This window comes from Mustela lutreola, chromosome 16 (assembly GCF_030435805.1).
Source record: "Mustela lutreola isolate mMusLut2 chromosome 16, mMusLut2.pri, whole genome shotgun sequence".
NCBI classification, from domain to species: Eukaryota; Metazoa; Chordata; class Mammalia; order Carnivora; family Mustelidae; genus Mustela; species Mustela lutreola.
The window spans coordinates 53,124,630-53,196,718 of record NC_081305.1 but is presented as its reverse complement, the minus strand read 5'-3'; the positions used below and the strand labels follow the sequence as shown (position 1 = coordinate 53,196,718).

At 42.8% G+C, this 72,089-nt stretch overlaps 3 protein-coding genes across 3 annotated transcripts; all 3 read right to left on the bottom strand.

Moving 5' to 3' along the window:
* Window positions 1-12,183: 12,183 nt before the first annotated feature.
* Window positions 12,184-17,812, bottom strand: LOC131817384 (endogenous retrovirus group K member 8 Gag polyprotein-like). The gene is made up of 2 exons (XM_059150671.1): window positions 16,396-17,812; window positions 12,184-13,487 (listed from the first exon to the last, which is right to left on the bottom strand). The coding sequence occupies exon 1, from the start codon at window positions 17,772-17,774 to the stop codon at window positions 16,434-16,436; it is 1,341 nt and encodes a 446-aa protein (XP_059006654.1). The 5' UTR covers window positions 17,775-17,812; the 3' UTR covers window positions 12,184-13,487; window positions 16,396-16,433.
* A 7,018-nt stretch (window positions 17,813-24,830) lies between these two features.
* LOC131817702 (zinc finger protein 678-like) lies at window positions 24,831-26,141 on the bottom strand. The gene is given in 2 exon segments (XM_059151231.1): window positions 24,831-24,925; window positions 25,256-26,141. Coding segments are annotated over 2 exon segments (981 nt in total).
* Window positions 26,142-31,947: 5,806 nt separating this feature from the next.
* On the bottom strand, window positions 31,948-71,112 carry LOC131817701 (zinc finger protein 883-like). Its single transcript, XM_059151230.1, is given in 5 exon segments — window positions 31,948-32,202; window positions 37,694-37,751; window positions 69,192-69,218; window positions 69,302-70,698; window positions 71,038-71,112. Coding segments are annotated over 5 exon segments (1,812 nt in total).
* Between the last annotated feature and the right edge of the window lie 977 nt (window positions 71,113-72,089).

Genomic DNA, 72,089 nt, shown 5'->3' with positions numbered 1-72,089 from the left:
GGTTTTGGTTTGAAAAATTTTGTGTGGAAATGGGCATATATGAACCTGAATGTATGTTAATGGGGGGCAAAGAAAGATGTACTTGCTGATGTTTTAAAGATCTCCTGTGGGTATGAAAAGCTTATATACACACAGTCTTGGATAAAGGCATAATTTGGGGAATCTATAAAAGGCAATTCTTTTTCTTTATTTAGTGATTATATCAAATGACCCTCTTCGTATTATGACCTTTAGTGGTTCACCCTCATGGTCTTCAAAGTTTATAATGGAGCAGTCATTAAATTGGGAGCAGGTTATAAAAAGTCCTTTAGGGAGAGGAAGTTTTTGTTTGTTCATGGAGAGTTTGTGATTGTGGGATTTCTGTGGAAGCTAAACCACCCCTAAAATTTCTGTCTCACAGTTCTGGAGGCTCTTAGAAATCTGAAACCGGGTGCCTGGGTGGCTCAGTGGGTTGGGCTGCTGCCTTCGGCTCAGGTCATGATCTCAGGGTCCTGGGATCGAGTCCCACATCGGGCTCTCTGCTCAGCAGGGAGCTTGCTTCTCTCTCTCTCTCTCTCTCTGCCTGCCTCTCTGCCTGCTTGTGATCTCTGTCAAATAAATAAAATCTTAAAAAAAAAAAAAAAAAAAAAAGAAAGAAAGAAAGAAAGAAACCTGAAGCCAACCTGCTGGTAGGGCCACACTTTCTCCTCAAGAACTGAGTCTTCTCTTTTCCTAATTTCTGGGGACTGTCAGCTATCCTTGGCCTTCCTCACCTGGTAGATGCATCGCTCAGTCTCTGCCTTCATCATCACACACTGTTTTGTGTGTGTCTAAATTTCCCTCTTGTCATTAGGTCATCAGTCCTTGAATTTGGGTTTACCTAAATCTAGTAGAACCTCATTTTAGCTTGACTACGTCTGCAAAGATCCTATTGCACAATAAAATTACAATTACAGGTACTGTGGACTAGGACTTGAGCATATTTGTTGGAGATACAACTATATAACCCACAACAGAGCTGAAAAGCACTAGGGAGTTAAATGTCCCTGAGGGATTAAAGTGCACTACAGGTTTTAAGGTTGGGGGTGGGTGTATGCAGGGATATTTAGGATAGGAGGCATGGGCAGCTGGGTGGCTCAGTCAGTTAAACATTTGCCTTCAGCTCAGGTCACAATCCCCGAATCCTGGGAGACAGTCCCTCACCAGGGACTTCATCCTTCCCCCTGCTTGTGCTCTCTTGCATGCATTATCTCTCAAATAAATGAATAAAATCTTTTTTAAAGGTCTCAAAAAAAAATGATAGAAGGCATATGTGTGTTGAGGGAATAAGAAGGTGAAGGAAATCACGGGAAGGAAGGGGATAATGGATGATAAATTAACTGGCCAAAGGGAGTTAAAAGGCAAGGTTGGGTAAAAGGCAAACCTTATTGCCTAGGAAGGATTAAAGAACAGGGATGGAAGGGTATAGTTGCTTGTGAATGGAGGACTGTGGTGTTCAGTGCTCCAACCAGAGAGGAGTGGTGGGAAAAAGCTGATGCCTAGGGAACATAATGGACACAGGTACTTAATGTGGGTGGAGGGGATCTTCACAGCTGGGAGACCAGTGGACATCAGTAGGCTCAAGGGCCCATGGGAAAGAGTCAGAGAGTGTAGGGTTGGGTATAATGGCTTTGGGGTCATGAGGAAACTAAGGACTCCTGATAAATAATGGCAGGGATATTGAGGGCATCAAAGACATAATACATGGGCTGAAGTTGTTGGAATGATGTAGTGGGGGAGGGTGATAAATGACAAAGGAGGAGAAAACAATGGAGGATTCAGGGACAATGGAAGGGAGTTTGGACTGAGTTCTAGAATGTACCCATCTAGGTGAAGAGGGGTTTATTGGTATACAGGTCTAAAATGCACAAGATGAATGTAGAAAGAGCATGAGGAAGTCTAAAAGGGTCATTTGGAGGGAGAGTGCTAGGGTTCATGGATATCTGCAGGTCATGCAGAGATTCAGGTCACCATAGGGGATAGAGGTGGAGGGTGGGGCCGGGTAGAGCAGGGGTGATGGAGTTCCAGGAGTTCTACTGGAGGTCACTAATTCCTTCTCTTCCTCATTAGTTCCCGGATTTGTGTGTGATTCACAATTGTCAACAGTTTCTAATATTAGCCTATGAGGCTTACTTATATAAAACACTCTGCTCAGCAGGGAGCCCACTCCCCCTTACCACCACCCCCTCTGCCTCTCTGCCTGCTTGTGATCTTTGTCAAATAAAATCTTAAAAAAACAAAACAAAACAAAAACCACTAAGTTTTTCAGTGGAACATATAGTAAAGGGCCACTGGTAAAATTGTGAGTGAACCATGAGAGTCAATATTTTCTCCTTTGGATATACTATGGACAAGGTGTGACCCTGGAGAAGGCATGCATCAACAGGAATAGGAGATAGGAGATGGATGCTGTTAACAATATGAATGGTCCTGGAAGTAGATTCCCCACTAGAGGCTGCAGAGAAAGTCCAAATCCTCATGAAACCTTGATTTTGACCTTGTTGGACCTTAAACAGAAAACCCAGCCAAACCCACTGCGATTCGGACATATAAACAGCAGCATGTTGTTTTTTAGCTCCTGAATGTGTGGAAATTGGTTACAGTAGAGATAGAAGACATCTACACATAGGCATAACTTCAACTGTAAAATAAAAATCATATAAATGTTCAAAATATTTAAATAAAATAAAGTAAAAATCTTTTAACTACTTGCCCCCAATCAGTAATAGTTTCATCTTCAGACGTAAGAGCTCATCCGTTTGAGGTGTATCTTCTTTCTGGTGCAATTTCAGAGCGCATGTAAGGTTTCACTTGAAATTGTATAACACACACACAAACCAAAATATTTTGCGCTTGGTTCAATGTTTACATAGTCCTATCGAACTTACTATGAATCAAATTGCTTTCCTTAACCAATGCAATATGAACGTGGTGGTTTCACACCAGTAGACATTGATCGACTACATTCTTAAAACAGCATACCCCACAGTAACTGTAAATATAACACCCTTGTTGAAACACCTCCTGTTTATACACTTATATAGTTAAATGGAACACTCTCCTGCTATCACACACATTATGAAATGTGGGTCTTTGATTTGTACATGTGTGCACATGTGTGTACACATGTGTAAACTGGGGTGTTCTGGGCATGAGATTGTTGCACCATCATGAGTGTGCATTCTTATGATGAGGGGACAAATGCTGAACTAACCTTGCAAATAGATAACAACAACAACCGTGATAATCCCACTGTTAAATTAAATAGGGAAAACATTAGACTTAAGTGACTTTAATGCCTTGGTAGCCTCTGTAAACAAATCACAACTTCATTCACAGCCAGTGCACGGGAATGGAAGAAAATGAACTTAAAAACGAAAATTACTGTCCACTAACCTTCCAAAAATAAGGCAACTGATTTAGGTATATCTAACCCATGTCCTTACTTTCCTTCCACATCCCCTCTAAAGAACCCCATTGCCAGGTCCTACAGGTGGAGCATGCCCTCCTGAAAATTTGAATGTGTATCACTTTATCTCCTTTTGAAAGATTTATTTACTGAGAGAGAGAGAGAGAGAGAGAGTAGGAGCAGGGGGAGTGGCAGATGGAGAGGCAACAACAGAGTCTCAAGCTGACTGCACGGAGCTCAGAGCCCACAGTGGGGGCTTGATCTCACTAGTCTTGACCTTAGCCCAAACTTAACTGAGTCACCAATGTGACCCATATCACCTCATCTTTTAACAGCAAACACTACCACCTTTCACTTGGAGGTTTTTTTTTTTTTTTTTAAGATTTTATTTATTTGACAGAGATCACAAGTAGGCAGAGAGGCAGGGGGAAGCAGATTCCCCGCTGAGTGGAGAGCCCAATATGGGGCTCAATCCCAGGACCCTGAGATCATGACCAGAGCCAAATGCAGAGGCTTATCCCACTGAGCCACCCAAGCGCCCCTGTAGTACTTTTCTGATGTAGCCTACATGTGTCACCCACTTGCAGTGTTGGCTAGGGGCTCAGTGTGACATCTTTCCCTGCCTCGCCTCACTCACTTTCACACATGCGCACAGGAAACTAACACAACTCCATCTCACTCGCCCAATTTCACTCCTGGTCATGGCTCCCCACAAGTTTCCCATTGAGTGCTACACATGCGCACAGAGGACTTGTGGCACACACTGCCCTTCTCAGGGCCAAAACCTGCAGTCATGTGCTCCTCCCTTTACCTGCTGGGGTCTCCAGAGCGCAGGCCTTGATTCCCATCTCAACCAAGCCCACACATCTGAGATCACACTTCAGACAAGCTGGGACCAGATCTATCATAGACCAGTCCTCCCTCTGATGGTGTTATCACATTGAGTTTTTGATGCCCTCTCCCACCTCTGACCTTCCTAGGGCCAAAACTTCACACATGCAGAAAGAAAGAACACAGGCAAACCCCTCAAGGTCCTGAGTTAGGCACCTGACATCAGAGGACATCAGAATGGATGGAGAACAGGGATTAGTCATCCCTGATTCCTATGCAATACGAACACCGAAGGCACCCATCAGTCCTACCTCTCCAGCAGACCTTCTCATGCCCTGATTCCTGTTTCAAACTTTAGGCCTAATATTGTGGGCACAGAACTCGGCTGCCCCTGAATTTCCATAGGGGATAGTCCCTCTGCCTAAACAGGGCTGGCAGCACCTAAGAAAACTGTTAGTTCAGGGATGCCTGGGTCACTCAGTTGGTTAAGCAGCTGCCTTTGGCTCAGGTCATGATCCCAATGTCCTGGGATCGAGTCCCACATCGGGCTCCTTGCTCTGCAGGGAGCCTGCTTCTCCCTCTGACTCTGCCTGCCACTCTGTCTGCCTGTGCTCGCTCATGCTCACTCTCTCTCTCTCTGATAAATAAATAAAATAAAATTTTAAAAAACTGTTAGTTCAAATTCTGCCAATAATAACCTGAGACCACAAAACTGCCCTCCACACTCCTATGCCAGTCCCTGATCCTTCCTTCTCATAACAGTTCAGAAAACAGAATTCCTGTCCTCTCCATCTCCTGGGTAGCCCAAGTGGCCACTCACACTTTCCTGAGGCTCAGACTCAGATAAAGGAGAGCAAAGGACATAGAATTTGGGAAGTCAGATTCACCTTTCTGGTTAAAACACTGCTTCCAAGATAACAAATACCATCCCACCTTCCACTGCTAGGATGTACACTCATAGTCTGCACATTAAAGTTAACCCAATACAAAAATAAAAATGATTGACCCTTCAGATTTCCCTCAGAGCCTCAAATCCACTTTTCCTTCCTGTCTTCCCGTCTGCTCTCCATATATATGTGCCATTACATCCAACATTATTTTTAAGATGACTAATCATGAAAAAGAAGGCACACCTAGTATCGAAATCCTCCTTGGAAAATGATCATAAGTACCCAATTCCCAGGGCTTTAGAACGATTAACATGTATAATTTAAGATTCCCAGCACAGTGTCCCGGGCCCAGTGCATCCTCCTATAACTGGAGAATGTGGTAGATGCTCAATAAACATTCCTTTCATGAATGAGCACATACTATTTATCTCAAACAGCTTTGCTCAGACACCATGGCATTGTCTAGTCTCTTCCCAACATGCAGGGGATGCACAGATCTCGTCTTTGTGAAAGCTACTAGCGGTCTTTGTTGGGAATGGCAGTATTTCTGTGGACATAGAATGGTTTGGTATAAGGGACTCAGTTTTGCTCTTCTGCTTTCTCTGGATTAGGGCTACTGGAAACAAAGTCTGGGAACAGCAACCTCAATGGTTGTTAAAAATACACATTAGGGACAAACCTCAAAAAACAGACTGAGGGTTGCTGGGGGTAGGGGAGTCAGAAGAAGGTGGTGGGGATATGGACATTGGGGAGGGTATGTGCTATGGTGATTGCTGTGAAATGTGTAAACATGGTGATTCACAGACCTGTACCCCTGAGGATAAAAATACATTAAATGTTTATTAAAAATTTAAAAATTAGGGGCGCCTGGGTGGCTCAGTGGGTTAAATCCTCTGCCTTAGGCTCAGGTGATGATCCCAGAGTCCTGGGATCAAGCCCCACATCAGGCTCTCTGCCTGCCCCTCTCTCTCTGCCTGCCCCTGCCTCTCTGCCTGCCCCTGCCTCTCTGCCTGCCCCTGCCTCTCTGCCTGCCCCTGCCTCTCTGCCTGCCCCTGCCTCTCTGCCTGCCTCTCTGCCTGCCTCTCTGTCTACTTTCTGCCTGCCTCTCTGTCTACTTTCTGCCTGCCTGCCTCTCTGCCTACTCTCTGTGATCTCTGCCAAATAAATAAAATCTTTAAAAAAATTTAAAAATTATTTTAAAAAATACACATTGGGGGCACCTGGGTGGCTCAGTGGGTTGGGCCTCTGCTTTCAGCCCAGGTCATGGTCTCAGGGTCCTGGGATTGAGCCTGGCATCGGGCTCTCTGCTCAGCAGGGAGGCTGCTTCCCCCTCTCTCTCTGCCTACTTGTGATCTCTCTCTGTCAAATAAATAAATAAATGAATAAAATCTTTAAAAAAAATAAAAGTACACATTAATGGGCTCCATCCAGACCTAGGGATTCATGTTATCGGAGTATGGGTCCCCAGTCTGCTTTTAATGGAAACCTCAAATGATTTGTAGATACATGAAAATGACAAGCAATGTTTAGAAAAGTTGGTCTCGGGTTTTGCTTCACATTGGGATTCCCTGTGTAGTTTTAAGAACTACCGTTTCCAATGTCCCAGCCCCAAAGAGTCAGGCACTTTGTCCTTGATTGGGCCCAGCATTAATTAGGTCCTAATGGAGTGGCCCAACTCATTTCACTGTGACACCAACGTAAACATTGAGGTTCTCAAGTACATATCTTTCCTTTTTTTTCCTTTTTCTTTTTAAGATCTATTCATTTATTTTGAAGAGGGGGCAGAGAGTCTTTTTTTTTTTAAAGATTTTATTTATTTATTTGACAGACAGAGATCACAAGTAGGCAGAGAGGCAGGCAGAGAGAGAGAGAAGGAAGCAGGCTCCCTGCTGAGCAGAGAGCCCGATGTGGGGCTCAATCCCAGGACCCTGGGATCATGACCGGAGCCGAAGGCAGCGGCTTAACCCACTGAGCCACCCAGTCACCCCAGGCAGAGAGAGTCTTAAGCAGACTCCACAGTGAGTGCAGAGCCCAACATGGAGATCAAAACCTCAGCTGAGGGGTGCCTGGGTGGCTCAGTGGGTTAAGCCGCTGCCTTCGGCTCAGGTCATGATCTCAGGGTCCTGGGATCGAGTCCCACATCGGGCTCTCTGCTCAGCGGGGAGCCTGCTTCCCTCTCTCTCTGCCTGCCTCTCCATCTACTTGTGATTTCTCTCTGTCAAATAAATAAATAAAATCTTTAAAAAAAAAAAAAAAACCTCAGCTGAAACCAATGGTTGGACGCACACCTGCCAGAACTACCACCCCCTCAAGCAGAGCCCAGGGTCTAGTCAGTGGGAAGCCTCCATGTGGAGGGCTGTTCTGCATAAGATTTGATAAGGGAGGGTCAGTCTACCCAACATTCCTGATTTTGTACCAGACTTTGTGTATGTCTTCAGGAGACAAATGCACCCAAAAATTAGAGAGGAGTAAATCACATTGGTGCCTCCACTTTGGAACTACCTATGTATACAGATTTTCACATCCAAACCATGGAATAGTAACCAGATCACATAAACCCTTAGTGGCCATGGAGAGACTTTTGGATTTCACGGTGAATGCCAGGGAAGACATTGGAAGAGAAGTAAGTCCTTTGAGGATATAGGAACATGTGGAGAGTGAGACAGAGGTCCCTCTATGAGCACCAGAGAATTAAACCTAGGCTTCCAGAATCATCCCTTTCAAGCAGAGCATCCTGAGACACATTTTAAGGTTCAGGTTTCTCCTTTGGCCCCCCCACCTGTGTCATTTGCTTCATTCATCCCCTCTACCTGAGTGTGCGGACACGGTCTCCTTTCTCCTAATGTGCCCATGCTCTTTCCTTTTCCAAAACTGACCAGAGTCTGGAGTCAGCAAGCCCTGTTTATAAGAAAAGAAAACATGACCTGATGGAGAATGTACAATTTCAAATCCAGTACTATGCTCAGTAGAGAGCATATTAGATAGAAAATTAGTTCTCAAAATGCTATTTTCTTTTTTTTTTAAGATTTTATTTATTTATTTGACAGAGAGAAATCACAAGTAGAGAGGCAGGCAGAGAGAGAGAGAGAGAGAGAGGGAAGCAGGCTCCCCGCTGAGCAGAGAGCCCGATGTGGGACTCGATCCCAGGACCCTGAGATCATGACCTAAGCCGAAGGCAGCGGCTTAATCCACTGAGCCACCCAGGCGCCCTCAAAATGCTATTTTCTAATGGCCTCTTCAGAATAGTTAGGACGGCAGGGCGTCTGGGTGGCTCAGTTGGATGGACGACTGCCTTGGGCTCTGGTTGTGATCCTGGAGCCGAGGGATTGAGTCCTGCATCAGGCTCCCTGCTCAGCGGGGAATCTGCTTTCTCCTCTGACCCTCCCCATTCTCATGCCTTGGGGTACCTGGGTGGCTCAGTGGGTGAACCTCTGCCTTTGGCCCAGGTCATGATTTCAGGGTCCTGGGATGGAGCCCTGCATCAGGATTTCGGCTCAGCAGGGAGCCTGCTTCCACCCTGTCCCCCACCTACCTCCTGCCTCTCTGCCTACTTGTGATCTCTCTCTCAAACAAATAAATAAAATCTTTAACAAATATATAATATTTAGGAAGTTATTTCAATGTTAAGCTTAAGGAGCTTCTAAGTACCACTGAATCAAAAATAAGGAATAGAGGGGCACCTGGGTGGCTCAGTGGGTTAAAGCCTCTGCCTTCAGCTCAGGTTATGATCCCAGGGTTCTGGGATCAAGCCCCGCATTGGGCTCTCTGCTCAGCGGGGAGCCTGCTTCCTCCTCTCTCTCTGCCTGCCTCTCTGCCTACTTGTGATCTCTGTCAAATAAATAAATAAAATATTTAAAAAAAAAAAAGGAATAGATATCTGATTTAAGACGTGGGCGACAATATTCTATGCTATTTGGTTTCTAGAATTATCACAAGTGTGGCAGGAAGGTTGCAGATAACCTCAGGAAAGGGCAGTGTTAAAGCGGAGATAAAACATCATGAATAGGGTGGCTCGGTGGGTTAAAGCCTCGGCCTTCAGCTCATGGTCCCAGAGTCCTGGGATCGAGCCCCATATCGGGCTCTCTGCTCAGTGTGAGCCTGCTTCCTCCTCTTTCTCTCTCTGCCTGCCTCTCTGCCTACTTGTGATTTCTATCTGTCAAATAAATAAATCTTTAAAAAAAAATAAACATCATGAATAATTCCTTCCTTACACCAAGAAACCCCCTGATTATTTCCTTGAAATGATGTCATTACTGAGTTACACTATAGAATTTTAAGACATGTGAACATACAGTAATTATGTGATACTTGTTTCCTTTTGTGGAAAAAAAAAAACTCATAAAGAAAATATCTGTGACATTGTGCAGAATAAAATGGAAACTTAAAGGACCAGGACAAATTTAGAACCTTCATGTGTATAGGCCAGAATCTCCAGTAAACAAAGGTTTACTTTGGTTTCGTTTTCTGGGGGAATCTGGCAGAGGGACCCCGACCAAGATGAACAAAGTTAACATCAGCTGTAATGAGAAAAATTGCAATTATGGGCCTGAAGCACGTGGGACTCATCACTGCTGTGATGTTATTTACTAAAAAACAAACCACCTCCCCCAAAATCATAATAGGATTCCAATTGTGAAAATATAGCAGTTATGAAATTCAAGGCACAGATTACCCTCATGTCCTGTAATCTTTAACGTTTTCAAACAGTAAGTTTTTCTTTAAAGCAATCTAGACCACAAGGCTCTTTTTTTTTTTTTTCCAGAATATTGACTTCTAAGTTTGTTCATGTTCATCTAGTTTCCAAAGACTCAGGCCACACCTAGACAGAACCTACATATTATATATATTTTCCCCCTTCACTGGGATCCTGAAACCCAACACATCCCCAAGTGAGGATCTTGGGTATCAACACATCCCCTTATGGATCTGTCACAGCGGGAATATTTTCTATAGAACAGCTCAGGATACCTGAGGGGCTCAGTCATTAGGCGCCTGCCTTCGGCTGGGGTTGTGATCCTAGGGTCCCAAGATGGAGTCCCTCATCGGGTTCCCTGCTCAGCAGGAAGCCTGCTTCTCCCACAGCCGCTCCCCCTCTCTCACTGTGTCTCTCTCTGTCACATAAATAAATAAAAACTTTTAAAAAAGAAAAAAAGTACCAGGTCATGAATTCATGGTAGGAACGAATACTTCAGGCTGCTTAGAAAGCCCAGTTGGGGAAAACAGAGAGACAGCCCCAGCGATGTAAGAAATATCCTTAAGAGTTCACTTTGACTATCATTAAAAGGATAAATAGTAGTCCAAACAAATTTGCTAGGAAGGACGACCAAGGGTAGAGAAATAATTGCGCAAATTCTAAATACATGGCATTGTAGTGAGAAACGGGGACCTCACTCTAAGCTAAGTCAACACAAGCAAGACCTACCTGAGAAGCAGCTCTTTCCTCTCTCCCTCCTGCTCTTGATTGTTTTCTTGGATGGGATTATATAGAGAAATCACACCTGTTTGCCTTTAAAGGCCTCGGCACAGCCTCCTCACCTGCTATCACCAGCTCATAGAAGGATCTCTAAATGCACAAAAAGTCATCCTCTCCTTTGTCACAGGAAAGATTCAGGAAAAAAAGAGCTTTCACTTGGACATTTGCATGTGTGCTTCTCCTTCCTTGGTTTCAGATGTCCTCGCCTCCCACAGACAGCCGCAAATCCTGCCACAGCACAGGGAATGTGGGCTGTCTTGACCTGCCCCTTCCAACTGCAGACAGAACAGACTGTTACCTTGTTCCCACCAGAAAGCCAGACTCAGCTCTCACAGATACACCTTCAAATCCTTGTGCTTCCCCCCGGTCTCCCTGAGAATCACCTGGAGCACGTAGTTAAAAGCGGCTCTGATGCTCTCCCCCTGACCCACAGACAGACTATGACAGAGCGCACAGGTGAGGTGGTTCTTAAAATGCACCGTGGGATCTTTATTGTAAACACAGGCTGATAAGCAATGATATGCTTTCAAGTTTTGATGTGCATAGAAATCACCTGGTGTTCCAAGTTCCATAGAAGAGATGGTGATTCTGCAGGTTTGGAATGGGGTCCGGGAATTGGCATCTTTCACAAGTTCCTCATTAGTGCTGATACGGCCCCTGGGGACCCACGTTTAGTGGCTACACTGGAGAATGCAGGCACAGCACACCTGAGCCCCCCACACCCACCATCTTATGTCAACACAAAAAACTCCTGGTGAGTTCCCGGGAAAGAGTTTTACTTACTTTCACAGTTGGAGTTTACTGTTGGTTCCCAGCAAAGACCGCCATCACCATCCTGAAGGACCACATGCTTATATTGCACTAAAGTTTACAGAAAGACCAGTGAATGCACGAATGTCTGAGCAAATCTCTATTTGGAAAACAATGTGTATACATTGATTACTGCAGTGTTGACTGAGCACTGACTTTGTGTTCACAAGGAAGTTATGGTGCGACACGTTGGCAACTGCCCACATATATGATATGATTTCATCCCCATAATACCCTGCGAGCTAGTAAGCACTAGGTGTCCTATAATAGCCATGAAGATGTAGATACTGGGCCTGACCTACCTGCCTCATCTTCTGTTTCCATTGATTAAAAAACCAAAATGTTCATAATCTACAGTAGTGAAATACGGACATACAGAAAAATATAGAAAGGAAGGGTAGATTAGTAGTTCTGAGAGTTTTTGTTGTTGTGTTTATATTTTTTGTAACAGGATGGAGAAATGTTTGAATTTTTTTTTTTAAGATTTTATTTATTTATTTGAGAGCTAGAGAGAGAGCACAAGCAAGGGGAGCGGCAGACAGAGGGAGGAGGAGACTCCCCACTGGTTTTCAGTGATGGGACGTCTCCAGTCCATGGTGTTTTCTGTCTTGGCACAATTCCATCCTTTTATGGCTTGAAACCCTTTACTTCTCTACCTCTGAGGTGTCCTGCCCAATGGGCTTCTTTTCACCAACTTGTTTCCTTATTTGCTTGTGTCGCTCTCGGCCCGCAAGAACGACCCGCAGACGAGGTGAGTGGCAAACTTCTTTTATTACTAAAGCTAATGTACTAATGCTAATGGCGGCCGCGCCGCACCAAGCACTTACAGCAGTATATATGCACGTGTGTACGCCCCCCTTCCTGCCCAATCAGAATGCCGTGCATGCAGTGCCCTCGTGCGCTCTTATGTAACCGAGCAGGATTCTTTTGTTCTCTAGCAGTGATCATGCATATATCTCTTGGCTCCTAGTGCTGTTCACGCGCCGATCACGAGCGCGCCCACATTCTCCTCAACCAATCATCCTCATTTCCTCAATCCACGGGCACATCCGTCTACGTGACTCCTTGCATCTGCTGGATGGCTCTCCACAGCTCCCCCTTTTTTATTTTGTATATGGCAGGGATCGTGCCTGTCTTAGGTTGCCAATCCTCAGCACACATGCTTACCCATCATCGGGCACTCCCCTTGGCCGAGGAGCCCCTGTCTTAGGTTGCTATGGTGAGGGATCAGTCTTACCCGTCTTTGGCTACCGACCCAGCGTACTAGCCATATCTGGGGGGAGATACCAGCCTCTAGAGCCATCATGGCTTAGACCTAAGCCCGCCGCTGTAGCCGTTGTTGTCATACAATTCTACAGATGCATTTTTGAAGGAGTACTTGAGCCAGAATCGTCAAGGCTCTTATGCCTGCCTAGTTTGAGGAAAGAGATTGATTGTCATAACAGCTTAAGGAGGAGGAGCCAAGAGATACTTGAGCGGCGTTTAAGGCCGCTCTCTGAGCTTACTGCGGTTGATTAGCTGATGGTTGCGTATAATGGCTCTTAACTTATAAACCTCTGCTAGTATGATTTTAAGTGCACAGGGCAAGAAGCACATGAAAAGAACAATTACCACTAACACTCCTATAATTGTTCCTACAACATACCAAGCATGCGTCAGGGAAGGGAAGTGAGAAAACAAGGAGTTTACAAAGTTTTCAGCAAGCTGAGCAACAGTTAACTGCTAAGGATAAGTTGTTATGAGCTATAGGGGTGGATCGGGGACGTATGCCCAATATAATGAGCCCTGGGCTGCCAACACCTGTTGCATTAAGATAAGCATCAGTAGCAAACATGAGTTCGGGTGAGAAAAATGCACTCTATGCTGAGCTATTTGAAAAAGGGGCTGAAGCTGGGCAGTCTCTTGTCTCGGCCACAGTTGAACTGGCTCCGCCTTCATGGGAACAGGCTGCAGGACAGTCGTCGTCGCTATCATCATCATCACCAGCATCCTCCACAGGTTCCACGGCCACCAGCCTGGTGAGGCGTTCCGGCACCCAGAGTGGAGCAGGCGCATCCTGTGGGAAAGCACAGAGGGAACCTCGGTGCCACCTAAGCACCGGGTCAGGTCCCTTCCATAAGCCAGTAAGGACATCTTTCCATTTCACCATTGACTGCTGCGTTTTCTGTTGGCCCCAATGACGTTCCGCGGCCGAAGTGCCGTCCTTGTCAACCGCGAGAAAATTTAAAATAAAGGTAACCAAATTGGTGAGGTCATTGGGTGTACAATACTCCTCTCCAATTCCCCCTTTTTGAATTTTTTGCAAGGTAGTTTTAAAGGTCAGGTGCGTGCGTTCCACTATGCCCTGGCCTCGAGGATTATATGGTATACCTGTAACATGTTGGATATTGTAGCAGGCCATAAAGCTGCGAAAGCTTGCAGAAGTATAAGCAGGGGCATTGTCTGTTTTTAAATGTTTTGGTACTCCCCAGCAGGCAAAGCTGCGCAGGCAATGGGACATCACATTTTTGACATTTTCCCCTCGTAAGGGGGTCGCGCTAACAATCCCCGAGCAAGTGTCTACACTTAAATGGACGTATCTTTGTTGTCCGAAGGAAGGGACATGTGTTACATCCATTTGCCATAGATGGTTAGGTAAGAGCCCTTTGGGATTTACCCCTAGGGAGGGCATAGGCAAATGTGTTACACAATTACCACAAGACTTCACGATGTCTCGTGCATCAGCTCTTGAGATGTTAAAGCGCATTTTTAAAGTTTGGGCATTGACATGCCACCTTTTATGATAAGTTCTCGCATCCTCCAAGGCGCTACAGACATGAAAGCGTGCGGCCATGTCAGCTATATGGTTCCCTTCAGTTATAGGCCCTGGGAGGTCTGAGTGTGCTCTAAGATGTCCGATATAAAAAGGGGCACCACGAGAAAGAATGAGGTTTTGCAATTCAATCAGTAGGGAGGAAATTTCTGATTGACTGGCTGAGATAATGGCAGTCTCAACAGATCTGGTAGCTACAACTGCATATTTACTGTCTGAAATAATATTGATAGGCTGATTTTGAAACCTTTGTAAAACACACATAATTACCAACAATTCTGTTCTTTGAGCTGAGGTTGATGGCACAACAACTGGAACTACCTCTCCTACCACGTAGGCACCAGTTCCAGATTTACTACCATCTGTAAACACCGTGAGGGCCATCAACCAATGGCTCTAATCGGCAGGATTTAGGCCATATGAGGGGTGTATTTTTGTAAAATCCAATTAGGGGGTGTTCTTCTTGCTCCTTGACAGTGAAGAGAGAAGGAGCCATGGTGCATGATCTAGAGGCTAGTCATGCAGGCTGCACGCACGCTGGTGCACAGAAACAGGAGAAGGGGGAAACAGAAGAAACAAAGTGCTGCCAGGAGGCAGAGAAAGGATTCCCGGTTTTGGAGCTCATAAGCCCCAACAGAGGAGCAGACGCCATGCTTTCCCACCAGCAAGGGGGGAGAGGTTAAGCAGTCCAAGTCGGCCAGAGAACACAGGGAAACTTCCCCGAAACAAAGAGAGTTTCGGCAGCTGCTTGGGAATATTTCTTATGGTCTCTGTCTCGAGTTAGACTAACCCCAGTTGGCTCCAGTTATAGCCATTAACACGGGAAGTGAGTGAGGGAGAAGCCCCCACATCTATTAGGAGAAACAGGAATAACGCCAGAGTCCCCTTTGCTAGGGATGGCCCAGCAACCTGGGTTTACTAGAAGAAGGCTTATTTACGTAATTACCATCCAATATGTCAGGAGAAAGTTTACTAGCTGACTCATTTGGGCAAACACATTCCGCAAAAGCCCCTTACTTGGGGTCCTGGTGCAGAGCAATGAAGGCCTAGGTATGAGCGGTGAAGGTATCTTAGGTCCATTTGCCCTGCTTCCTGAAGAGGAGATCTAACTGATAGATCCCACTGAGGCCATGCAGTGTTACAGGAGCTCAGTCCTTTCCTAAGTTTTGCAATCCAAATTATTTCCAGTGGGTTAAAAGGCACCCCAAGGTAGAGTCCTTGGGAACTGAGGAAGTCTACTGAGGCCATGCTTCCAGAAAAGTAAAGAAGGTCTATTACCAAATCCCCCCTGACTCCTGGGTAGCGTCCCACGCAGGATATGTCAGAGGTTCCTGTGTGTCAAAAGCGACCAGAGGCGTCCCTCAAGATATCGCTATTGATCATCATCCTGCCTTCCCTGGGAGGACATTCCTGCCATAAAAGGCCCTGGAGGGGGGCCGGCGTCCCTTTATTTCCCCATCGCATCCTAGGCTGCTGATGGGTGTCTGGTGAATGGACCAAAATGCTGTGCCATGCCATGCTCATTGTCTGTCCTGAAGACTGGATAGTGTTTTGCCATTTTAATCCATGGAAATACTAGAAAAGTTTGGCAAGGGGAAATTACCCAATTTCATAGCTTTAAGTGGTTTGCAGACGACACTGACGAGAAACAGTAAAGACTGAAATCCATCATGGTCTAAGCGACATTCCAGCACATGTGGTCCTTACAGCCAACTTCCCTAGGAAACGGTCCCCGGTTGCGTTTTAATTCAATCGGGTACTGGTTTCGGCCGGCTCCCAGTGGAGGTCTCGCGGCCAGAAGTGGCTAGACCAGGATGTGGAGGGGATCACATTAGATCAATCAGGAGGAAACCTCACACGGGAGTCTTGAGATTGGCAGCCGTCCTGGTGACTTAGGTGGCTGTCCCGTGCCCAAGAGAGACAACTTTCTATAAGAACAGGAACAAAGAGAGGCCATCAAGTTTCTGGGTCTTATTGCCATTCCGGCCAGGGTACTAACTTACAGCCAAAAGGCAGACGTTCTCCTTCCCGTAGAGTAGCCACGGGCTAGAGGATTGCAGCCTGAGCAATTGACATGCAAGTGTTCCAATAAGACCATACTCCTTGAAAAGCCCTGGAATGAGCGTAAAGGAAAAGGAGAGAAAGTACTCACCAATTTTGCACCGAAGCTCAGAGTCCAAATATAAAGACTCATGAATCTCCTGGCTGGCTCGCCAAAAATGATGAAGTTCCAGAACCTAAGTTAGGTTCGGTGGGGTGAGGTTCGGAGCTGACGACTAAAGAAAGAATTCTTAAGACATCTTTGGTGCAAAATGGTGGTTTATTAAAGCACAGGGACAGGACCCGTGGGCAGACGGAGATGCTGCTGTTAAGGCTAGTCTGCTGGTATACCGCAGGAGGATAAACACTTTGAGCCTGGGCCCCAAGATATGGCCCTGCACCTGTGAGCATGTCCAGGTCCCACTGCGGGTTACCTGCAGCTGCATTTCTCCGTGCTGTATCCTGACAGTTGTCTTGATTTTGAATCTTCCACTCTAAATATTGTCCTCCACTTAAGACTGCTCTAGTAAGATTGGCCCAATCTTCTGGTATAAGGAATAATGCCCCCAGTGACTCCACCAAGGAAACTGTAAAGGCGGCCTGAGGTCCATAGGCACTGACTGCCTCCTTAAGCTGTTTTACCAACTTAAAATCTAGTGGCTGGTGGTACCTCTGCTGATTCTGATCTTCTAACACTGGAAAAAAGCCTTTTCCCGGGCCAAGGACTTCTCTCCAGCTTTGTGCCTTACACTCTGAACAATGACACGTCTTGGCGCAGCTGGGCCGATGGGGGGGGGGGGCCCACTCACAGGGCGGCGCTGAGGGGTTTGAAAGCGGAGGCGGCACAACATTCGCCTCCAATTCCAGCTGCGCCTTATCAGTGATTCCCGCTTTCAATTCTGGCTGCGCTGCCGCTTCAGCCTGCACTTCGGCCTTCAGCTGCGTCACGACCTCCCTCTGCATTTTTAACTCCTCCAACACCTTCTGTAACCCCGTCTCCTTGCTCTCAAACTGTTGCCGTATGATTTCTAAATCCTGAAGGGCCTGAAAACTGTAAGATTTCTTCTTCTCACCGACTTCCTTTTCCCCTATCTCTTGCAACTCACTATCTGAAAGTCCTTCCGAGCTCTCACTCCCGGGGTCAGAATCCTTAGAGGACCCCTTACGAGATTCCTCCCTTACTTGTTCCAGAACCTCTCCTCCCTGTTGCACCGCCTGTTTCAAGGGCTCTCTAGTGGACTGTAGGCATACCTTTACCAATGACCAAACGGCAAGAGTTCCCGGGGTCACCGATGGGCAGCATTTCAAATCTTCTCCTAAGTGCTCCCACTGAGGCATATTTAAGAGCCCTTCATCTATGAACCAGGGAGCTACTTCAGCCACTTCTCTTAAAAAGGTACGAGCCGTTTTCGTCTTTAACGGGGTACCATTGGCCTTGAGAACGTCCTTCAGCGGACTCTCCATCTTACACCTAGAGATCTCGTTCCCCATTCCGAGGAAACTTTACCTTATTGTCTCCGTAGAACTTCACAAACTCCTAATGTCTTATCGTCTACGGAGAGCTTTCCTGTTAAACCTTATCGTCTCCGTAGAACTTCACAAACTCCTAACGTCTTATCGTCTACGGAGAACTTTCCTGTTAAACCTTATCGTCCCCGTAGAACTTCACAAACACCCTAACGTCTCATCGTCTACGGGGAACTTCTTATCGTCCCTGAAGAACTTCATAAACACCCTTACGTCCGATCGTCTTCAGGGAACTTCCCTGTCGCTAGACAGGCCTGCCAACTGACAGAAATGGGTGCAGTGCACTTGCACACTTTACCTTATCGTTGCTCTTACCTCGACCTTCGTTCTGCGTTTAAAGGTGGGAGGTCCCGGGTTTCGGCACCAGTTGTCGCTCTCGGCCCGCAAGAACGACCCGCAGACGAGGTGAGTGGCAAACTTCTTTTATTACTAAAGCTAATGTACTAATGCTAATGGCGGCCGCGCCGCACCAAGCACTTACAGCAGTATATATGCACGTGTGTACGCCCCCCTTCCTGCCCAATCAGAATGCCGTGCATGCAGTGCCCTCGTGCGCTCTTATGTAACCGAGCAGGATTCTTTTGTTCTCTAGCAGTGATCATGCATATATCTCTTGGCTCCTAGTGCTGTTCACACGCCGATCACGAGCGTGCCCACATTCTCCTCAACCAATCATCCTCATTTCCTCAATCCACGGGCACTCCCGTCTACGTGACTCCTTGCATCTGCTGGATGGCTCTCCACAGCTTGTTCTACTAAAGGCTGGCTCTCTGAATATTTCTCTCCTGTATCACAGAATCTCCTGTCAGTTCTCACTTCTTTCTCCTCCAGCTGTTTACATGCCCTGAACAATTCTCACCAAGATATAATGACCTAAAGCTTTCGAGAAGGTTTGCTTTGGGGTGGATCATCGTTGATGCCCAAGATTCCTTTTGGAGTTGGCAGTCAAGTTCCAAATATCAAAGAGGAGGGACAGCCTGCAGTGCTCAGTGGACATTGCACACTTGCACTACTCTGTGTAGACCAGGATTAAAGAAAGTGCACATGTAATCCAGATGGGGTCAAGGACCTCAATAGAGTGCAAAGTCCTGAAAAAAGCAAAGTTCTAAAGGGGAATTTTCTCCAGATTTTAAAATGCTCTTTGGAGAATGAACGAGAACATTACTAAATACCAAATAGAGGTGTTAGAGGGAATAGAATAAATCATCCCATAATCTGAAATCAGATACTATCAACACTGCCTTTATAATCATATGACAAACTTGATTTACTAAAGAATTTGTTTTTAAAAACTAGAATCAACCTAGACACCTAAAAACTGGAGGTCTATCAAACAATATATGCTACATGCATAGAACTGAAGGCCAGTTTTATATCAAATAATCGTTCTGGAGCATTCATTATAAATGAGAGAAAAATGCTTACAATTCAACCTAGAACTTTTGTTTTGTGATCAGATGGGCAGTTTCAAGTGTGGCTCCAACAGTTGTTACCAATGCAACATTTCTTTTTTGGGCAAATATTTCAAATACTTCTGAACGAAAAAGAAGTTATATTCTTTACTATTATATATGCATTATAACTCCTTCTCTACAGGAACATACACTCAGATTTTCTGGCTGTATAAGTCTTTTTTTTTTTTTTTTAAAGATTTTATTTATCTGACAGAGAGAGAGAGAGAGATCACAAGTAGGCAGAGAGGCAGGCAGAGATAGAGAGGAGGAAGCAGGCTCCCTGCTGCAGAGAGCCCAATGCAGGGCTTGATTCCAGGACCCTGAGGAAGGCAGAAGCTTAACCCACTGAGCCACCCAGGCGCCCCTATAACTTTAAGTCTTTTAGGGGTGCCTGGTGGTTTAGTCAAGCATCTCAGTTAAACATCTGCCCTTGGCTTGGGTCATGATCCCAGGGTCCTGGGATCGAGCCCCACATTGGGCTCCCTGCTCTGCAGGAAGCTGGCTTCTCCCTCTCCCACTCGCCCTGCTTGTGTTCCCTTTCTGACGGTGTCTCTCTCTGTGAAATAATTAAAGTTTTTAAAAAATTTTAAAAAATAAAAATAGTTTTTGTAGTATCACAAAATTTAAAACACAGGAGAAAGTTAAATCATAAACTCCCTTGAAATCGTACATGTGTATGTGTGTTTACTAGTTCAATTTAAGTAGTCTTGAGATGTTATAATACTAGGTCTTTTTGTTTCTCCTCTTTTTTTTTGTTGTTAAATTATTTAATACTAGATCTTCTTATGTAGGCATTTGAGGTTCTTTTTAAACAGCTTTATTTGCATAGAATGAACATGCTGTATAATGTACCCATTTAAAATGTAAAACAGTAGGTTTTTAACTGATTCACATATCAGTACAAGCAAACCATGGTCAGTTTTACATTGGATTACATCTTAAAGAGACTTCATACTATTTTTTTTTTTGAGACTTCATACTGTTTAACCATCCCCATCCTCTTATCCCTGTGCCTAGGAAGCCACTCATCTGCTTATTTCACTTTTATCAGTCTCATTGAGATATAATTAACTTATAACATTATTTTAAGGTGCATTATGATTTGATATATATTTATATTGCAAAACATAGTTATCACCTGAGTTAAAAGTTTTCATGTGGTAAGAAGTTTTAAGAGCTATTCTCTTAGCAACTTTAAAATGTATTATCAATTACATCCAGTATACATTGTACATATGCATCACGTTATCTACTCATCAGACAATGGACAAGGTATTCCCATTATGTTGGCCATTCTGAATAATGTTGCATGTTTATTTTACACATATTTATGAATTTTCTAGTTTTGTACTTGACTTTAGCTTCATGCCATAGTGGTTGGAAAAGATTCTTGGTATGATTTCAATCATACATTTTTTAAAAAGATTTTAATTATTTGACAGAGAGTGAGCTAGCAAGCACAAGTAGACAGACAGGCAGGCAGGTGGCCGGAGGTCTGGGGGTGCGGGAAGCAGGCTCCCTGCTGAGCAGAGAGCCCAGTGCAGGGGGGGGCCCTCGATCCCAGGACCCTGAGATCATGACCTGAGCCGAAGGCAGTCACTTAACCAACTGAGCCACCCAGGCGCCCTACAATCATCAATTCATTAAGATGCTTTTTCTGGGTGGTTCAGTCATTAAGTGGTTGTCTTCAGCTCAGGTCATGATTTCAGGGTCCTCCGATGGAGTTCCGCATCAGGCTCCCTGCCCAGCGGGAAGCCTGTTTCTCCCTTTCCTGCTTCCCCTGCTTGTGCTCCTTCTCTCACTGTCTCGATGTCAAATAAAATGTTTTTTTTTTTAAAAACCCGCAAACTTGTTTTGTGGCCCAACATATACTCTATACTGGAGAATGATCCATGTGTATGTGAGAATGTGTTTTCTGATACTATTGGATGCAGTGTTGGAAGTCTGTCTGCTTCGTATCACTAAAGTCTGATGTCCCCTTATTTTCTGTCTGGGTACATCTACCCATACTAAAGGCACAGTACTGAAGTCCCCTTCTAATGTATTGCTGTTTCTTCCATTATTCTTGTCTGTTAATAGTTGTTTTATGTGTTAAGCACTTTTATGTTGCATACACGAATAATTATAAAAGTTCTATCTGTTCATTGAATTGACCTTTTATTTTTTATTATTTTTTAAGGAACAACAGATTATATATATTTTAAAAAGTACAAAAGATTACTATAGATCAAACAAATTTTTTTAAAAGATTTATTTATTTGACAGGGAGATACAGAGAGAACACAAGGAAGCAGATGGGCAGCCAGAGGGAGAGGGAAAAACAGACTCTCTGCTGAGCAGGGAGTCTGGCATGGGGCTTGATCCTAGGACCCTGGGATAATGACCTGAGCCTAAGGCAGCCGCTTACCAAACTAAGCCACTCAGGTACCCCACAAAATAAGTTTTCAAAAGTAAGTGACTGCTATGTATCCAAATTTGAAAGAATAAACACAACAATCCAATGCATGAATGATGATTATTAGTTCAAGGAAAAGAAAGCAATAAAAATGTCTTCTCAATACAGACACTACATGAATAGACAAACCTACAGCTTTAAAGTAACACAAACAAATTGTTAAGTACATGTGTTAGCTACCTTTCTCCAATATTAAAGTAAATGTTTGCTATTTAGTAAATGCATATATAACATATACAACTGTTAATCATATGTAAGCCATGCTAAAAACATTGAACCAACTAGAAGGTAAGGGTTTTCTAATGGGAAGATGTACATTTCAAAAAAAAAACAAAGAAAACCCAGCATGAACTAAATCCACTATCACAGCTAAAGCAAAGGTGACCTGTACAGAGCCTATCATTTGCAACTGTATATAAAGAAATAATACCCAGAATAATAATGCCCAATAATGCCTAGAAATAATACCAGAAATCTTACTGATAAGCATTATGATAACCTAAAAGTACAAGTCATTTATTTAGGGATTTTAAATAGCAGATAACAGGGACGGCTCAGTTGGTTAAGTGTCTGCCATCAGCTCAGGTCATGATTACAGGGTCCTAGGATCAAACCCTGTGTGGGGCTCCCTGTGCTCCTTCTGCCTGCTGCTGCTCCCCCTGCTCCTGCTCACTCTGTCAAAAAAAAAAAAAAAAAAAAAAAACTTCAAATAGCACGTATCAATGTAAATTAAATAACACATGAAAAAAATATGCAAAGTATACTAGCAGGAGGTTAGACAACTGAATACTGTGGAAAAGATTAGCCTTTACAAGTTAGTTTTGATCAATTATTGGCTACTTATTACAGTTAAGTTGCTAAGATTTTCAGTGCAACCATATTTTTCCACACACATGATAATCTGACAGCAGTAGGTTTTCTCAAATTGTTATTCAGTGTTTTTCTTCCCCCAACACTCCAAACACAGAAAGCGGTTTTTGAAAATCAACTACTTGTTTAGGAAACTCCTAACATATCAATGTTCATAAACCTTCACAAGCTACAATTGAGGTACCTAGACAAATGCCAACATTTATGGAAAATGGTACTGATTTTGAAACAGTAAAGTATGGGGCACTGGGTTAAACCTCTGCCATCAGCTAAGGTCAGGTGCCTCTCTACCTATTTGTGATCTCTCTCGCTGTCAAATAAGTAAAATCTCAAAAAAAAAAAAAAAAAAAAAGGAGGAAAGTATTACACAACTTACATAATCATACTATTCCTGTCCTTCCAAAACCAAAACAATGGGGGAAATCTTTTTTTCTGCCAAAAGCCACAGAATTAAAAACACAAAGTGAGCCCATTATGTTAAATGAGCTTTCCATAAAACACGTTGTGTTTTACTACACTCTCTGACTTAAAGTTTAACTATTGTAAGCAGAGCTAACCTGCTTTCTTTTGTTTCCACCTGCATGGAATATTCTTTCCACAACTGCACTTTCAGTCAGAGTGTTCTTAAAGCTGAAGTGATTCTCTTGAAGACTGTATGCAGTTGGGTTTTGCATTTCCTTCCATTCAAGCAATCTGTATCTTTGGATTCAAGAACTTAGGCCCTTTATATTTAAAGTATCAGTACAAGTATGGAGTTACTGTCGTCATTGTTTTCTGGCTGTTTAGAATTATTCATCACTTTCTTATTCATTAGCTATCATTGTGATTTGATGATACTGAATAAGGGAATTACTTGCGTTATTTTCTCTTTATGTCTTGTGTATCTACTACATTATTTTCACTTTGTGATTACCATGAGGCTTAGAGAAGATATCTGATAGAAGTCTATTTTAACTTCTTACCAGCTTAGTTTTGCATACTTAAGCACTTTCAGGACTCCAGTAATTCTCTAAAAATGTGGATGTACAAGTATATGTCATTTGATGGAAATTAGCTCTTCTCTGATATCAGAAAATTCTTCATTTCAACCCTATCAACTTATACTCTCTAACAATTACTATTGTGAAGATATTTCAGTAGTTTATTACTGGACTGCCATCTTGTTTTTATTAAAAAGACCAATTAGTATTTAATTGGTGATGGTCACTTTTTTTTAGTTTTAGTTTTAACAAATGGAGAATGAGGAGTGCCAGTGTGGCTCAGTGGGTTAAAGCCTCTGCCTTCAGCTCAGGTCATGATCCCAGGGTCCTGGAATCAAGCCCCGCATTGGGCTCTCTACTCAGCCTGTTTCCTCCTCTCTCTCTCTCTCTGCCTGCCTCTCTGCCTACTTGTGATCTCTATCAAATAAATAAATAAAATCATTTAAAAAAAAGATTTAAAAAAAATGGAGAATGATGTTCTGAACACCTACTTCATGATGACCAGTATCAATGTTATAACCACAAGAGGAATAATGATTTAGATTTTCCTCATATATTGTATGTTACACAGTCCTTCACCTTCCATGGAAAATTAGATATGCATGAGTCCCACCTAAAGAAGAAGGGCATCTTATATCCCTGATGCAGTAATGATGATCCACATACTTTCACACACTCACTAGGAATAAATGAATTTTTTGAAGAGTTCTAAGAGTAGAAACACACATAATTGCAAGTCAAAAATTTCATATAGCATCAATGGAAAAACAAACTCACTGAAATTATACCCATGCAAAAATCCCTTCTCTCTTTTGAAGCATAATAGCACATACATTATCTAACTAACTTTGCATTAAGATTTTTTTTATATAATCTACGAAAAGAGTGACTGGTGTACTGCTCTGTTCTGGGAAAGAAACTCTATGGCATTTATTAGCATTTGATGTTAAACTAAATGCATTTCTATGGACTTTTATCTATCAAGTTCCTTTTCTTTTCTGAACACTCTGATGTTTCCTAAACTGTAAGAGACAGTCTTTCCTCATTCATTAGGTTTGTAGAGTTTGACCCAAGACTGCATTTTGGGATACCGAGTAAGGACTGAAATCTAGTTAAAGGCTTGGCCACTGTCTTTACATATTACAGTTTTGCTCCTGGATGGTAACAATGATGTTGAGCAAGTTATGACTTCCAGCCAGAGGCCTGCCATGTTCTTTCCATTTCTAGTATTTCTCCCCAGTATGAACTCTGGGATGCTGACTTAAGTGTCGAGCAATCCAAAAGCTTTACCACATTCTTTACACTTAAAAGGTTTCTCTCTACTATGCATTTTGTAATGCTGGGAGAGGCTTGAGCACTAGGAAAGGGTTTGCTATATTTTTCTATTTGTAAAATCACCTCCACTATACATTCTTGGATAAGAAACAAGGGTTTATCATTGCCTAAAGGTCTTGCCACGTTCTTTACGAGTGTATAATCACTCTCCAAAATGAATTCTATGATGTGGAGTTAGAGTTGGGCAGTCCTCCCAAATTCTCTCAGTCTTCAAATTTGTTAGGACTAGTTCCAGTAGGAATTCTGTGATGTTCTGTAAGGTGTGACTGCTGGATAAAGCCCTGGCCATATTCTTTACATTTCTAAGGTTTCTATCCAATATGACTTAAGTGTTGTACATGAAGGGATGCATGCCACTAAAGGCCTTGCCACATACTTAACATCTGTAAGGTTTCTCAAAATGAATTCTCTGATGTTGAGTAAGGCCTGAATGGGACACAAATACCTTGCCACATTCTTGACATTGGTAAGGTTTCTCTCCAGTATGAATTCTGTGATGTTGAGTAAGGTGTGATATCTGCTTAAAGGTCTTGCCACATTCTTGACATTGGTATGGTCTCTCTCCAGTATGAACTCTGTGATGTCGAGTAAGGCTGGCTAACTGCTTAAAGGCCTTGCTACATTCTACACATTTGTGAGGTTTCTCTCCAGTATGAACTCTGCAATGTGCAGTAAGGCCTGACTTCTGGATAAAGGCCATGCCACATTCTTGACATTGGTAAGGTTTCTCTCCAGTATGAATTCTGTGATGCTGAGTTAGGCTTGAGCTGTGGTTAAAGGCCTTCCCACATTCTTGACATTGGTAAGGTTTCTCTCCAGTATGAATTCTGTGATGGTGAGTAAGGTGTGATATCTGCCTAAAGGCCTTGCCACATTCTTGACATTGGTAAGGTTTCTCTCCAGTATGAATTCTGTGATGTTCAGTAAGGTTTGAGCTTTGCTTAAAGGCCTTCCCACATTCTTGACATTGGTAAGGTTTCTCTCCAGTATGAATTCTGTGATGGTGAGTAAGGGTCGATGGCAATTTAATGTCTGTGCTGTATTCTTTACTTTTGTAAGGTTTCTCTCCACTACAGATTGTCTTATGTATATGTGTTCCTGATGACTGACTAAACGTGTTCCCAGGCTTCTTATATCTGGATGGGTTTTTTCCCACATAAATTTTTGGATGATCGCCAGAACTGGAGGAATGGTTAAAATCTCTTTCACATTCATTAGGATTCTCTCTTATATGCATACTGTTAGACAGAAGGATGGATCTTTGAGAAAAGTCTTCCCCACATTTAATAGGTTTGAAATGGGTCTCTGCAAAATGAGTCCTCAGATGTTTATTAACATTTGAGCCTTGATGAAATTTTTTCTCAGATTCACTGCCTTGAGCAATTCCCTCTCCTTTGAAAATGCTCTGGGAATTTGGAAGGGTTGAGTCTTTAGTAAAGGACCTCTCAAATGGATCCCACTTAGCAGCTGTTTCTCCATGTTGAAATCTCTGAAATTTAGAAATATTTGTGTGAAAGTTCAATCCAATCCTATTTTCAAAATTGTTCAAATCATTATGTTCAGCACAGGCTCGGTAACTTTCCAGATGTTCCACATTCTCCATCCATAAATATGGATATTTGAGTGTTTGAGTGGAGCTCCTGCTGACAGAAACACCCTGCCTTGCAGAACTAATGGACTTAAAAAGGAAGGTTTTACCAAGTATTTTGTATCTTTCACTATTCTGGGCAGTCGTCTCAATTTGGATATATCCTTTTCGATCATTATCCCAGTCTATCATTAAGTGTAACTTCTCAAGGACACTATGTTTATATCGACCCACTGACACATTTTGAAATGAAGCTTCTTTGCATGGCTCTGGCAGGAAGCTCAGGGTGCCCTGTGAAGATACAGCTGAAAGATATTGAAAAACAGAAAAGTCAACTCATTCCCCTTACTACTTTTAGAGGAATATACTGAGGATGTCTAACATAGCAACCATAACATCAATGAGAGAACGTCAGCACGATGGCTGAGAAGGAAGCATCAGGACTTTGTTCCTCCGTGGACACATCAATTTGCACACAACATACTGACCACACAGCTTCATAGAAAAGTCTATAGTATTGTCAGGGTCTAACACAAATCACTCTCCTCTATATCAAATAATCAGGAAAAGTAGCATATTAGAAGCATAAAATCAGCAGAAGGAAGGAATATATTTGAAGACTTATTAGAGAGAGAGACAAAGAGGGAGAGCATGAGTGAGGTGAGGGCCAAAAGGAGTGGGGCAAGTCAATTCCTTGCTGAACAGGGAGCCTGAAACAGGATTGAGTCCCAGGACCCTGAGATCATGACCCGAGCTGAAGTCAAAGGCTTAAACACAAGCCATCCTGGCACTCCTTAAAGAAAGGAAATTCAACATAAAACAGAAATTTAGCAAGAATAGGAAAGTATCAATAGGAGGATTTAGTTTTCAGGAAAAAAAATCAAAATTGACAGATCTGTAACCAAATCAAGTTCAGATTGAAAGAGAAAACCAACTAAGATTGGAAGAAGCAGTGTGGTAGCTACTCAGACAAAAGGTTGAATATTTCTTCAAACAATGGACAAATCTGAAGGGAAACAGAGAGAGGAAGGTATCGTGGGCTCTAAAGAAGTAACTACACTTTGGTAACCTTATAAATTACAAAAATTTAGACATGACAAATGTCCAGGTTATGTGTGACAGATGCTATAATTACTATTGTCAGTGTTCTTTTCTACAAAGGAAGTCCATAAACCTGGGCCCAGAGGCTTTTTTTTTTTTTCTTAAATTCAGAAATGTCAACAGAAGATCACAAGGCGATAAAAGAAATAGAAAATGTGTTCCCATCATGAGAACAAAATAAATCCCACAAAAGAACCCTCAGTTAATGAAGAACTCTTACTTGCATGGCAAAGAATTAACCATCATAAAGATGCGCATGGAGAAAGGAAGAAAAAACTCGTATGTAACTCAATGAGATCAGAAAACAGGTCATGACCAAAATGTAAACCCAAAGAGATGAGGTAAAACAATCAGCCAAGCAAGAACACGGAGTTAAAGAACAGGATGCCTGAAGGTAAAAACACACGAGTGGGTCACCCACAGACTTGCTCAAGCAGAAGAAAGAATCAGATAATCTAAAGACCCCTTGTTTTGAAAATCAAAGAAAAACATCAAAAAAGACATGGTCTGGGACTTGTAAGACACCAATAAGTGGACCGATATGTACATTAAGGGGACCCCATAAAGAGAGGAGAGTGAAAGGGGACAGAGGGTTGACATGAAAAACTAAAGGCTTCTACTGCACACGTTAAGTGGAAAGAAGAGATTCCAACCATCTCAGTAATTCATAGTATGATAAATGTCAAGATAGGAACACAGTAACACATAATAAACCTATCAAAAATCAGATGTGAGAGGTCCCTGGTGGCTCAGTTGGTTCAGTAGCTACCTTCGGCTTAGGTCAGGATTAAGCCCCACACAGGGCTACCTGCTCAGCGGTTAGCCTGTTTCTCCCTCTCCCTTGCCTGGCACTCCTCCTGCTTGTGTGCTCTCTCACTCTCTGTCATACAAATAAATAAAACCTCTAAAAGAAAAAATCCCAGGTGACAAGAGAATTTTGAAAAAGCATGACAAAAACATCTCATCTTCTACAGGAGAGCTCCTGTAAGATTACTACTGCAATTCTCTGTGGACCGTATAAGTAGAAGAGAGTGTGATCATGTATTCAAGCACACACAGAGGAAACAATCCACACTAAGAATAATTGACCTGGCAGAACTGTTGTGCCTGACTGTGCAAATGAAAGTTATGCCAAGTAAAAGACCCTTTGACTGACCAGCAGACCTGTCCCAAGAAATGTGAAAGAAGTCTTTCTGCTTGAAATAAAAGGATTCCAGGGGTGCCTGCGTGGCTCAGTCACTACGCATCTGCCTGTGGCTCAGGTCATGATCCCAGGGTCCTGGGATGGAGTCCCCTATCAGGGCCTGCTACTCCCTCTCCCACACCCCTGCTTGTGTTCCCTCTCACTCTCTGTCAAATAAATCAATAAAGTCTTAAAAAAAAAAAAAGGAAGGGATTTTAAAGAGTAACTGAAAGCACATGACAAAATAAAACTCCTGCTAATATAAATCTTTACACAATTCTAGAAACCTGTAGTGCTATAATGAGGTAGCATGGGTCACCTGTATTTCTGCTATAGAAGTTCTTAAACAAAAGCATAAAAGTCATAAATCAACCTAATTAACTACACAATATAAAAGACAGAATTTCTGATAGTGGTAACATAAAGTAGGTTCAGGGGTGGAGAGGTTTAAGTAGAAAACTTTCCTATAAAATTGACAATATCCATTTAAAATGGTTTGTTTATACCTCAAAGATGTTTTAAGGAACCTCTAAGGTAACCAGAATGAAAATACATGCAGAAGACAGAAAAGTTAATGAGAATGCTGTCAAAGCATATCAAGGGCATAACAACACAATTAAGATAAAATATAATACCTAGACAATATACAGAGGTATAAAAAATGAAAGAATTACTTTTGATTCACCAACAGTGCTTCTCATGCAAAGAGTATATGAATTCAGCAATAGAGATGTTGAAATTAATGCTAGTATTATAACAACTCACCCAGATATGCTAGAACATTCACAACTACCAGAAATACACAGGATGAGTTACGAACAATTTATGGGTAATATTTACATAGATAAATACACAATAATGTTATTTGGAAAGGGCATAAGCCTGATTCATATTTGAGTTACATTCACATTGTTCAAAAGTGTTGAAAACTGTCATCCTATTAAAAAAATACATTAAAAATTAAAAAGACAAAAACCAAAACTAACTAATGTTTTGGAAAGTTCCATACAAAAGAAAGCACATTATTATGGAATATGCAAAACCAAAGTAAGTCCAATTTTAACTAAAAAAATTGTACAGAAAAAATATATGAATTATTTTAAAGGAAACCTTCTACAGAACTATAACTTTAATTTTGTATATCCATAAAAAAGGCATTTTCAATTTTGGCATACATTCACTCTCACTAAAACTGTAAGGACTTCATTAAAATCAGTCATGAAGAGGTGTAATGAAAATATTATGAATAAGGACTTAAGTGAAATCAAAAAATGCAATCTCTTACTGATATACTCCTCTTCTTACACAGAATTTAAGGGTATAATCCATTCTTTAGAGCGAAGCAGAGAAGCAAATAACTTCCCTTTCTAAATAAGCAAAGGCCATCAAAGTTGTAAAATATGCTGACAATCATTTTATAAAATACTAGGGATTAAATCCAGATACATTTTGAGTAAAATAGTTTAAAAAAAAAAAAGCCTTACAATTAATTTTCCCTGAAGTAAAATTTCATTTATGAACAGAACATATTTTTCAATGTGGAAAATTTACTATCTACATCAATTCTTGTAAACCACATCCCTATGTCATATCAGAACTTTTTATCTAATAAGTAGAGATGAGTCTCATGGACAACTAATAAGAAAATGAAAACATATGACAAAGTCACAGGAACCTGATGTTATGAAACAAAATTATAAAATGATGCAATTAATAATAAGTTAAGAATCGAGACTTTATTGTAGGCTGTGGGTTCTAAACATTCTGAATTCCCTATAACAATAATTTATGTAGGAAATCTAGCAAACAAATAGAGACATTGCATTAGTTTCCCACTGAGGAATGGAACACATGGAGGGGAAACTTCTCCTTTGTACAAAGAAAAATGAATGTAATGGAGTGAAATAAAAGAATTACATTGTCTCATTTTATGGATATGCTTTGTTACCTGATGAACTGACTGTTTTAGTTGACTGACAATTTCATATGTTCGAGATAAAGCTTCCATAAAATTGTAAAGCAGAAGCCAGAAACCAGGTGGTGTCTATCTCCAGTGTTCTGGGGATTTCTGCACCAATCCCCAGTATGCCCACTACAATGCTGACAGTTTCTCACACGAAGCAAACAGAATGTAGAAGAGACTTAGCATAGAGACCCTCAGAAATAAGGAGATTTTCCCAAGACCCTCAAAGCAATGAAAGAGCTCTCAGATTATGGAGAGGCTCCTGGTCCAAGGAGAGGCTCCTGGTCCTCCCTGTGGACAGGATGGACCATCACTGGAGCTGAAGCAGAATCCTTAGAGAAAATAAAAGCATGATGATGTTGGCTCACAGATGTCCCTCTGGGAGACAGAGACACAAGACGGGGCTTCTCCAACTGATTTTCATTCAAGCAGAGCTACTGGAACCACATTTGAAGGTTTACCTTCCTCCTTCAGACTTGGACTTCACCTCTGTCATCTGCTTCATCCATTCCCACCTACCTGGATCAAAGACCACTGTCTTCTTTATCTTCACATCCCAAGGGTCCTTCTTTTGCTCCAAAAAGGAGACCAAATCAGGCTTTGACACAATGAGACCTGTTTAATAGAGAGACCGAATATACATATTGCTGGAGAGTCTTTCAACCTACACTGTGCTTAGCAGAGAAGAGAGAACATTGCAGAATTCTAAAAGATGATTTCCCAAACACTGCTGACCAGCAGCCCCTGTAGAACCTGAAGGACTTTCAAAGAGTCACATCCTAGGGACGCCTGGGTGGCTCAGTTGGTTGAGTGGTGCCTTCAGCTCAGGTCATGATCCCAGCAGCCTGGGATCGAGTCCCACATCGGGCTCCTTGCTTGGCAGGGAGCCTGCTTCTCCCTCTGCCTCTGCATGTGCTTGCTCTCTCTCTCTCTGACAAAAAAATAAATAAATAAATAAATCAAATAAATAAATAAATAAAATCTTTAAAAAAAAAAAAAGAGTCACATCCTAACTTGTGCTTCTAAGTATTGCCAATACAATAATAAGGTGTGAAAATTCGAGTTTAAATGCAGCCAGTACCATTTTATGCCCCCTCAATGGTTTCAAAAACGCTGATTTATATATAGAAATGTTGTTACCTGAAGGAAGGGGAGGCTAAAGCTGAAAGGCAATCATCAGGAGGATTTTTGTCTACACCTACTAATCCTTACTTGTGTTCCTTAGTGCAGTGGCCTGATCTCCAGTTATACAAGGAGGAATCATCCAAGAGACAGTCTTCAAAGGAGAATGAAACCCTGAGTGTGTTCTGGGAAATCTGGAAGGAGTCATTCTCACCGAGGAAGAGGAGGTGTCTATAGTTCTCCAACATCATATCCCGGTACAGTTGCCGTTGAGTGTGAGTCAGGCATCTCCACTCCTCCTCTGAGAATTCTATGGCCACATCTCTGAAGGTCAGCTGTCCCTGCAATAAATACCACAGTCACCAAGTGTCCATTGACACAGTTCATGATGGTCCCTAAAATCAAAGAGGGAGAGTTAGTGTCTCCAGCTAGACCCCAGCACCTGACCTTCACTGCTTACCTCACTGTACCCACCAGACTTTATCCCACATTTGACTTAACAATTTCTTTTCACCTTATCCCTTTTTTAAAACTTTTTAAAGCTTTTTATTTATTTTTAAAATTCCTTTTCAGTATTCCAAAATTCATTGTTTATGGACCACAACCAGTGCTCCATGCAATATGTGCACTCCTTAATACCCACCACCTGGCTCACCCAACCTCCCACCCCTCGCTCCTGCAAACCCTCAGATTGTTTTTCAGAGTCCACAGTCTCTCATGATTCATCTCCCCTGCCAATTTCCCCCAACTCCTTTTTCCTCTCCATCTCCCCATGTCCTGCATGTTATTTCTTATGCTCCACAAATAAGCGAAACCATATAACTGACTCTCTCTGCTTGACTTATTTCACTCAGCATAATCTCTTCCAGTCGCGTCCATGTTGATATAAAAGTTGGGTATTCATCCTTTCTGATGGAGGCATAATACTCCATAGTATATATGGACCACATCTTCCTTATCCATTCGTTCACTGAAGGGCATCTTGGTTCTTTCCACAGTTTGGTGACCGTGGCCATTGCTGCTATGAACCCTGGGGCACAGACGGCCCTTCTTTTCACTACATCTGTGTCTCTGGGGTAAATATGCAGTAGTGCAATTGCAGGGTCATAGGGGAGTTCTATTTTTCATTTCTTAAGGAATCACCACACCATTTTCCAAAGTGGGTGCACCAACTTGCATTCCCACCAACAGTCTAAGAGGGTTCCCCTTTCTCCACATCCACTCCATTCTAATTGGTGTAAGGTAGTATCTCAATGTGGTTTTGATTTGAATCAAATGATGGCTAGTGATGATAAACATTTTTTTTCATGTGTTTTAGCCATTTATATATCTTCACTGGCAAAGTGTCATAAAATCTATCTATGAAAAACCTAGAGTGATAGGGTGCCTGGGTGGCTCAGTGGGCTAAGCCTCTGCCTTTGGCTCAGGTCATGAGCTCAGGGTCTTGGGATCCAGCCCTGCATCGGGCGCTCTGCTCACTAAGGAGCCTATTTCCCCCGCCCTCTCTGCCTCTCTGCCTACTTGTGATCACTCTCTGTCAAATAAATAAAATCTTGAAAAAAAACAAAAACAAAAACCCACAGCGAATATCTTCCTCAATGGGAAAAAGCTGTCAGCCTTCTTTTTGAGATCAGGAACACCACAAGGATGCCCACTCTCATCACTCTTGTTCAACACAGTATTAGAAGTCCTAGCAATTGCAATCAGACAACAAAGAGAAATAAAAGGTATTCCAAATTGGCAATGAAGAAGTCAAACTCTCTCTTCGCAGATGACATGACACTTGATAGGGAAAACCCAAAAGACTCCATCCCCAGACTACTAGAACTCATTCAGCAATTCAGTAGTGTGACAGGATACAAAATCGATGTACAGAAATCAGCTGCTTTCTTATTCAATGAAAACACAGAAAGGGATATTAGAGAATTTATTCCATTTACTGTAGCACCAAGAACTATAAGATACCTGGGAATAAACCTAACCAAAGAGGTCAAGGATCTGTACTCGAGGAACTACAGAAGACTCATGAAAGAAATTGAAGAAGACACAAAAAGATGGAAGACCATTCCATGCTCATGGATCATAAGGATAAACATTGTTAAATGTCTATACTGGCGTGGCGCCTGGGTGGCTCAGTGGGTTAAAGCCTGTGCCTTCCGCTCAGGTTGTGATCCCAGGAGGATCGAGCCCCACATTGGGCTCCCTGCTCATCAGGGAGCCTGCTTTCTCATCTCTCTCTGCCTGCCTCTCTGACTACTTGTGATTTCTGTCTGAAAATAAATAAATAAAATCTTTTTAAAAAAATGTCTATACTGCCTAGAGCAATCTGTACTTTCAATGCCATTCTGATAAAAATTCCACTGGCATTTTGCAAAGAGCTAGAGCAAACAATCCTAAAATTTATATGGATTCAGAAGAGACCCCGAATTGCTAAGGAAATGCTGAAAAAGAAAAACAAAACTGGGGGCATCACGCTGCCTGATGTCAAGCTTTACTACAAAGCTGTGATCACCAAGACAGCATGGTACTGGCATAAAAACAGACACATATGTTGTGGAAAACCTGAGGTGGCCGAGGAAACCCAAACAGCACACGGAGAGATGGGAGAACACAGCTTTGTTAATGCCAGCGAGCTCAGTGGGCTCATTCCCAAAGACTGAGCACCTGACAGGGTTAGGAGTGAGTTTTTATGGTTACAGGCAATGGGGGATGGTGGGGGGTGGGTGGGTGTTTCCTCTCTCTCAGAAGGCCAGGGCACTTTCCTAGTCTCTCAAGGCCAAATGGCTCTTTCCCAAGGAAGTATAATCTGTGTGGAGGCACCTCAGGAGAGTGCTAAATCTCCTTAGGGACTGTTTCTCTTTCTTTTCTTATTCAAACAGGACTGGGAAACTGGTCTTTTTCTTCTGTCTCAGCAGGAGCAATGACTTGTTATCTTATCTTAGTCAAATGGGATGGCTAGTGGTCCTTTTCTTGGCCTTAGCAGGAGCAAAGGGGAACCAGGGACCAAAAGGGGCTGGAGCCAGGAGTCTCCATCCATCTCACATACACAGTGGAACAAAGGGACCAGATATGGACCCTCAACTCTATGGTCAAATAATCCTGAACAAAGCAGGAAAAAATATACAGTCAAAAAAAGTCAGTCTCCTCAATAAATGGTGCTGGGAAAATTGGACAGCTCTGTATATTAGAATGAAACTCGACCAATCTCTTACACCGTACACAAAGATAAACTCGAAATGGATAAAATACCTCAATGTGAGGCAGGAACCCATCAGAATCCTAGAGGAGAATATAGGCAGTAACCTCTTCGACATCGGCTGCAGCAACTTCTTTCAAGACATGTATACAAAGGCAAAGGAGGCAAAAGCAAAAATGAATTTTGGGGACTTCATCAAGATCAAAAGCCTCTACACAACAAAGGAAATCAGTCAACAAACCAAAAAGGCAACCCTCGGAATGGGAGAAAAGATATTTGCAATGACAATACAGACAAAGGGATGATATCCAGGATCTATAAAGAACTCAAACTCAACACACACAAAACAGATAATCCTGTCACCTCATCCTTTTCTTCAGCCACAACACCCCAAGGGCAGAGCCTCCTATGGTGAAAACGGAAACTAAGCAATAAAAGGTAATGGCTGCCCACAGAAAAGTGCTTGGGATGGCCCACTTTGAGGCAGAGGGACCAACATGGAACCCATGGACCTACAGTTCAAACTTCACGTCATTGAAACAAAAGTCTCCACCCATGGAGAATCACAAGCCTCATTTATCTAAAGTGCAAAGGGACCAGGTCTTAACCCAGGTTATGGGTCTGAGTGTCCACTGAAAAGGACACAAAAGTCAATATACATAGAGGATTCTAAACCAATGTTTGTAGCAGGTGTCAAATGGGACAAGAATGATGGCAGCAAAAAGGTATCCACCGGAAAATGAACTATCTTTTTACACATCATACACCACCAATACATTTAGGAAGTAGTTATATACATGTTAAAGTCATAGAGTAGAAAATTGTGACGGTGATTAATTCAAGAACTGTTTTCATTCACATGAGACTTACAAATAACATTGTGGATGATTCTGCCTCTGTATTTTATTCCCACTATCAACACAAACACATATAATGATACACATATAATAAAACAGCTATTTTTTATGGGGCTAGTATGATGAGGGATACAAGCAGAAAAACGTTTACCTTTAACTCAGAAGGCTGACCCACTTGCTTCCTAGTTCTGCAAAGAATCAAATATATACAGCTTGCTACATTTTTTTTTAAGATTTTATTTATTAGATGGAGAGAGATCACAAGCAGGCAAAGGGACAGGGGGCAGGGAGCAGTCTCCCTCCTGAGCAGAGAGCCCAATGCAGGGCTAAAGTGCAGGACCCTGGGATCAGGACCTAAGCTGAAGGCAGAGGCTCTAACCCACTGAGCCACCCAGGCGCCCCTGCTTGCTACATTTTTAAAGGGTCTCTCTCTTTTTTTTTTCTTTTTCTTAAAGGGTCTCTTGACTCCCTGTACATCTCACCAATATTAATATCAAATTGAATGATAGCATCGGAGAAATCTTGCAAAAGTAGTTTTACATGTACAAATTCGAACAAACATTCGTGATCTAATACTCTGTGTACCTACCCTCTCCCCTTGAACACTGAGCACATAACCACCAGCTTCATGCAGCTGACCTGCAGCTCCTTCTACCTACAGGTCCTGTACCCATGCTACTTAAATTAATTTCAAAGGGATTTTCATATATTGAAGAAGACTTACAGGATCCTGGAGGTCTGACTATTGTCCACCTGAGGTAGCTTTTACCTCTAGCAATGCATTACACTAAGACACCTGTCAATTCCTTGAAGAAAGTCAAACTTTGCTTGTGTCTAGTATTTATCGGTGGGTTGCACATTGTAAGGACATTTCATTTTCCTCTACATTTCTTTTGCTTTGTTCTCCTAATCAGATACTACAAGCAAAGAGAAACTAAGGAATTTCCAGCTGAAACGTGATGGTTTCTGCACATCACTCAGGATACCCATCAAAGACCCTCATGAATTTAAGAAGGAACAAATGAGCATTACTGGGGGGCTATCTGGAAGAAAGCATCAAGCCATTAAAAGAAGTTAACATCAGCTGTGATGGAACAAGTTGGTATGAGTGCCTATGGCACACTGAAGGACCTGTGACTACTGGTGTTGAGTAAGGGACTGGTGGGGCTGGGTAGGGATGGAAATGTCATGGGCTAAGTGACCAGGCTCACCAAAAATCCCAGGAATGAGGAGGCACAAGAAAACCAGAGATAAGGCAACAGAACCAGGCCACCTTTTTGTTTTAAACATCAGAGAGGACATATTCAAAGGAGAAGTAATCGTGGTGCTATCGGGGGTGACATCAAGCCTTGGTCAATTTTCTATAAAAGACCCACCATAAAAGTGCTCTGTGGCAACCCATTCCTGAATCCTCTCACTCCAGAAAGCTCTCTTTCTGTTCTCCCCTTCACTTGATACACTATCCCTTTACCATTTTGTGTCCGAGATTCCTTCTTCTGCTCCAGACAAACAAGAACCTTGCTAAGGTGTGTTCTCTGTTGAGGCCACTTTTAGGCAAACAGGCTTGAGCACTGGAATGGGAAAAGGCCGGGTGACTACCTGCCTGAACAGGGACAGTCTCATCAGATGACCCGTCCCCCCAAATTACCATAGGACCTAAGTAACCAATGGGCTACTTAGAACCAGGTCCCATTCCCAGAAAAATCGGTATTTGCCATTTCTACATGTGAGAAATGTCAGGAGAAAAAGAAGACCTTTGAAGTCAGACACAAGGCTTACCTGAGAAAGGGCCATTTCTTCTTCACTTCCTCCTTGGGTATTGGTCGGCAAAGCGATTCTAGGAGAAACCACAGCAGCATCAGGAGAAGGTGCTTTTAAAGGCACCACCAGAGAGAGCCTCTTCACCTATAAGCTGCTCGCCTGCAGGTAGGACTTTGTAATGCAGAAAAGTCTCCATTTCCAAGTCCTTTGTATCAGGAGCTATTCAGAAACAAGGAATTTCTCCTTGGAGAACAACTTTTGACTTTTTCTTTCTCTCTTTCCTGGGTCCTCCACAACTAGGGACACACAACTTCTGCTAGAGCAGAAATAAAGAAGAAAAGTGTGCTGCATGGACCTGATGCTTCTAGAATCACGGGGCGGAGGCCATGTTACGTCTGCTTGAGCCAAAGCCAGCACTCAGCTGTCTTCTATTCAGGGGAAGCCTTTTCCCTTAACCCTGGCTTCACCTAGGATCACCTGGAGCATTTAATTAACATAACACTTTTATTTCCACAAGGTATCCCAGTAGGGGCACCGGATATAATCTTTTCTTGAATTGCCACACAGGATCCTATTGGGAAGCATTTTGTGAGGTGACCATGCAAAAAACAGTAATCAAGGCTGTAGTTGTTATTCTGATTTAATGCATGCCTTCCCCATAGATCCAAGTTTATGGAGATTTGTATTTTCTGCCTCCTTTTCAGCTACACAAAGGGAGAGACAGACTTAAAAATGGAGTTTTCCCTTAGAAATATAAATATCTCTTAGAAAAATAATCAGACTAGGTTTCAGAGCTTTTCCTTTGTCTGCTGTTCCTACCCCCCCTCCCTGCTTTTTAAAGATTTTGTTTACTTTTTTGAGAGAGAGCACAAGGAATGGGGAGTAGCACAGGGAGAGGGAGAAGAGGATTCCCCACTAATCACGAATCCCGCTAGGGAGTTCTATCCCAGGGAAGAAGTTCGACAACATAGATAAGGTTCGGTGGGGTGAGGTCCAGAGCCGATGACCAAAAATGAATTGTTGAGACATCTTTAGGCACAATGGTCATTTATTAAAGCAGGGGGACAAGACCTGTGGGCAAGAAGAGCTGCTGTCTCGGGAATGTAAGGAGTGGTCTATTATATACTTCTAAGTTGGGGAGGAGATTAGGGAGGGCTGAAGACACTAAGGAATTTTGGATGCAAGGTTTCTAGGACCTTGAGGGACTAGCTATTGTCTGGGAAAAAGGTTATTCTTTACCAGTAAGAAAAAACTTCTCCTGAGACCCTTTATGATGAGGGAGCAGGAGGCTGGCTGAGGACAAAGCAAAAGCTGGTGTAAAGTTTTTTCCGGCGAGATAAACACAACACCAGGCAAAGTGGGTGCAAGGCAAGATTTATTAAAAACGCTCTCCGGCGAAGTTTCAGGGCTCAGGAGAAGGGGAGCCAGGAAAGTTGCGCCGGGAGGAGGTGGGCACCCTCGGGCGAGGTTCCGCCACTCTGGAAAGCAGAGTGGCGGAAGTCGCACCCAAGGCAGGGAGGAGGGGGCTTTTAAGGGGTCTCGGAGGAAGCTCAGGGGTCTTTTGGAAGTTTCCCTTATTTGGATATCCCGCCTGCTCATCGGGATCCCATTGGTCCACAGGAGCCCGGGGCGGGGGTCTCAGATTCCTGCTTGGGCCTTTGTTCTCCTGTCCGAGCTCAGGTCTTGTGGCGGGAACTTTCGCCATCTTTAGTAGCCCTTCCTGCCAGCCCAACATTCCGACCTTTTGCTTAATATAAAATGTTGTCAGGGGCGTCGACTGGGTTCTGGCTACTTCCTGCTGACAGGGGGCGTCGTCATGGGGGTAGTCGAAAGTGGGCAGGCGAGAGTAGGGCTGGAGGAGGAGTTGATTGACAGATACTCAGGCAAGTTCTTGTAGGCGACCCTGCAAGTACCGGAAAAGACAGGGAGCAACTGAGATTAGGAGGAGGATTATGCTTACAGGTCCCGCCAGAGGGAGCAGCCAGGTTACCCAGTTGTAGGGGTCCAGGCCCCAGGAGGATGTGTCTCGCCACTGTGCTTGGATCCGATCCCTGAGTTCTTTGATCCTGGAGGTAACTATATGATTGGTTAACAAAGTAACAACATTCTTCATTTAATAATAGGCAGGTCCCCCCTTTTTCGGCAGTCAGAAGGTCTAAGGCCCGTCGGTTCTGTAGAAAGCTAAGGCTGCCAGGCTGGTGACTTGCATCTGTAGGGCTGTGAGGGAGTCAGCAACCCGTTCCGTGTCATCATTCAGGGCTTGGGAGAGTTTGTAAGAAAAAAGTCTATGGAGGTTCCTATCCCCGCTGTTCCAGTTGCCACCTCTGTGGCTATTCCTGCCCCTGTTATGAATGGGAGGTGGGCAGCCCTTCCTCCATGGTGTTGGGGAAATAGGATGGACAGCAGCTGGGATTCAGAGTAGATGGTGGTAGGAGATAGTAGAATGAATATACAGCCCAGGGAGTCATTAGTGATCAGGCAGTGATAGACCGAGGGAGTACAGTACAGGAGGGAGGAATTAGTGATATGGCAGCTGCGGTGGTAAGGGAGGACACATTAATAATATGTAGGTTTCCCCCGATGGGGCCCATATGGACTGTATTATTTGTGGCCCTGAAGTTGGGGAGTGGCCAGTCAATAGGGAGGGGTATCCCTACGACATAGAGTGAGGTAAGGTAGATAGGATAAAAGAGGCGGGGAAATGGCTGGAGGGCTGTGATTTCTAAGAAAGGGCCAAGAGGCGGGGAAATGGCTGGAGGGCTGTGATTTCTAAGAAAGGGCCGGCCGTATAGTAATTCAAATGGGCTTAAGCCTGAAGACCCGCGGGGGCGGGGCGTAGCCAGGAGTCTGGTGAGAGCCATAGGCAAAAGTGTAGGCCAGGAAAGATGGGTTTCTAGGGTAGATTTGGTGAGTTGGGCTTTGAGCAGCCTGTTGGCCTTTTCTACCTTACCGATGACTGTGGGTGGTATGGGATGTGAAGTTTCCAGGTTGAGGCTCTCAGCTACCTGTTGGGTTACACTGGAGATGAAGGCAGGTCCGTTGTCCGACTGGAGGGTCCGGGGCAATCCGAACCTCGGGATGATGCGCTCGATGAGTATTGTAGCCACTACGTCTGCTGTTTCCTGGGCGATGAGGTATGCTTCGATCCAGCCTGTGAATGAATTTTATGGCAAGGCATGGGAGTGAAGTCCAGGTGTCAGTCTTCCCCCGGCTGATGACCTCGGAGCTGTTGGTTAGGCCCTGGTCTGCAGATTCCTCCTTGTGAATTCACGGCAGAACAGGTTTTGCAAGCCCTGTGGACAACTTCGATTACCTTAGATAAGGAAGGATGATAGAACAATGGCTGAAGAAATTAGTGGAGAGCCTATGGGCCACTATGGAGGGATTGGTGGATGTCAGTAATCAAGGTGTGCACCAGATTGCCTGGCAGGGCAATCCTGTCCTGGATCCACCCCTTATCTGGCAAGGGTTTAGGCAGTAAAGTTGCAGGGTTTAAGCGGGGGGAGGTAGAGAGAGAGAGATGCGGGTTCTCTAGGAATAGCAGATGGAATAGCTGGAGACGGGAGTCAGATGGGCCAGGGATCGGTGGCTAAGGAGCTCTGTGAGTCAGCAGGAGAGTAGACTGTGATGGGCTGCCCTAAGGTCATGTTGAGGGCCTTAGAGGGGGGTACTTGATATCCCTTGGCCCCCAGAAAGTTAAGTAGGGTGGAGGTGTCGTCTTGGGAGACCGAGAGGGAGGGGCTACAGAGGAGGAGGTCATCCACATATGTAGTAGAGTCCTGGCCTTAAGGACGCACTGCTGTTAAGTCTGTAGGCCTGGCCGACAATGTGAGGGCTGTCCCTGAACCCCTGGGGTAGAACAGTCCAAGTTAATTGTCCAGAAGCATGCGTGTCAGGATCCTCCCAGGTGAAGGCAAAAAGAAAATAGGAATCAGGGTGCAAGGGGACGGTGAAAAAAAGCGTCCTTTAGTTCCAGTACAGTAAAGTCATAGGTGTTTGGGGGAACGCGAGACAGTAGGGTTAGGAACGACTGGGTGGAGGGGGACCACGACCTCGTTGATAAGCCTAAGGTCTTGCACCAGTCGATAAGCCCCTGAGGGCCTGCGTACAGGGAGGATGGGGTGTTACGGGGGAAATGATGGGGATCAGGAGTCCCTGACGTTAAAGCCGTTCTATGATAGTTTCAGGCCCTGGCGGTGGGCTAAGGAAATAGGGAACTGAGCTTGAGGGAAACTTAGAGTTATCCTTAAGCTGTACTTGAACCGGGGTAAGGTGGGAAGCAATGATGGGTTCTGAGGTGTCCCACACCTGAGGGTCCACAGTAGGTAGGTCATCTGGAGCGGGGGTCGAGGGAGTGGAGAGGTGTAAGATGAGAAAGGTTGAGGTGGAGGGAGTAGAAGAAGGTGAGAGACAGATAGTTGCCCTCAGTTTCTGGAGAATGTCCCTACCCAGTAGAGGGACCAGGCAGGAAGGAATCATAGGAACGAGTGGGGGAAGGGAAACCCATCCAGGCTACAGGTAAGGGGAAGGGTCACCCTAGGATTGGAGGAGGTCCCATCGATCCCCATAACAGTAATTGGTGAGGTTCGAGTAAGTCCCGAGTAGGAAGGCAGAACAGAGTAGGTAGCCCCCGTGTCCAGCAAAAAAGAGATGGACTTACCCACTACCTGGAGCGTAACCCTGGGCTCGGCCTGGGTGAGAGGGGTGGCTGAGTCTGGGCTTCGTCAGTCGTCCTCCAATCCAAGCAGTTGAAAGGCCAGACTTACTATCTCGGGGGGTCCCCCACGTTGAGGCGCCGAAGATACCCCGAGGTTAGGGCAGTCGGATTTCCAGTGGCCCATCAAATGGCATTGAGGGCAAGGCCGAGTTGGCGGTTTTGGATTGGGGCACTGGCGAGCCCAATGTCCCTCGGCCCCGCATTTGAAACAGGCCCCCCGGCGGGGTGCGATTGGTTTCCCCTCTCTGCTGGCTCCCAGAGCCGGCCGGCCGCAGGGCTGCTACCAAGGCTTGGGTCTGCAACTGAACCTTTTGCTGGAATATGGCTTGTCGTTTAAGCTCAGCCGCCTCCTCACGGGAATTAAAAACCTTAAATGCCATTTTCACCAAGTCAGAAATGGGGGTCTGAGGGTCCTCCTCAGCCTTCTTTAACTTTCTCTGTATATCCGGTGCCGATTGAGAGATAAAATGAGTAGCCAGTACCGTGGCCCCTGCAGGAGAGGCAGGGTCCAAGCGAGTGTACTGGGTTAAAGGTTAGGTCAACTGGTTAAGAAACATGGTGGGGTTGTCGTAGGGGCCTGGACAATATCCCTAATCTTGTCATAATTAACGGCCTTATTAGAGGCTGCCCGCATGCTGGCTATGAGACACTGGACCATGCGGTCGCGGCGCCAGTGGCCATCTTGGCCATCCTGATAATCCCAACCTGGTTCTACAGCTGGGACCGCCCGGGCTCCAACTGGCATGGCAGCATCAGTGAGATGGACTTGATCCTCGTGCTCTGGGGCAGCAGCCTGGATGCGTTCCCTCTCCTCTATGGTGAGGGTGGTGGTCTGGACCACATGTAAATCATGCCAGGTGAGGTCATAGGCTTGGGCCAGATACTGGAATTCTTTAATGTAGTTATCAGAACTGGCCGAAAAGGAGCCCAAACGTTTCTCAATTTGGGAAAGGTCCCGTAGAGAGAAGGGCGCATGAACTGAAAATTCCTCAACTCCAGCAACCTCCCTTGGGGGGCAGACTAACTCAGCGGGGGGCTTTCGAGCCCTAGTGCTGCTGGAGCCACACAGACACATTCACGCAGTCAGGCACTCTTCAGATTCAAACAGATTGGACACCCTCCCCTTTGGGTATCCCTGGCTAATGGGAGGTGATCAGTCTCCCCTTCCATTCTTTACCAAAGGATCTAGCTCAAACAGTAGCCCTGCGGCTGTTACAACTGAATTCAATTAAACACAAAAGGTGTTTACCAACAGCTTTCAAAAGCGTAAACCTAGTTCTGGCGACCAGCACTGGGGTATTTTATCCCATTCTGTTAAAGGTTACCAAAGACTTTGAATGCTACCTTAAGAATGACCCATTAAAACTCTGAGACACAAGTAACCAGCAGTTCTAGTCATCTCTTTGCTAGCAGATTTTAACAAATAACAAGAGCCTACTTGACCTTCAGTAAACTTTGATTGGAGTTTCCCGTTTACTGCGGATAAATTTGTCAGGAGTTCGGATAGGAGTGGGCAGGGAGAGGAGGAGGGGTAGACGAGAGCGCTGGTTCAGAAATCCTGAATTTAAGGGACCTTGGGGTGAAGGATCACGGTAAAGAGGAGGAGGAGGAGGAACCAGAGGCCCTCTTGTCAGTGGGTGGGTGAAGCTCTCCGGGGGTTCAGAGAGAGGAGACGGGGAGGAGAGGTCCAAGTCTTTGGGAGCAGTGGGTGGCAGGATAGGGGGAGGGGAGCCGGCCAAGAGGACCTGAGAGGTGGAGCAGTGAGAGCAGAGGAAGGGGCGAGAGTGCAGAGTCCAGGGACGCCTGGGTGGCTCAGTTGGTTAAGCAGCTGCCTTCGGCTCAGGTCATGATCCCAGCGTCCTGGGATCGAGTCCCACATCGGGCTCCTTGCTCCGCAGGGAGCCTGCTTCTCCCTCTGACTCTGCCTGCCACTCTGCCTGTGCTCGCTCTTGCTCTCTCTCTCTCTGACAAATAAATAAATAAAAATCTTTAAAAAAAAAAAAAAAAAAAGAGTGCAGAGTCCAGAAAGCTGGACATAAGGGACCTTGGCCCATCTGCCTTGGTGCCTGCCGAGGTTATTTAGGTCCATGAAAATCTGATAGTTAAACATGCCTTCCGAAGGCCATTGGGACTGATTGTCTAATCGGTATTGTGGCCAAGCGACAGTACAGTAACATCGTTTTCGCAGGTCCTGGTCCAGTTCCAGGGTTTTAAGATTGGCCAGCAGGCCTAAAACACCCCCGAGATGTTTTAGGGTCGAATTTGGATTGGGAGGTCCCCACGATTCGTTGCCGGGCAACCCGAGGGCTGGAGGAAGGCGTCCCCTCGTCCACCACTGGGTTGCGGAAAAACTGTGTCGACTGCCGTAGAGGTTAGGACGTCTCCCAGCCTCTCGGAGTCACGGAGGTCACCTGGTGACCGGTGGGGTCCACCCTGACGCGGCCGCGATTAGGGCAGGGCTTTCCGGAAGGAGGCGCGGAATCGGGGAAACTCACCACAGCTTCGGAAGTGGCGTTCGGAAAGGCAGGTCCGGTTTGGCCAGGGAAAGGAGAGAGCCTCCCCACTGTGTGGGGGCTCAATCTCCTTCCCGGGTCTCGGCACCAAATGTAAAGTTTTTTCCGGCGAGATAAACACAACACCAGGCAAAGTGGGTGCAAGGCAAGATTTATTAAAAACGCTCTCCGGCGAAGTTTCAGGGCTCAGGAGAAGGGGAGCCAGGAAAGTTGCGCCGGGAGGAGGTGGGCACCCTCGGGCGAGGTTCCGCCACTCTGGAAAGCAGAGTGGCGGAAGTTGCACCCAAGGCAGGGAGGAGGGGGCTTTTAAGGGGTCTCGGAGGAAGCTCAGGGGTCTTTTGGAAGTTTCCCTTATTTGGATATCCCGCCTGCTCATCGGGATCCCATTGGTCCACAGGAGCCCGGGGCGGGGGTCTCAGATTCCTGCTTGGGCCTTTGTTCTCCTGTCCGAGCTCAGGTCTTGTGGCGGGAACTTTCGCCATCTTTAGTAGCCCTTCCTGCCAGCCCAACAGCTGGCACCTTGCACCCCCTCTTCACCTGCTCCCCTCCATATGTGTAGCATTCCTCAGGCACCCCTGACCGCCATAAAATGATAAATAGTTAACTTGCAGGGATCTCAATCCTGCAGAACAGGAATCTCCCTTGCTCTACAGATGTCCTAGAGACCTAAACAGGGAGGTTACCTTATCAATAGCACAAATTTCCAGAGGCAAATAACTCTCAGTTCCTGAAGCCCTAATGTCTCCCTCCCCACCATAAACCGGAGGAGACTGAGGGAGAAGGGAATGTAAATGATAGCAGGATCATAACACCCCACCAAGAATCTCCCAACTATCTTGATGTTAATGCCTGACCTAAAGACGACATTGATCAAGCCATAAGGGCAAGGCCTCCCCCCCACACACCCCGGCACCTTGTAGGCCCTCCTTAATATGTGAAAACTCTGTTGAAACCTCCCATCCCTTCATCACCTTCCCCCAACCACAAGGTATATAACCTGCCATCCCTCACAATCCGGGGCAGCAGCTCTTCCTGCCCACGGGTCCTGTCCCCGTGCTTTAATAAACCACCATTTTGCACCAAAGATGTCTCAAGAATTCTTTCTTGGTCATCAGCTCCGGACCTCAGCCTACCGAACCTCACCTAGGTTCTAGAACTTCATCGTATGACGCCCAACGTGGGGCTGTGAGTCTTTACATTTGGACTCTGAGCTTTGGTGCAAAATTGGTGAGTACTTTCTCTCATTTTCCTGTACTCTCATTCCAGGGCTTTTCAAGGAAAAGTTTCAAGGAAAAGTTCTTATTGGAACACTTGCATGTCAATTGCTCAGGCTGCAATCCTCTAGCCCGTGGCTACTCCACGGGGAGGAGAGCATCTGCCTTTTGGCTGTAAGCTAGTACCCTGGCCAGAATGGCAATAAGACCCAGAAACTTGATACCCTCTCTTTATTCCTATTCTTATATAAAGTTGTCTCTCTTGGGCACGGGACAGCCACCTAAGTCACCAGGATGGCTGCCAATCTTAAGACTCCCGTGTGAGGTTTCCTCCTGATTGATCTAATGTGATCCCCTCCACATCCCTGGTCTAGCCACTTCTGGCCACGAAACCTCCACTGGGAGCCGGCCGAAACCAGTACCCAATTGAATTAAAACGCAACCGGGGACCGTTTCCTAGGGAAGTTGGCTGTAAGGACCACATGTGTTGGAATGTCGCATAGACCATGATGGATTTCAGACTTTACTGTTTCTTGTTAGTGTCTTCTACAAACTACCTAAAGCTATGAAATTGGGTAATTTCCCCTTGCCAAACTTTTCTAGTATTTCCATGGGTTAATATGGCAAAACAGTATGCAGTCTTCAGGACAGACAATGGCATGGCATGGCACAGTTTCCTAGTCCATTCACCAGGCACCCATCCGTAGCCTAGGATGCGATGGGGAAGTGGAGGGACGCCGGCACGCCTCCAGGGCCTTTTAAGGCAGGATGGTGATCAATAGCATATCTTGAGGGACACCTCCGGTCGCTTTTGACACCTAAAACGTCTGACATACCCTGTGTGGGATGCCACCCAGGAGTCAGGGGATTTGGTAATGAACCTTCATTACTTTTCTGGAAGCATGGACTCAGTAGGCTTCTTCAGTTCCCAAGGACTCTACCTTGGGGTGCCTTTTAACCCACTGGAAATAATTTGGATTGCAAAACTTAGGAAAGGACTGAGCTCCTGTAACACTACATGGCCTCAGTGGGATCTATCAGTTAGATCTCCTCTGCAGGAAACAGGGCAAATGGACCTAGGATACCTTCACTGCTCATACCTAGGCCTTTATTGCTCTGCACCAGGACCCTGGACTAAGGGGCTTTTGCGGAATGTGTTTGCCCAAATGAGTCAGCTAGTAAACTTTCTCCTGACATATTCGATGATAATTACGTAAATAAGCCTTCTTTTTTTTTTTTAAAGATTTTACTTATTTATTTGACAGACAGAGATCACAAGTAGGCAGAGAGGCAAGCAGAGAGAGAGAGGAGGAAGCAGGCTCCCCGCTGAGCAGAGAGCCCGATGTGGGGCTCGATCCCAGGACTCCGGGATCATGACCTGAGCTGAAGGCAGAGGCTTTAACCCACTGAGCCACCCAGGCGCCCCAAATAAGCCTTCTTCTAGTAAACCCAGGTTGCTGGGCCATCCCTAGCAAAGGGGACTCTGGCTTTATTTCTCTGTTTCTCCTAATAGATGTGGAGGCTTCTCCCTCACTCACTTCCCATGTTAATGGCTATAACTGGAGCCAACTGGGGTTAGTCTAACTCGAGACAGAGACTGTAAGGACTACTCCCAAGCAGCTGCCAAAACTCTCTTTGTTTCAGGGAAGTTTCTCTGTCTTCTCTGTCCCGACTTGGACTGCCTAACCCCTCCCCCCTTGCTGGTGGGAAAGCATGGCATCTGCTCCTCTGTTGGGGCTTATGAGCGCTGAAACCGGGAATCCTTTCTCTGCCTCCTGGCAGCACTTTGTTTCCTCTGTTTTCCCCTTCTGTTTCTGCACCAACGTGCGTGCAGTCTGCATGACTAGCCTCTAGATCATGCACCACAGCTCCTTCTCTCTTCACTGTCAAGGAGCAAGAAGAGCATCCCCTGGACCTAACACCCCCACTCAGATCTTCCCACGCATGTCTCAGGTAAACATTCAAAGTGGAGTGGGCCCAGGTGAAATGTAAATCACTATTGGAACTAAGTTAAGTTTGTTGGTTTAATTAAGATAAGATGCGTCTTTGAAGTTACAGCAGTAAATGTGAAGCTTTTATTCTATCAAAGTTTATTGAAGGTCAAATAAGCTTGTGTTATTTATTAAAATTTGTTAGCAAAGAAATGACTAAACTGATGGTTAATTGTCTGTCTCAAAGTTCTAATGGGTAATTGCTGAAGTAGCTTTCAAAGTCTTTGGTAACCTGAAAGTTTTAAAGTTTTGCTTGGATGACAAATGGAATTGACTTGTGGACATCTATATCTTAACCAAACAGGATAAAATGCTAAGTCGTTAATTACTGGATGTAGGTTTGTGCTTTTGACTTCTTACTGCAAAGAAACTAAGAGTATTTAAATCTGCTGGTAAACTTGTTTTCCACTTAACTGATTCATAAATTGCCACCTGAAGAATTCTGTTGTAGCAGTTCACAATTGGTTAATAACTAAAGGTGTTTCTAAGAATACAAAGTTCTGCTTAGTTTAACTAACACTGATGGAAATAAGGGAAACTCTGTATGTAGGAAAGTAGGAGATATGTAAGAAAGATTTAAGGAATGGGAATACATTTTGTTGAAGGTAAGGGAAGGTAATTTTGTCCTAAATGAGATGGTTGTTTGGAAGGAAATGGCTTGGGACAAAACTTGAATGCAAAGGAAAGTTGTAAAAGGTTTGTGAATGGAAATCTTCAGAAAAGGAATTTTAGTTATGGTCAAGAATGGACTAAGATTGAAATGAATGGGTTTTTAAGGTACATTGGTATAAGACTGAAATTGTCTCTGTTCAAAAGGACAAAGTTTTCTTAGATTAATTGATCTGCTGTTAAGAAAATGTAAATGGTTTTCTCTTTGCCTGCCCAGAAAATTCAGTTCCTATGTCTTTTTTTTTTTCAGGTGTTTAACATCCCTAATTATATTTAGGCATGTGCTTCAAAACTTTCTAAGATTTTAGCAAATGTTGACAAGATTTAAATTGTAAATCTCTTTAACTCAGGCTTTTCCTTGGTATGTGAAGTTGCTCATGAAGTACTACTGAACCAATGATAAACCTTGGATTACATTTGGGAAAATACTGTAACTATTCTAGAGATTCTACGCACTTCCTAAAGTTTTAATGTTTTGAGAGATCACCGCTTGATACTGTAATTATGGAAATGTTATGTGTCACAGAAGTAACCTGATTTCCTTGCAGCTAAATTGTAAACTCCTGTGTCTCTTCAGCTCTAACGATATCCATTCTGAGTTTTTGTCATTTATAATTGTTTTAATTCTCTTGTAAAATGAGTTTTATCTTCAAGGAGATTCCTATAAAGAACTTTCGGGACAAATACAGATATTTGATATGCTTGAAAATCCTAAAACTGAAATGGGTAAGAATTTCCAAAACTGACTAAAGCCGCATTCACCAGAATTAGTAACATGGAACTAAATGAACTAAAAGATTATAGTGTTGTGTCTCTTAATGTTTTGTCTTATTTTATACATTGCTGGTTCTTTAATGTTTGCTCTTCCAGACTAGGGATACTTTTTCTTAAGTTATCTGTAACTTATAGAGATGTAAAAGTGATCATTTGTAAACGAATCAAAGCATTCAACTTTTCTTTCTATCTGAGCCCTCTGAAACCAAAAGGTCTCAGTTAAGTATTCTTTCTTCCATGGCAATCAGTCATTTGCATAAGTTCAATAAGAATCTGTTCTCCTTGTTAACAGGAAAGAATTGGAAACACGGGTTATTTTACCAAGGCTTTGACTGGGATGTCATATTTGAAAAGACTCAGATATGACCAGACAGCTTTAAGGAACTAAGGTTGACTTTATGAAACCTGGAGCCATAAAGCCCCTTGGGACTGTTGGCCTGATACCTTGCTTACAGAGTTCCCAGCAGCCTCACCAGGTGAGTAAAGAATGTCACTCCTTGGTAGGTGCAGTCTCAGGAAGAGGAATTCTCCCAAAGGTATTGCAGGCATGCCTGATGGCAAGTACAGGGCTTGGCTTCTGGCCCGGAGAAGCTATTAAAAGTCCAACCTAGAGATTCCTTATAAGAAGTTCCAGCAAAGCAGATTCTAAAAGATCTATATGATCACACTCAACTGTTCTTGCTGAGCTTATGTAAATAATGGGCCAAGTTTGTTAAAACTGGACTTGTTTCACAAGTGAATTAGTCCTGATTTGGCTATCTCTGGAAATGAGGGTTATTTTAGAGAGAAAAATTCTGTTTTAGTAACACACCTTTATGGATGTTAAATTCTAGATTTGATTGTCTTTAAATGTTTGTTTACCTAAGCTAAACAATTTGAGGTAAACTTCAGAGAAGTTGTATAATAGCTTCTTTAGTCGATCTTATTATTTTGTGGGGATATTAGCAGAACCCCGTGGCACATGATTAAACAACTGGAAAAATGGGATTGATTCTCCAACAATTGTATAACTTATCACCTTGTATGTGGCTGGGATGATGAAATTGCCTAAAAGCCAGCCTATCACACTCCATAGGATTAACTATGGACTTGTGGAGATAATGGATGACCCCACTTTCTTTATGACAGGATCGAATGATGCATGGGGAACTCCCCTTATCTCTTGACAAGTTTTCTCCTACTTGCCAGTGATCCTCTGTAATCAGGATATTGTTAAGGAAATGCATTTCCTCTCTTGGAGTTTCCAGACTTCTACCTTGTTCTTTTTCGTAGTTCTTCTCTTCTCCTCAAAGACATATATACCTTGGGGTGCCTGGGTGTCTTAGGTCATGTTCCCAGGGTCCTGGGATTAAGCCCCCATGTCGGGCTCTCCGCTCAGCGGGGAGCCTGCTTCCTCCTCTCTCTGCCTTACCTCTCTGCCTACTTGTGATCTCAGTCTTTCTGTCAAATAAATAATAAATAAATCTTTTTTTAAAAAAAGTAGTAAAAAAAAAAGACATATATACCTTACTTTGCCAGTCTTTGCAACTTTTCTATCTGTGTGGAGTCTCCATATGTATACCAATTTGATTTTTTTTTTTTTTTTAAAGATTTTTTTTTTTATTTATTTATCTGACAGAGAGAAATTACAAGTACATTGAGAGGCAGGCAGAGAGAGAGAGAAGGAAGCAGGCTCCCTGCTGAGCAGAGAGCCCGATGCGGGACTCGATCCCAGGACCCTGAGATCATGACCTGAGCCGAAGGCAGCGGCTTAACCCACTGAGCCACCCAGGCGCCCACCAATTTGATTTTTAGTAAACAATGAGAACGTCCTCTTTTGGTTCAGTTCATGCTTTTGTCTGTCCTTCAACCAATATTTAGCTCCTGTTTTATACAATCAGTATTAAGGAAGAAAAAGAAACAGAAAGACAGGGCTCAGCATCTATGTTCTCAGAGAAAATAGGAGACACTTAGTACTGCGTCCTCAAATATAATGAGGATTAACTCACTGACATGTTCCTAACACACACCATGGATCCTATGTGTGTGTACCCAGTAAAAGCTCAAGAAGCATTGCATTAATGGTATGTACATTATTTTCCAAATACAGACTTTCTCAGACTGTAACTGTTCTAATATACATCTAATGCGCTGACCTATACTCTACCTTATAGCTTGTCTAATTGTAGCTTCTTTGAGATTTCAGCAGACCTTTGATGTGAGGGCAACCAGGATCGCAATGTTTCCACAGGCTTCCACTGTGGCTTCTGGAGTGGCTTCTAGGCCATTATCATCAGTCCTAGGACTCCAGGTGAGAGAAGTATTAAGCTACTGTCTCACATTCCATTGGCCCCTCCAGTATCCTGTGCCAGATTCTACATGAACTGGTAAATATCACAGTTCTTCTGTGTGTATGAGACAAGAAGAACAACAAATATTTCACAAACATTGTAGTCTTTGGATCCTGTTCCGATATACTCTGTGAAGAACACTAGATTTACTCTGCACAGAATTCAGATGTACCACAGATGCTTTGTGTGTAGGACTCATTAAGGTTGCCATTCTGTGCATGCAAAAGCTGAGGGGCCAACACTTTCACAGAAACAATATCACACATAGATCGTCTCTGAGATAACAGCCACGACCCCAAGCATGCTTGTCCTTGGGGGCACCTTTGTAACTTTTTATACACTCTCTGCCATCATTGTTATTTTTCTCTTTTTCACTAGACTATGTGGGGGAAGTAAACAACTCAGCCTTAATCAATGCATGTTTCCCAAATGCCAGCCCTTTTCTAAACAGTGTTTGCCAGTGTTTCACGTATCTATAAATCGGTTGCGATTTCCATTAAAAACTATTGCAGGGGCTCCATACTCAATCACCTGAATTGCTAGGTCTGGATGAAACATTAATTATTTTTTTTTTAGGTCTTTTTGGAAGATTTTATTTACTCAAGTTCTAACTCTCTCTTGCTTACTCTCTCTCAAATAAATAAATTAAATCTCTAAAAAAGTGGTACCTGGGTAGTTCAATTGGTTAAGCAACTGCCTTTGGTTCACGTCATAGTCCCAGGGTCCTGGGATTGAGCCCCACATCGGACTCCTTATTCAGTGGGGAGCCTGCATCTCCCTCTGCTGTACTGCCTGCTTGTGCTATCTTGCTCTCTCTATCAAATAAATAAAAAAAAAAAATCTTTTACAACAAAAGAAACATTTAAAAAAATATTTTATTTAATTTATTTGAGAGACAGCACATGCATACATGTGTACACATCAGTTAGGGAGGGGCAGAGGGAGAGGGAAAAGCAGACTCCCTACAGAGCATCGAGCCACACATGGGCTTGAGCCCAGGACCCTGATGTCATGGCCTGTACTGAAGTCAGACAATTAACCAAATGAGCCACCCAAGCATCCCTAATTTGTATTTTTAATAACCATGGAAGTCACTGTTCACAGACTTCATTTCCAGTAGCACTGAGCTAGAAAAAGCAGAGAATACCTGAATCCCTTATACACCACCATCCTGTGTCAACACAAATACTGCCATTCCCAGTGAAGATTACTAGCACCTCCAATAAAGATAATTTCTACTGATCTCCTTACTGGGACTCAGTAAGGCAGTGGTGTGTGAGGAAGGCTGTTTGCGATAAATAGTATGTGCTCATGCATAAAAAGAATGTTTATTGAGCAGCTACTATATGCTCCAGGTATAGGAAATCTGGGTGTGTGATTACAGGATGCACTGGGCCCAGTACACTGTGCTGGGACTCTTACAGACATTATGTAAGTTAATCATTCTAAAGTCCTGGGAATTGGGTTCCTTATACTCATTTTTTTCCAGGAGGATTTGGATGCTCGGCATACCACCCTGGGAGTAGAATTTCCTTCTTTCTTATTCATGATCAGTGATCTTAAAAGAAATGTTGGACGTGATGGCACATATAGAGAGAGCAGACTGGGAGAGAGAAAGAGTGGAGTAGAGGCTCTGAGGGAAATTGGATGCGTCAATCATTTGCATTTGTGTATTTAGTTTCAATATACGTACTATGACTGGACATGCCAGGAACAGATGGTGGGATGGTAAGTGTCATCGTGGAAGTATTGTTTTAACTAGAAAGGCAAAGCTGACCACCAAATTGTAAGTATTGTATTCTCTTTTATCGGAGTCTGAACCTCAGTACAGTGGGAATGCCAACTTGGGCCCCCCAGGAAACACCCCCACCAGAAACTCGGTTCTCGGAGCTGTTCTGAGAAGGAAGGATCAGGGATTGGCAGTGGAGCCATGGAGGGCAGTTTTGTGGTGTGGGGACATTTTCCACAGAATCTGAACTGACAAATCTCTGTTAGGCTCTGGCAGCCACCTTTAGCCAGAGGGACTATTCCCAATGGAAATTCTTGGGAAGCTAAGCTCTGTGTCTACAATATTAGGGCTCAAAGTAGGAAACAGGAGTCCGGGGGGTGACAAAAGGTCCACTGGAAAGGTGGGAATGATGGGTGCCTTACAATGTTCACATTGCACAGGGTGATGGTGGATGTCCAGCCCCTGATCCCCACCTGCTCTGGAGTCCTCCGCATTGTGGCAGGTGCCTGACTCAGGACCTTGAAGGGTTCAGCTCGTTCCCTACCTGTGCCTGTGTGATGTGTTGATACCGTGACAGGCAGAAACCAGAGAGGTCATCCAAAACTCTGGGTGTAATAACAATGTTGGTCAGCTGACGGACTGGTCTGTCCATAGACTTGGGTCATAGCTTGCCTCAACTGTGAACTCAAATGTGTGGGCTTGGTTGAGATGGGATTGGAGGTGGGTCCTCTGAGACCCGAGCAGGTGAAGGGAGGAGCACTTGACTGCAGGTTTGGCCTTGAGAAGAGCTGTGTGTGTCACAAGTCCTTTGTGTGCATGGGCAGCACTTGGTGGAAACTTGTCTGCCCAGGAGCAGTAAGGAGCCATTACCAAGGGTGAAGGATGGGGAAACTGAGGATAGAGTCACACTGCTGTGTCATGCACATGTGCAAAAATGGGCAGAGCAGGACAGGGACACATGTAACACTGAGTCCTCTTGCAACGTGGGCAAGATGTTTAGGCCACTTGAAGGTCTGAATTGCAGTGGGCTTGGCTGGGTTTTCTGTTTAGGATCCAACAAGGTCAAAATCAAGATTTTATGAGGGACTGGACTTTCTATGCAGCCTCTAGCAGGGACTCTACATCCAGGATTATTTCTTGTTGACAACATACATTCTCTTCTGTTGACACATGCCTTCTCTGTGGTCACCCCTTATCCACAGTATCCCCAAAGAAGAGAGAAAATATTGACTCTCATGGTTGACTCACAATTTTACCTGTGGTCCTTTACTGTATATTCCATCGAAAAGCTTCCCGAGTGTTTTATAAACGTAAGGTTATTGCCTCATGGGCTGAAATTAGAAACTGTTGACAATTGGGGATCACATGCAAATCAGGGAATTAATGAGGAGGAGAAGGAATTAGTGACCTCCAATAGAACTCCTGGAACTCCATCACCCTGCTCTCCCCATCTCTACCCTCCACCTCTAACCCCCATGGGGGCCTGAATCTCTCATGACTTGCAGATATCCAGGAACCCTAGCACTGTCCCTCCAAATGACCCTTCTAGGCTTTCCCATGCTCTTCCTCATTCATCTTGTGCATTTTAGACCTAGAAACCAATAAACCCCTCCTCACCTCATTCTAGAACCCACAGTCCAAACTCCCCTCCATTGTCCCTGAATCCTCCATTGTTTCCTCCTCCTCCATTGTCATTTATCGCCCTCCCCCACTACATCATTTTAACAACTTCAGACCAGTTATTGTGCCTTTTATGTCTACTGCCCTCAATATCTCAGCCCTCCTTTCTCAGGAGTCCTCAGTTTCCTCATGACCCCACACCCATTATACCCAATCCTACACTTCTGACTTTCCCATGGGCCCCTGACCCTACTGATGCCCACTGGTCTCCCAGCTGTGAAGATCCCCTCCACCCACATTAAATACCTCTGTCCATTATGTTCCCTAGGTATCAGCCTTTTTCCCAGCACTCATCTCTGGTTGGAGCACTGAACATCTCAGTCCTCCATTCACAAACAACTATCTCCCTTCCACTCCTATGTTCTTTATTCCTTCCTTGGCAATAAGATCTGCATGCCTTTTACCCAACCTTGCTGTTTAACCCCTTTTGCCAATTAATTCATCACCCATTATCCCCTTCCTTCCCAAGATTTCCTTTACCCTCTTATTTTCTCAACAGACATACGCCTCATATTCTAAATATCCCTGCATACTACGCCCCTAAACCTTAAAATCTGTAGTGCACTTAATCTTAAGGAAAAAAAAAAAAAGAAATTATTGCCATTTCATTTTAATTGTTCCATCACTGAATCTATCAAGTTCTTTGATTGCTTTTTTCTGCTTATGAATTAGGTCCACTTAGTGGTCTGAAGATTAAGGAGGAACTGAGATTATACTTCCAGAATTTCTTAGTGAAACTTAGAATTTAGTGAAATCCTCAAGCTTGGTGCCCATCCCTCATGGGTCAGACTTGAGAATATTCTGCTGTCTCCCATATGCCAGCATTTTTGCTCTCCAGGGATGTTGAAAGAGAAACACTTTTAACAGTCTTAACAGTCTGGTTGCAGATGTATGACCTCATAACAGAAACTCACAATTGGTAACTGGAAACTGAGAAAAATATTTTTAAAAATATTCTTACCTTGAGGGGCACCTGGGTGGCTCAGTCGGTTAAGTGCTTGTCTTTGGCTCAGGTCATGATCCCAGGGTTCTAGGATTGAGCCCCATATCAGGGTCCCTGCTTAGCGGGAAGCCTGGTTCTCCCTCTCCCACTCCCCCTGCTTGTGTTTCCTCTCTCGCTGTGTCTCTGTCAAACAAACAAATAAATAAGTAAATCAAAAAGAAAAAAAAATTCTCACTTCCACCAACCACCAAACTCACATTTAAACAGGATCCTAGGGATGCCTGGGTGGCTCAGTCAGTTAAGCCACTGCTCTGGACTCAGATCATGATCCCAGTGTCCTGGGATCCAGTCCCACACTGGGATCCTTGCTCAGCAGGGAGCCTGCTTCTCTCTCTGCCTGCTTGCTTGTGCTCTCTCTCCCTCTCTCTCTCTCTATTTCTCTGACAAATAAGTAAATAAAATATTTTTAAAAAAATAAATAAAAAGGGGCACCTGGGTGGCTCAGTGGGTTAAGCTTGTGATTTTGGCTCAGGTCATGATCTCAGAGGCCTGGGATCGAGCCCCGCATCAGGCTCTCTGCTCATCAGGGAGCCTGCTTCCCCCTCTCTCTCTGCCTGCCTCTCTGCCTACATGTGATCTCTCTGTCAAATAAATGAATAAAATCTTAAATAAATAAATAGATAAATAAATAAACAGGATCATAAATGTATTATTATGTATCCCATATATACCCCATTTTGTCCAATATATCATTATATATATTCTATGTCTTCTTACATGTATATAAATGAAAAGTATACAATGTATATAAAATATATAAAGATTTAGAAAATGACTTAGATCAGTAGGTCGAAGTGAGCTATTTTCTTGAATGCTTAATATTCTGAATCAGCTTACAATGTGATTACCAAGAGAGCTGTATTAACATAATTCTGAAGAGAGGAGAAATACCCTTTATGTATATTTATCACCTACTCCAAATTGACTGACTACTTCATTATAAACTCGTTCACATTGAAGACCAGGCTGACGAACCACTAAAAGTCATAATACCAATATGGTCAATTGATACAATCCCTAAATAAAGAAAAAGAATTACCTCTTCTAGATCCCCCCAATAATCCCTTTATCCAAGACTGTGTGTATATAAACATTTCGTGTACACGGCATAAAAGATTAGCAAGTACATCTTTTTTGCCCTCCACATTTAAGGTCAGAGATGCCCATTTTCACATGAATTTACATATACCAAGGTTCCTGCACAACTTCACATTTCAAATGAATATCATCTCTCTAGGATCCATTCTGCAAGACTTCTAAGTGTCCATTTCTCTGTGGCCCCTAACTGAATTTGCAATCCAGCTGGACCACACCTATTATTCCATGGGTCCATAGTTTTCTTCCATTTCTTGAATGCCCATCTCATATGTGCATTCTTGTGGATAACACTGTCCTAAATTCACATTTGTCACATTGAAATTTACACACTCTAATATATGTCTATAATCTGCAATTTGTTCCAGCACCCAAGATTTCATTAGCACATAGACTCTGAACTTTTCCACTGTAAACATTAATCATTTGGGGACGCCTGGGTGGCTCAGTTGGTTAAGCAGCTGCCTTCGGCTCAGGTCATGATCCCAGCGTCCTGGGATCGAGTCCCTCATCGGGCTCCTTGCTCCGCAGGGAGCCTGCTTCTCCCTCTGACTCTGCCTTCCACTCTGTCTGCCTGTGCTCGCTCTCACTCACTCTCTCTCTCTGACAAATAAATAAATAAATAATCTTTAAAAAAAAACAAAAACAAAAACAAACAAACAAAAAAAAACAAAAATAATCTTTAAAAAAAAAAAAAACATTAATCATTTGATTTCTACAAGGCCACAATAAATACATGGCTTTTCCTTTAAAATTGCTATTATATGTTACTTTTAATTATTAAGACAAAGCTCCGTCTGTCTTGGTCACCGCTTGCCTGTAATGTGTTGAATAATAGAGCTTAAGACATGGTGGGAGATGAATGAGTGTAAACATTTTAACATTGTTAAAACATAGAATTTACATCTCTAATTATATTAAGGGACTTGAATTCCATATCCAGCCACAACAGAGCCCAGATAGACTGGAGTCATTGCTCATGAGAAGAAAGGGACAGACAGGTGGGAAACATGCAGCAGATAGTGCAGAGATGTTCCCCATCAAAAAGTTGGGGTTAGGGGCGCCTGGGTGGCTCAGTGGGTTAAAGCCTCTGTCTTCGGCTCAGGTCATGATCCCAGGGTCCTGGGATCGAGTCCCGCATTGGGCTCTTTGCTCAGCGAGGAGCCTGCTTCCTCCTCTCTCTCTGCCTGCTTCTCTGCCTGCTTGTGATTTCTGTCTGTCAAATAAAAAAAAAAAAAAAAGTTGGGGTTAGGAACAAGAGCACTGCACCCCTGAAGACAGAAGGGAGGGTGTTCAATGACACAAAGGTGCCCAGCATGACAAGGATGTTCTGGGTGACTGTGGTCTGCTGGGAGGGTCTGGGGAAAACCCAATTTCTACGAATGTGCTGGATCCCTGCTTCTTCTGCCTGGGCAGCATGGAAAGCAGGGAGCCACTGGCCCAGATCATGAGCCCCAAAGGTGAAACACCAGGGAGTAACAGCCATGTGCAAATCTTGGCACTGTGAGTTCTTCTTGAAATGTAGCAGAACAGTGTCCAAAATCTTCTTCTTCATGATGTGTTTACTACTCAAATTGCCAGCCACACACATAGGAAAAATCACATTGATTAGTGTATATAGCACCCAATAAAGGAGCACACTGAACTCAATGTACTCGGGAGATTTCACTTGGAGTTCTGCCCACCTGGAGTTCCAGGGACTGAGCATGATCACCTGAAAGACACTCGGGAGGCAGGTGGTGCCAAGAGACACACCCCTGCCCACGCTGTGAAGCTAGAACACAGTTTGTATTCAAAATCATTGAGGGATGCCTGGGTTGCTCAGTGGGTTAAAGCCTCTGTCTTTGTCTCGGGTCATGATTTCAGGGTCCTGGGATCAAGCCCCACATCAGGCTCTCTGCTCAGCAGAGAGCCTGCTTCCCCTTCTCTCTCTGCCTCCTTGTGATCTCTGTCAAGTAAATAAATAAAATCTTAAAAAAAAATCTTTGAGAATGTCTTTTGGTGCCAAACCTGCCATTGTCTGGGTAACTCCTTTAGGAAAATATAAGCTAGGAGTTGACTATGGTCAGGTGTTTGAGAATCAGATCTGTGTACCTTACCTGTGCCCAGGGGAGCAAAAAGGAAGGGATAATGGTGAAGAAGAGAGAAATTCTTCAGGTTTCCAACTATACCCTGTAATAAAAAAAATGTTACTCCTATTATCAAGTGTTTACAGGCCATCCTACTGGCTTCCAGATGCCTGCGATTCATCTTTGTTGCCAGAGATCCATGGAAATATGAGGCAGGCATTCAATGGAGCATGGCAGCTGAAAGTCAATAGGCAGCACTTCTTACTAGTTCTTACTCAAAGAAAATTACAAAAATACACTTCCTTTTGTTAAAAGGCTTCCATTGTTCAACCATAATACCCTTGAAATAGGAATGTGTATGAAACACTGACAAGAACAATGTACATGTGTTACTTTTTATTTTTTTAATTTATTTTTTTCATGTGTTACTTTTAAAAAATCTTCTTGACTCTGTAACATGGGCCCATACAGAGTTTTAATTTGTAGAGGAAAATGATATAGACACACAATTTTTAAAATTTTCCAATTAAAAAAAATTTTAGCCACTTCTTTAAGTTTTAGAATTTACACTTCACATATTTATATGTGAAAATGTGCGTATGGCTTATGGGCAGAGTGCTGTATTGTAGCAAAGACAGTGCTTTAACTACTGTGCTACAGGAATAAATCCTGACGGCTGGGTTTTCAACTAATTTAGATCTCTGCTTAGTTTTGTCTCTTATACCTTGACATTTTGAATTTGTATTTTTTTACTTTGTTTTCACAATATTCTTAGGTACTCTACAGGTCAGTATGGAGTATGAAGAAAAACTTGGGGTTTTTATTATGCTAGATGAACTATTGCAGTATAATAGGAAAAGGAATCTGCCCCAGGACAACTTGGATTTCCTGTAAACAAAATGACTTATTTCTTAGACAAACTCGTCTCTGTGTGTGCCAGTGTCCAAGTGCGACGTGAGATATACAGTACATCCAGAGTATCCGCATTATGAAACAATCAACGTGATGCCGCCACTGTGAAATGTCAACCTTTGACCCAGTTTTGGGTAGAAATGAAGTTATAGGTATTATCAGACCACCTTTTTCTCCATTCACACCAGTGTAAAATGAAACTGTTATCGATACAGTGAGATGTGTGCAGTCTTGTGCATGGTGGAAAGCTGAGGGAAATGCATGCTGAGCTTGCGCTTGGTACTAAAATCTTTTTTAAAGAAGAGGAAATATCACAAAGTGCATTTGAGCTGAACAGCTGCTCTGTGAAACCCATGATGAGAAGCTTTTTTTGAATACCTCTTACTTCCTCATATCAACAGTCTCTTGATAATCATCAGAAAATGGATGTTAGAGTAGGGACGGTTTCAAAGTCTCCCTTACACGCATCCTGACTCATAGTTAGAGAAAAATATTTCTATTTTTTGAAACTTTCCCTCAGAGGCTGTTCTTTTTACAACTTGAAACCCTTTACCTCTCTTCCTCTGAGGTGTCCTCCACAGTGGGCTTCTTCTCATTGACTGGTTTCCTTATTTGCTGTTCTACTGAAGGCTGGCTCTCTGAATATCTTCCCTGTTATTACAGAATCTTCTGTCAGTTCTCACTTCTTTCTCCTCGGGCTGTGTATGTGCCCTGAACAATTCTCACCATGAAGGAATGACCTAAAGCTCTTGAGAAGGTTAGCTTTGGGGGTTTTTCATTTTTGACACCCAAGATTCCTTTTGGAGTTGGCAGTCAGGTTCTGGATATCAAAGAGGAGGGACAGCCTGTAGCGCTTAGTAGGCATAGGATATTGGGCTACTCTGTGTAGACCGGAATTAAAGAAGTACACATGTAATCCAGATGGGGTTAATGGCCCCAGTAATGTGCAAAGTCCTGAAAAATGCAGAGTACTTAGCTCCACAGGAATTTGAAAAGCTCACTAGAGGATGAACAAGAGCATTGCTGAATTCTGAATACAAAAGAGAGGTGTTTTAGGAAATAGAATAAATCATTCCATAACCTGTAATCAGTTCTTACTGACACTGCCTTTATAAAATCCTGTGACAGGGGCACCTGGATGGCTCAGTGGGTTAAGCCTCTGCCTTCACCTCAGGTCCTGATCTCAGGGTCCTGGGGTCAAGGACCGCATTGGACTCTCTGCTCAGTGGGGATCCTGCTTCCCCCTCTCTCTGCCTGCCCTCTGACTGCTTGTGATCTCTGTCAAATAAATGAATAAATAAATAAATAAAATATTTAATAAAATAAAATCATATCACAAACTTTATTGATTAAAGAATTCATTTTTAAAAGACACAATCAACCTAGAAATCTAAAAACTGGAGGTCTGGGAAAGTATCTATACTTCATCCATTGAACTGAAGGCTAGATGTACATCAAGTAATTGTTCTGGGTCATTCATTATAAATGAGAGAAAAATGCTTTCAATTCACTAGGAAGCAACCTAGAACTTTAGCTTTGAGATCAGACAGTCTCAAGTATGGTTCCAACGGTGATTACCAATGCAACGTTTCTCTTCCAGCAAATATTTCAAATACTTCCAAATGACAGGTAAGTCATGTACCTTATAATTATATATGCAATATGAATCCTTTTCTACAGAAACATACACTCAGATTTTCTTACGTGTATAATTTTAAGTCTTTTAGAAATATACATACAGGGGCGCCTGGGTGGCTCAGTGGGTTGGGCCGTTGCCTTCGGCTCAGGTCATGATCCCAGTGTCCTGGGATCGAGTCCCGCATCGGGCTCCTTGCTCGACAGGGAGCCTGCTTCTCCCTCTGCCTCTGCCTGCCATTCTGTCTGCCTGTGCTTGCTCTCTCGCCCTCTCTCTCTGATAAATAAATAAAATCCTAAAAAAAAAATAAATAGTAATAAAGAGTGTTGGTGAGGACAGGAGGAAAAACACACTGTCTAAAATAATAATAATATAATAATAATAAATATATATATATTTTTATATATGTAATATATATATAATAATCCTGTAAGTGCAACTTTGGTGAAGATTGGTCCAGTATCTATAAAAGTTTTGAATTCATTTGCGTTTGAAACAGTAGTTTCGGCTCACATTCTACTACTCATAGAAATAGGGGCACCTGGGTGGCTCAATGGGTTAAGCCTCTGCCTTTGGCTCAGGTCATGATCTCGGGGTTCTGGGATCGAGTCCTGCCTCGGGGTCTCTGCTCGGCAGGGAGCCCACTTCCCCCTCTCTCTGCCCATCTCTCTGCCTACTTGTGATCTCTCTCTCTCTCTATCAAATAAATAAGTAAAATCCTTAAAAAAATAAATAAATAAACAGGAGTGCCTGGGTGGCTCCCTCAATGAAGGATCTGCCTTCACCTCTGGTCATGATCCCAACCCTGGGATCAGCCTCATGTTTGACTCGCTACTGAGCAAGGAGCCTGCTTCTCCTCCTCCCTGTGCCACTCCTCCTGCTTGTGTTTTATCTCAAAAAAATTTTTTTGTTGTTGTTTTAAGGAAGTAGATACAAACTGTCTGAAATATAAATCATAACATTCTTTATGCAAAAAAACTTAAAAATGACTTCTATGTGATCAATAAGAAAATACACAGACATCTTAAGGTACATCCCCATTTCAGTTTTACTAGTAATAAAACAACTCTAAATTAGATTACATAAACGTTGAGAAAAGCTGGAACCCATAATGGAACAAAAATGGCATGCATACTTTTAACTCGACATCTGTATGTATATTTCTTTTTTTTTTTTTCTAAAGATTTTATGTATTTATTTGACAGAGAGAAATCACAAGTAGATGGAGAGGCAGGCAGAGAGAGAGAGAGGGAAGCAGGCTCCCTGCCACCCAGGGGTCCCTCTTTATTACTATTTCAATTTCATCTATCATCATGAAGCTAAAAGTGCTATCTGCATATTTATTTGTAGTCTACTTGTTAGCTGTGAAATTGAGCAATTTTCATTATTGAATATTCAAGTTATTCTGTCAATTAACTTTTGTACTTAGAAAAATAAGGTTTGGGACACCTGGATGGCTCCTTGGGTTAAGAGTCTGCCTTCAGCTCAGGTCCTGATCTCATGATCCTGGGATTGAGCCCCACATCCCTGCTCAGCATGAGCTTGCTTCCCCCTCTCTATCTGCCTGCTGCTCTGCCTAGTTGTCATTTCTGTCTGTCAAATAAATAAATGGAATATTAAAAAAAAAAAGAAAAAGAAGGTTCAATTGCAGAGATATTTTATTTTAATTTTATGTAATAATTAAAATATTTTCTTATTGGCTAACACTAAATTTTTACTTGTAATGGTTTAAAAAAATGGATATGCTCTTGATTATATTGTTAAATGTAACATCCCACCATAATTCTGATTTTGTCTTTTGTGGAAGGAATGCTTCCACATGCTTCAAATGCATGCCTGAAAATGCTGTATACTCTCATACATTTAGTCAAAATATTGTAAGATGATGTTTAACTCTTTCTAGAACTTATCTGTATTTTTTCTATTTTAAGTAGTTTATATTAAAGTCATATGCAAATAAATCCATACCAGTTACTAGACAGTCTATTCTGAAGAACATAGTAATTAGTTGTATCTTCCAAAGGTGCTTTTCCTACTGACCTAACTCTGTCTCCAGACCGTCTTCAGATTCTCCAGCTTCAACATCAGCTCTTTCCTGGACTTCTAGCCTGCTGGACTTCCTTGCCGACATCAGACTTGCCTTCTGTCACACTTAGGTTAGGCAATTCATAAAGAAAGCTTTCCTTCCTTCTATATACGTAGAGATAGATATACACAGAAACAGAGATCTATAGAAATATAGATATTAAAAACACAGAATTACACAGATATCCATTCTACTGATTTTTAAACTGACAGATTTTCACATCTCTACATTTTCTTCATTCGACATCAAAACGTTGAATGTAACTCATACTATTATGTATGTGTACGTTGACAAACCTTCTCTTCTGTGTGCATTTCAAAATTGTTTTTGTATCATCACAAAACTTAAGATGCACAAGAAAGTTAAATCCTATTATGGACATTGGGGAGGGTATGTGTTTTGGTGAGTGCTGTGAAGTGTGTAAACCTGGTGATTCACAGACCTGTACCCCTGGGGATAAAAATATATGTTTATAAAAAATAAAAAATTATATTAAAAAATAAAAATAAATTAAAAAAAAAGAAAGTTAAATCCTAAATTCCTGTTGAAATCTTACAAGTGTGTTGGTGTTTAATAGGTGAGTTTATGTAGTCTTGACATGTTATAATACTAAGTCTTCTTATGCAGGTATTTCTTATTTGGGGTTCCTTATAATAGCTTTATTTGCACAGAATTTCTGTGGTGTATAATTCACCCATTTAAAATGTACAAGTGGAACAGATGGTGTGCCTGGGTGGCTCAATCATAATTCCAGAGTCCTGGGATTGAGGCCTACCTCTGGCTCCCTGCTAGGTGGGGAGTCTACTTTTCCCTCTCCCTCTGCCAGCCCTTCCCCCTACTTATTCTCCGAGTGTCAAATAAATAAAATTGTACAACAAATGTGCAATGTGAGGTTTTTAACTGATTCACACATTGGTGCAAGCAAAGCAGTCAATTTTATATTTAACTGCCTTAAAGAGACTTCATACACTTTATCACCATCCCCAATCTCTTATGCCTTTGGCTAGGACACCACTAATTGGCTTATTTCACATTTTTTTAGTCTCATTGAGATATAATACATAACATATTCAAAGGTGCACTCTGATTTGCATGTATTGTAAAAGTTATCATCTCAGAGACTTACAAGTTGTCATGTGATAATAATTTTTAAGAGCTATTGTCTTAGCAATTTTCAAGTGTATTGTTAATTATATCCAGTATACATTGCATACATGCCTGTTATCTACTCACCTGATGATATACAAGGTACTTCCATTCTATTGGCTATTACAAAGTTGTGCAATTATTTTGCACCTGTTTGTGCATTTTCTCATTTTGTATTTGTAATTGACTTCTAGTTTTACACCATAGTGGTTGGAAAAGGTGCTTGATACCCTTTCAATCATAAAGTTCTTAAGACTTGTTTTATGGCCCAACATATACTCTCTACTGGAGAATGCTCCATGTGCATGTGGGAAGAATGTGTTCTCAGACACTGTTGGATAGTGCTGGAAGTCTGCCAGCCTCTTACCATTGAAGTCTGATGTTCCCTCACTCATTTGCTGTCTGGATAATCTACCCATTATTGAAGGTGCAGTATCGAAGTTCCCTTTTAATGTATTGCTGAATCTTCCTCTGTTCTTGTCTGCTAATAGCTGCTTCATGTGTTATATGCTTTTATGTTGCATGTGTAATAATTATAAAAGTTTTAGCTGTTTGTTAAATTGACCCTTTATTACTTTTTTTTAAGATTTTTTATTTATTTATTTGACAGAGATCACAAGTAGGCAGAGGGGCAGGTAGAGAGAGAGGAAGGAAAGCAGACTCCCCACTGAGCAGAAAGCCCAATGGGGGCCCTGATCCCAGGACCCCGGGATCATGACCTGAACCAAAGGCAGAGGCTTTAACCCACTGAGCCACCTAGGCGCCCCTATTACTTTTTTCGTTTTAAGGAAAAGCATTCATTTGAAAAATGTAAAAGAATACTATAGATCTATCAAACAAAATTAGTCTTTAAAAGTAAGTGCCTCTGATGTATCCAAATTTTGACAAATCAACAGAACCATCTAATGTACAAAAAGACTGATCTCTGCTCAAGGAGCAGAAATCAATAAAGAGAAATGTCTTGTCACTACAGACTCTTCATGAATACACAAACCTACAGCTTTAATGTAACAAATCATACCTCCATGTGTTAGCTACCTTTCTCCACAATTAAAGGAGTGAACGTTTTGTATTTAGTAAATGCATACAACTCTTAGTCATAGGTAAGCCATGCTAGAAATGTTGAAACAACTAGAATATAAGGGTTTCTTATGGGAAGATGTGCATTTCTGGAAAAAAAAAAAAAACAGCTTGGACTAAATCCACTATCTCAACTAAGGCAAAGATGACCCATAGGAAGCCTATCATTTGCAACTGAATATATAGAAAACTGCCTGGAAATAATATCAGGAATCTTACTGAAGGGCATTATGGTAACCTGCCTGAGAGTCCAAGTCATTTATTTAGGGACTTTAAATAGCAGATAGTAGGGGCACCTGGGTGGCTCAATCAGTTAAGCATCTCCCTTTAGCTCAGGTCATGATAATAGGGTCCTGGGATTGAGCCCTATTGCACCGCAGGGAGCTTCTCCCTCTCCCTCTCCCTCTGCTTGCCACTCCCCCTACTTGTGCTCTCTGTCAAATTAAAAAAAAAAAAAAAAGACAGATAACAATGTAAATGAAATAACACGTGAAAAAGATATGCAATGGGTAATAGCAAGATTAGTTAGACAACTGAATACTGTGGAAAAGATTAGCCTCTACAACTAAGTTTCGATAAATTATTGGCTACTTATTACAGTAAGTTGCCAAGATTTTCAATGCAACCATATTTTTCCACACACATCAGAATCTGACAGCAGTAGGTTTCCTCAAATTGTTATTCAGTGTTCCCCCCCCCCAATCCTCAAAACACAGATGGTTTTTGAAAATCAACTGTTTAGGGGACTCCTAACATATCAGTGTTCATAAAGCTTAATGCAAGCTACGGGTGAGGCACCTGGACAAACACCACCAACATTTATGGGAAAAGGTACCAGTTTTGGAAGAGGAAAGTATTGCACAAGTTACATAATCATACTATTCCTGCCCTTCCAAAAACAAAACAATGGGGGAAGTCTTCTTTGACATTCTGCCAAAAACTACAATATTATACACACTGCACAAAGTGAGCCCATTATGTTACGTGAGCTTTGCCCTGTTTTACTTCAATCTCTGGCTTTTAACGTTTATTTTCACTGATGTAAGCAGAACTAACCTGCTTTTTTTTTTTTTTTTAAAGATTTTATTTATTTATTTGACAGAGAGAAATCACAAGTAGATGGAGAGGCAGGCAGAGAGAGAGGAAGGAAAGCAGGCTCCCTGCTGAGCAAAGAGCCCCATGCGGGCCTCGATCCCAGGACCCTGAGATCATGACCTGAGCCGAAGGCAGCGGCTTAACCCACTGAGCCACCCAGGCGCCCTAACCTGCTTTCTTTTTGAGTCCGTTTACATGGAATATTCTTTTCCACACCTGCACTTTCAGAGTGCTCTTAAAGCTGAAGTGATTCTCTTGAAGACTGTATACAGTTGGGTCTTCTATTTCTTTCCTTTCAGGCAATCTGTATCTTTGGATTCAAGAATTTAGGCCCTTTATATTTAAAGCAAGTATCAGTACAAGTATGGAGTTACAGTCTGGCTGTTTAGAATTATTCCTCTCCTTCTTATTCATTAGCTATCTTTATGATTTCATGATTCTAAATAAGGGAATACTTAGATTATTTTATGTCTTGTGTATTTACTACATTATTTCATTTTGTCTTTACCATGAGGCTTAGAGAAGACATCTGACAGCACTCTATTTTAACTTCTTACCAGCTTAGTTTTGCATACCAAAATGGTTCCAGGACTGGTAATTCTCCAAAAATGTGGATATGCAAGTGTATGTCATTTTACAGAAGTTAGCTATTCTCAGATATGTCAGGATTTCTTCATTTTAACCCCATCAACTCATACTCTCTAACAATTACTATTGTGAAGACTGCTATCTTGTTTTCATTAAAAACACCAATTAGTAAAACATGTAATTGGTAATGGTCACAATTTTTTTAGTTTTAATAAATGGAGAATGATGTCCTGAACAATTACTTCATGAGGATCTATATCAATATTATAACCACAAGAGGAATATTCACTTAGATTTTTCTCATATATTGTATGTTACACAGTCCTTCATCTTCCATGGAAAATTAGATATGCATGAGTCCCACCTAAAGAAGAAGGGCATCTTATATCCCTGATGCAGTAATGATGATCCACATACTTTCACACACTTACTAGGAATAAATGAATTTTCTGAAGAGTTCTAAGAGTAGAAACACATGAATAATTGCAAGTCACAAATCTCATATAGGGTCCATGGAAACACAAACACACTGAAATTATACCCATGCAAAAATCCCTTCTCTCTTTTGAAGCATAATAGAACATACATTATCTAACTAACTTTGCATTAAGACTTTTTTGATATAATCTGCGAAGAGTGTGACTGGTATACTGCTCTGTTCTGGGAATTCTATCACATTTATTGACATTTGATGTTCAACTAAATACATTTCTATGGACTTTTATCTGTCAACTTCCTTTACTTCTCTGAACTCTCTGATGTTTCCTAAACTGTAAGAGACAGTCTTTCCTCATTCATTACGTTTGTAGAATTTGACCCAAGACTGCATTTTGGGATACCGAGTAAGGACTGAATTCTAGTTAAAGGCTTGGCCACTGTCTTTACATATTACAGTTTTGCTCCTGGATGGTAACAATGATGTTGAGCAAGTTATGACTTCCAGCCAGAGGCCTGCCATGTTCTTTCCATTTCTAGTATTTCTCCCCAGTATGAACTCTGGGATGCTGACTTAAGTGTCGAGCAATCCAAAAGCTTTACCACATTCTTACACATACAAGATTTCTCTCTACTATGAATTCTGTAATGCTGGGAGAGGCTTGAGCACTAAGAAAGGGTTTGCTGTATTTTTCTAATTGTAGAATTACCTCCACTATACATTCTTGGATAAGGAACAAGGGTTTAGCATTGCCTAAAGGTCTTGCCACATTCTTTACATGTGTATAATCACTCTCCAAATTGAATTCTCTGATGTGGAGTTAAGAGTTCATCAGTCCTCCCAAATTCTCTCAGTCTTCAAATTTGTTAGGACTAGTTCCAGTAGGAATTCTGTGATGTTCTGTAAGGTGTGACTGCTGGATAAAGCCCTGGCCACATTCTTTACATTTCTAAGGCTTTACTCCAGTATGACTTAAGTGACATATGGGAAGGGATGCATGCCACTTAAAGACCTTGCCACATACTTGACATCTATAAGGTTTCTCACCAGAATGAATTCTCTGATGTCGAGTAAGGCCTGAATGGAACATAAAGACCTTGCCACATTCTTCACAATTATAAGATTTCTCTCCAATATGTATTCTGTGATGTCGAGTAAGGCTGGATTCCTGCTTAAAGGCCTTGCTACATTCTACACATTTGTGAGGTTTCTCTCCAATATGAACTCTGTGATGATTAGTAAGGGTTGATTGATGGGTAAAGGCCTTGCCACATTCTTCACAATTATATGGTTTCTCTCCAGTATGAACTCTGTGATGTGTAGTAAGGCCTGCTTTACAGATAAAGGCCTTGCAAAATCCTTTACATTTGTAAGGCTTCTCTCCAGTATGGATTTTGTGGTATTGACTACGGCTTGAATGCCTGCTAAAGGCCTTGCCACAGTCTTTACATTTGTAATTCTTCTCTCCAGTATGAATTCCGTGATGGTGAGTAAGGGCTGAGAGCTGCTTGAAGACCTTCCCACATTCTTTACATCTGTAAGGTTTCTCAGGAGTATGAATTCTGTGATGGTGAATAAGGATTGAGCAATGCTTCAAGGCCTTCCCACACTCTTGACATTTGTAAGGTTTCTCTCTAAAAAGAATTCTGCGATGTTCAAGAAGCTTTGACTGCCGCCTAAAGGCCTTTCCACATTCTGCACATTTGTAAGGTTTCACTCTAAAATGAATTTTGCGATGTACAAGAAGGTTTGACTGCCCCCTAAAGGCCTTTCCACATTCTGCACATTTGTAAGGTTTCTCTCCAGTATGAATTCTGTGATGTTCAGTAAGGGATGACATCCGCTTAAAGGTCTTGCCACATTCTTGACATTGGTAAGGTTTCTCTCCAGTATGAATTCTGTGATGTTGAGTAAGTTGTGAAGACTGACTAAAGGCCTTCCCACATTCTTGACATTGGTGAGGTTTCTCTCCGGTATGAATTCTGTGATGTTGAGTAAGGTTTGATCTGTGGTTAAAGGTCTTGCCACATTCTTGACATTGGTAAGGTTTCTCTCCAGTATGAATTCTGTGATGGTGAGTAAGGGTCGAAGGCAATTTAAAGTCTGTGCTGTATTCTTTACTTTTGTAAGGTTTCTCTCCACTACAGATTGTCTTATGTATATGTGTTCCTGATGACTGACTAAACGTGTTCCCAAGCTTCTTATATCTGGATGGGTTTTTTCCCACATAAATTTTTGGATGATCACCAGAACTGGAAGACTGGTTAAAATCTCTTTCATGTCATTAGGATTTTCTCTTATATGCATACTGTTAGACAGAAGGATGGATCTTTGAGAAAAGTCTTCCCCACATTTAATAGGCTTGAAATGGTTCCCTGCAAAATGAGTCCTCAGATGTTTATTAACATTTGAGCCTTCATGAATTTTTTTTCTCAGATTCACTGCCTTGAGCAATTCCCTCTCCATTGAAAATGCTCTGGGAATTTGGAAGGGTTGAGTCTTTAGTGAAGGACCTCTCAAATGGATCCCACTTAGCAGTTGTTTCTCCACATTGAAATCTCTGAAGTTTAGAAATATTTGAATGAAAGGTCAGTCCAACCCTATTTTCAAAACTGTTCAAATCATTATGTTCAGCACAGGCTCGGTAACTTTCCAGATGTTCCACATTCTCCATCGATAAATATGGACGTTTGAGTGTTTGAGTGGAGCTCCTGCTGACAGAAACACCCTGCCTTACAGAACTAATGGACTTAAAAAGGAAGGTTTTACCAAGTATTTTGTATCTTTCACTATTATGGGCAGTCGTCTCAATTTGGATATATCCTTTTCAATCATTATCCCAGTCTATCATTAGGTGTAACTTCTCAAGGACAATATGTTTATATCGACCCACTGACACATTTTGAAATGAAGCTCTTTGCATGGCTCTGGCAGGAAGCTCAGGGTGCCCTGTGAAGATACAGCTGAAAGATATTGAAAAACAGAAAAGTCAACTCATTCCCCTTACTACTTTCAGACAATTATACTGAGGATGTCTAACACAGCAACCAAAAACTCAATTAGAGAACATCAGCAAGATGGCTGAGAAGGAAGCATCAGGACTTTGTTCCTCCGTGGACACATCAATTTGCACACAACATACTGACCACACAGCTTCATAGAAAAGTCTATAGTATTGTCAGGGTCTAACACAAATCACTCTCCTCTATATCAAATAATCAGGAAACGTACTATTATATGAGCCCAAAATCAGTAGAAGGAGGGATATTTTTGAAGACTTCTTTGAGACAGAGAGAGAGAGGAGAAGGAGAGCATGGTGAGGTGAGGGCCAAAAGGAGAGAGGCATGTAGATTCCTTGCTGAACAGGGAGCCTGAAACAGCATTGAGTCCCAGGACCCTGAGATTATGACCCGAGCTGAAGTCAAAGGCTTAAACACAAGCCATCCTGGCACCCCTGGAAGAAAGGAAATTCAACATAAAACAGAAATGAAGAAAAATAGAATTTAGCAAGATTAAGAAAGTATCAATAGGAAGATTTAGTTTTCAAGAAAGAAAAATAAAAAATTGACAGACCTGTAAACAAATCAAGTTCAGATTGAAAGAGAAGACCAACTATTATTGGAAGAAGTAGCTACTCAGACAAAAGGTTGA

Excerpts from the sequence above, each read along its gene's own strand:
- LOC131817384 (XM_059150671.1), bottom strand. The coding sequence starts at position 17,774 with ATGGGGAACGAGATCTCTAGGTGTAAGATGGAGAGTCCGCTGAAGGAC.